Raw genomic sequence first — 72089 nt, 5'->3', positions numbered from 1 at the left:
GTGTCAGCTGCATGTTACAGCTGACACCGTGATGTAACTGCAGGGAACGGAGCTAGCTCCGATCCCTGCCATTAACCCCTCAGATGCCGCGATCGTGGCATCGACACGAGGTTATCATAACGATGCCGATCGCTGTGTGAAGGATGGTTTATTTGCTTATATTCTCTGTATGAAATTACATTATGAATTATCAAGCAGGATGCCGAATTACTAAGATATATATTATGTGAAAGTGATTATAATAATGTTTAAATGATTTAATTTCGTGCAGCAGCCATCTTGTCTGGAGTTCCCATTTTGGTTCTTTTGTAGTGAATAAGAAAGTCATTGTTCCTTTAAGACAAGTATATTGTAATGATGTGGTAGGGAGACAGACAGGTGAGCCCTAATCTACCCGCCACTCAGTCCCTGCCTACTTGCAACGACCCGCCCTAGGCGACGGGGTACAACTGGGCGACGGTCCCTACACTCAATAGGTGCACGACAGACAAACAGACAAGGGTACAAAGAAGCCGGGGAAATGGGGAAGTTGCCCACGGGAACACCGTGAGCAACAAGCGAGGTGAACGAGCCGAGTCAAACCAGGAGATGAGCGAGGTACAAAACGCAGAGCAGAAGAGTGGTCAGTAAAGCCAAGGTCAATAACAAGCAGAGGGTCAGTAGTTCAAGAAGCTGCAGCAGGGCCAGGAAACCAGCAGAGAAGAATCACAAGAAAAGGAGGAACAGGAAAGGCAGGTATAAATAGACAGAGGGCGGGAGCTAGCTCCGTCTGGCCAGGCTGTGATAGGCTCTCCCACTCCTAAGCCTGCCATCCTGAGTGGTGGAAGATGGAGTCAGTCTCACAGACATAGAAGCAGGTGCAGACTGATTACCTATGGGCGTTGACACAGAAGCTGTGTCTGGCAGATCCTTTACATATATTAATGTTGATTTCGTATGTTTCTTAGTTAGTTATCTTTGACCTTGGTTCCCATACGAAGCTTGCAGAGAACGCACAGGGAGTGAGATGGTAGGGCGGCAAATATGCATGTGGGAGTGCCTCTTACAGGAATATTCTTGCCAAGAGAGATAAGGCCACCTGCAAACCTGATGTGTGAAGAATTATAATGATGTATCTGGAATGTATCATGTGTCAGTAATTGGCTGAATAACAAATATTGTCACATTGTCTATGATTGGTTAACCTCAAGCCTACACCCCTTCTGAATATAGTATTGTAATTGAGTTTGGAAATAAACCCCCAGAGGAGTATTTTGAGCATACCAGCAGCGTCTGTGTGTTATTTCTCCTCTCTCTATATAAATCGGTATGAAATATCCTGATTAGGATGCTGGATAAAGTGCCTGGCGTGAATGTCTGTTGGAACACTCGTCTAAATTTCAGTCTAATATATTTTGAGCCATTGACTTCCATGCCAGCTGCTTTGGCAACCGGAGGCCTAATAATGAATGGTCTGCCACGTACGATAGCCTATTAGGCCCTGCCCACAGACGGGAGCTCGTAGGCATCCTATAGTACACATATTTGGTATCGCCGGGTCCATAACGACCCAAACTATAAAACTATAATATTATTTTTCCCGCACGGTGAACACTGCAAAAAAAAACAAAAAAATATATATAATGCCAGAATCACTTATCACCACCCCTCACAAAACATGACCATAAAGTTGCATGTACCCAAAATAGTACCAATAGAAACTACAACCCGTCCCACAATAAACAAGTCCTTACACAGCATTTTTGACTGAAAAATAAAAAAATTCTGGCTCTCAGAATATAGCGACACAGAATATGCATTGTCCAAAAGCAGATAAGATTGGGCACCATTTATCAGTGCGACACTGGCCACATATCTCTGAAATATTATTTATTTACCACAATATTAATCCCTCTTATTATGCCCTGATGTACTCCGCACAGTTTACTTATGGCCCCACATTATAAACTGAAATACCCACAAAACCCCAAACAAAACAACTGCCAAGCAAAATCTGTGCTCCAAAAGTAAAATGGCGCTCCTTCCCTTCTGAGCCCTACAGCGTGCCCAAACAGCAGTTTACGTCCACATATATGGCATCGCCATACCCGGGGGAACCAGCTTAGCAGTTTACGATGTATTCGTCTTTGGTGGCACAAACAGGGCACAACATATTGCGCACTAAAATGGCATATCAGCAGAAAATTGCAATTTTCACTTTGCACCATCCGCTGCGCATAAATTACTAATGGAAAAACACCTGTGGTGGCAAAATGCCCACTATACCCCTTAAAATGCCTTAAGGTGTGTAATTTCCAAAATAGGGGTCACTACTTGGGGGTTTGTTTTGCTATTTGACCTCAGAGCCCTGCGGGCCAATTCTGTGAAAATCATCAAAATGGACCTCAAATGCGCATGTTGCTCTTCAATTCTCAGCTCTGTCACATGTCCAGGCAAATTTTAAATGCCTTGAGGGGTGTAGTTTCCAAAATGGGGTCACTTCTTGGGGGCTTCCACTGTACTCTGGTACCTCAGGGTTTTGCAAATGTGACATGGCACCCAAAAACCAATCCAGCAAAATCGGCATGCCAAATAGCGCTCCTGCCTTTCTGAGCCCTGCCGTGTGTCCAAACAGCAGTTTATGACCACTTATGGGGTATTGCCGTATTCTGGAGAAATTGCTTTACAAATGTTTGGGTGCTTTTTCCTCTTTGTCCCTTGTGAAAATGAAAAAATGCTACTTTTTAGTGGAAAAAATTTTAATATTCATTTTTACGGCCTAATTCGAATAAATTCTGCAAAAGACCAGTGGGGTCTAAATGCTTACTATATCCCTAGATAGATTCCTTAAGGGGTGTAGTTTCCCAAATGGGGTCATTTTTGGGGGGTTCCTACTGTTTTGGTCCCGCAGGCACTTTGCAAATGTGACATGGCACCAAAAAACATTCCAGCTAAATTTGAGCTCCAAATGGTGATCCTTCCCTTTTGACCCATGCCGTGTGTCCAAATAGCAGTTTATGACCACTTATGGGGTATTGCCGTAATCGGGAGAAATTGCTTTACACATGTTTGGGTGCTTTTTCCTCTTTATCCCTTGTGAAAATGAAAAAATGCAATTTTTTAGTGGAAAAAATGTTGATATTCATTTTTACGGCCTAATTCGAATAAATTCTGCAAAGGACAGAGTGGGGTCTACATGCTTACTATACCCCTAGATAGATTCCTTAAGGGGTGTAGTTTCCCAAATGGCGTCACTTTTGGGGGGTTCCTACTGTTTTGGTCCCGCAGGCACTTTGCAAATGTGACATGACACCCAAAAAACATTCCAGCTAAATTTGAGCTCCAAATGGTGATCCTTCAATTTTGACCCATGCCGTTTGTTCAAACATCAGTTTAGGACCAATTATGGGGTATTGCCGTAATCGGGAGAAATTCCTTTTCAAATGTTGGGGTACTTTTTCTCCTTTATGCCTTGTAAAAATGAAAAATTTCAATTTTTTTTAGAAAAAATGTAGATTTAATTTTCACGGCCTAATTCCACTAAAGTTAGCAAAAAACCTGTGGGGTCAAAATGCTCACCATACCCCTCAATAAATTTCTTGAGGGGTGTAGTTTCCCAAATGGGGTCGCTTTTGGGGGGTTTCCACTGATTTGGTCCCTTAGGGGCTTTGCTTATGCGACATTGCACCCGAAAATCATTGCCGCAAAACTTGAGCTCAAAAAGCCAAATGGTTCTCCTTACTTTCTGAGCTCTGCCGTGTGTCCAAACAGCTGTTTATCACGACATATGGGGTATTGCCATAATGGGGAGAAATTGCTTTTCAAATGTTGGGGTGATTTTTCTCCTTTATGCCTTGTAAAAATAGAAAATTTCTTCGTTTTATTGGAAAAAAATTTGATTTTCATTTTCCCGGCTTCATTCCACTAAATTCAGCAAAAAAAGGTGGGGTCAAAATACCCACTATACCCCTTGATAAATTCCTTGAGGGGTGTAGTTTGCCAAATGGTGTATTTTGGTGGATGTTTCCACTGTTTTAGCATCACAAGACCTCTTCTAACCTGACATGGTGCCTAAAATATATTCTAATAAAAAGGAGGTCCCAAAATCCTCTAGGTGCTCCTTTACTTCGATCTGTGTTTCAGTGAATTAGCACACTAGGGCCACATGTGGGATATTTCTAAAAACTACAGAATCCGGGCAATAACTATTGAGTTGCATTTTTCTGGTAAATTCTTCTGTGTTACAGAACAAAAAAAGGATTATTAATGAATTTCTACAAAAAAAATGAAAGTGGTACATTTCATCCCTACATTGCTGTAATTCTTGTGGAACGCCTAAAGGGTTAATAAACTTTCTAAATGCTGTTTTGAATACTTTGAGGGGTTCAGTTTTTAAAATGGGGTGATTTATGGGGGTTTGCATTGTATGGGCCCCTCAAAACCACTTCACAACTGAACTTGTCCCTGTAAAAATAGCCTTTTGACATTTTCTTGAAAATGTGAGAAAGTTCTAAGACTTGTAACGTCCTAGAAAAATAAACAGAAAAATGATGCCAATCTAAAGTAGACATGTGGGAAATGTTAATTAGCATTTATTTCGTGTGGTATTACTATCTGTCTTACAAGCAGATACATTTAAATTTAGAAAAATGCAATTCCGCTAAATTTTGGTGTTTTTCACAATAAAATATCGACAAAATTTTACCACTAACTTAAAGTATAATGTGTCACGAGAAAACAATCTCAGAATCGCTTGGATAGGTAAAAGCATTCCTAATTTATTACCACATAAATTGACACATGTCAGATTTGAAAAATGGGGCTGCGTTCTGAACGTGCCAACTAGTCCATGTTCCTTAAGGGATTAACCTGTTTGGTATACAGTATCTGAGTATAGCTTGAAAATCCATCTGGATTCCTTCTGCAATACTACTCTATCTATGTCACCTCCTCTTATGCACGGTTGTATCAACTTCGGCGGTAAATTTCAGACATTTTGGCCCCCCCCCCATGTTTTAAATGAACATGATGGGACACAGGTTTTTCTCTGCTATTAATAATATCACCCATGTCTTCCAAAATTATTTTCCTCCACTCTTTAGTGGTTTTGCCCACATAGTCCAAAGGACAGGGGCAGGTAATTTTATAAATTACGTTCTTTGAACAACAATTCATGAAGTCCCTAATGGGATAATTTAACCCTGTATGGGCACATTCAAAATCTTTTTTCCATCTGCACTGATGCGCTTTCTTTACAGTGCCCGCACCTATAGCAACCTTAATTCTTCCTATCACTATCCAGCCAGCATCTATCACTTTTAAGACTAGTTAGGTGACTATGCATAACTCGGTCTCCTATGCTTCTACCCTTTCTATAGGTTATCTGTGCCCAGGGGGATAAGACCTCCCTCAAGTCCACATCCATCTGAAGGATATTCCAGTGTTTTTTCAGGATGTCTTTAACTGATCGATCTGCCATGTCAAATGTTTCTATCAACCTGATAGGTTGGCTAGTGATTTCCCTTTTTTTGGGGATTAATAACTGTTCCCTTTCCTGGGTATATGCATGTTTATAAGCCTCCTTTAAGATTTTAGAACGATAGCCTCTCTCTAAAAATCTAGATTCCAATTCTTTTAGTTATTTTCCTGAATTCCTGAGCACTGGAACAATTCCTTCTGAAGCGGAGATACTGTCCCTTTGGTATACCCTTTTTATGGGGACCAGGGTGGCAGCTCTCCCACCTCAGAAGGCTATTAGTGGAGGTTGGTTTTCTATAGATGGTTGTCTTGAGTTTACCACCTTCCTCTATTGATATTAAAATATCCAGGAAAGGGGGGGTACTGGAATTTGATTCTGAGGTGAATTTCAACCTAATTATATTTTGGTTAAGAATATTTACATATTTCTCAAATTGGTTAGATGGGCCCATCCATAGTACAAAAAACTCATCAATATAACGCGCCCACATTGAAACCGGCAGTTTCAGAAATTCTCGTTCATCAGTGAATACCGAAATTTCTTCCCACCAGCCCAGGAAGAAGTTCACTTAGGTGGGTACACATGAGTTGCCCATGGCAGTGACCCTGAGCTTGTTGTATATTCAGCCATTAAAGAGGAAGTAGTTTCGGGATAGTACGAACTCTAGCAGTTCCAATGTGAGCGCTTTATGATCCCTGAAGTGCATCCCACTGTTATCCAAAAAGTGACGTACCGCCCTAAGGGGGGATTCACACGAACGTGATTTGCGTCCGTGCAGCCCACGTGGTTTTCACGCGGGTCGCACGGACCTATGCAAGTCTATGGGGCAGTGCAGACTGTCCGTGAGTTTTGCGCAGCGTGAGTCCGCTGCGTAAAACTCATGACATGTTCTATATTTCAGCGTTTTTCGCGCGTCACGCACCCATTGACGTCAATGGGTGCGTGAAAATCACGCGCACCACACGGAAGCACTTCCGTGGGACGCGCTTGATTCGCGCAACAGCAGTAAAAGAATGAATGCAAACAGAAAAGCACCACGTGCTTTTCTGTTTACAAACATCCAAACGGAGTGTCATAATGATGGCGATTGCGCGAAAATCATGCAGCCGCGAATCATATACTGATGACACACGGAGCTGTTAAGTGCCTTTTGCGAATGCAAAACGTCGCATTTTTTTGCGTGCGCAAAACGCACACGCTCGTGTGAATCCGCCCTTAGGCCCATTTTATGGGGAATGGAAGAATACAGTGCCTCTACATCTATGCTATATAAAATGACATTCTGCTCAATGGGGTGGTCATTAATTTTAGCAAGGAGATCCATCGTATCCTTTGTATATGAGGGTAAGGTTTCTACAAAGTTTCTTAACACCTTGTCTATATAGACTCACACCTGTTGTGCATGTCCCGCAATACCAGACATAATTGGGCGCCCTCTTAGGGGGTTGGTGCCCTTGTGCATCTTGGCGAGAGCATAAAACGTGGGGGTCTGGTGTGTCCCTATTGCCATGAATTTGTATTCACGTGCATCAATTAGGGTTTTTCTCCTTGCATTATTTAGCATCTTCAACGGTTCAGCTTTTAATTTTTTTGTCGGCTCTTCAGTAAGGACTTCGTAACTTGTTGGGTCATTTAAGATGGTGAGACACATCTCAATGTATTTCTGCACTGCCTTTGTTATTAAGAGCTCATCAGCATTGTGACATAATCATCTAAGCAGCAGCTACACTACGGGAGCAGCGACATTGCGTCTGGTTATTCGTCATGCTATCCTCCAGGTGTATAATAGATTACGGTCCCTTTAAAATGACCTTATCACCATTGTAACATCATTAACTAAGCAGCTCCTGCACTACGGTAGCTGCGTAATATCATCTGGTTTCTTGCCAGGTGTCCCCGAATTGAATGATAGGTTGGAAAAAAAAATAGAGTATAATTTTTTAAGTTGACTTTATTACCATTGTGACATCATCGTCTAAGCAGTACCTGCAATACGGGAAAGCCATCTTATCTGGGGCCTTGCCATGCTATCTTCCAGGCGTCTCTAAGTATACTGCCACATTCTAGACCAGGGGTCTGAAGCACATGGCCTGCGGGCCGCATGCGGTCCCTGGGGAAGTCATCTGCGGCCCGCTAGTACAGGCTCTGCTCCGGGACTCTGTGGAATTCCCTGGCATTGCTGTCTACATATGGACAGCGATGTCTGGGGCTTCCCCAGAGCTAGAGTCCCGGGCAGAGCGCTAGTATAGGCTCTGCTCCGGGACTCTGGGGAATCCCCTGACATTGCTGTACTCATATTGACAGCGTTGTCTGGAGCTTCCCCAGTGCCGGAGTCCTGTGCAGAGCGCTAGTATAGGCTCTGCTCCGGGACTCTGTGGAATCCCCTGACATCGCTGTCCTCATATTGACAGCGTTGTCTGGAGCTTCCCCAGAGCCGAAGTCCCATACAGAGCGCTAGCATAGGCTCTGCACCGGGACTCCGTGGAATTCCCTGACATCGTTGTCCATATATGGACAGTGTTGTCAGGGTCTTCCCCAGAGCGGAGTCCCGGGCAGAACGCTAGTATAGGCTCTGCTCCGGGACTCTGGGAAAGCCTTTGACATCGCTGTCCATACATTGACAGTGATGTCAGAGGCTTCCCCAGAGCAGGAGTCCCAGTGATGTCAGGAGTACAGCTGGAGTCCCTTACTAGCGCTCTGCCCGGGACTCCAGCTCTGGGGTTGCCCCTGACATCCATGTCCATATATGGACAGTGATGTCAGGAGCAGAGCTGGAATCCCAGGCAGAGTGCTAGAAGTGGCTCTGCCCCAGGACCCCAGCTCTGGGCAAGCCCCTGACATCACTGTCTATATATGGACACTGATGTCAGTGGATTCCCCAGAGTTCCGGCACAGAGCCTATACTATTGCTCTGCTCCGGGACATTGGCTCTGGGGTTGCCCCTGATATCACTGGAGGATCCCCTTACGTCACTGTGTATGGACAGTGACGTTAGGGGCTTTAACAGCAGAGGAATCCCCAGCCAAAGCGTCGGCAACGCTCTGGCTGGGGATTCCACTCCTAGAGGGAGCTCCAACTAAGCTATCTACTTGGAGTGTGTGGCATTTTCTGCAGAGGGCACTGTGGCAGCATCTGCAGAGGGCACTGTGACAGCATCTGCGGAGGGCAAGGTGGCAGCATCTGCGGAGGGCAAGGTGGCAGCATCTGCAGAGGGCACTGGCATTATCTAGGGGTATGTTGCATTATCTACAGAGGGCACTGTGGTATTATCTACAGAGGGCACTGTGGCATTATCTATAGAGGGCACTGTGGCATTATCTACAGAGGACTCTGTGGCACTATCTAAAAAGGGGCTGCCCAATCTTGACATGTGTGTCTGCCAAACACTGCCAACTGAGCCGCCGGACTGCATTTAGCGACACTTCAGGTATGTTCACACGAGGGCGTCCGTAACGGCTGAAATTACGGGGATGTTTCAGCCTGAAAACATCCCCGTAATTTCAGCCGTAACGGCATGTGATTGTAGTCAATGAATAACGGCTCTAATTACGGCCAAAGAAGTGACAGGTCACTTCTTTGACGCGGGCGTCTATTTACGCGCCGTCTTTTGACAGCGGCGCGTAAATTACGCCTCGTGTGAACAGACAAACGTCTGCCCATTGCTTTCAATGGGCAGATGTTTGTCAGCGCTATTGAGGCGCTATTTTCGGACGTAATTCGGGGCAAAAACGCCCGAATTACGTCCGTAAATAGGCCGTGTGAACATACCCTTAAACTGGAAAACTGGATTGTTGAAATAAGCACGTGGAGAATTCTCTCAAATTGTAAACCTAGCGGTATTATTATAGTAATGTAGTATTATTATTAGAGTAATATAGTGTTATAGTAGTTCAAATAACTAATTGATTAACAATAATTTTGTATTGTAACAAATTTGAAAGTAATGTGGCCTGTCAACTTCCCATTTTTTCTATATGTGGCCCACTTACCCGGCCGAGTTTGAGACCCCTGCTCTAGGCAATAACAAAGTACTGTCTTTTAAAAAAATACCTCATTAGCATTGTGACATCATCAACTAAGTAGAACTTGCACTACGGGCGGGGCGCTATCTCTTCTGGGTCCTTGCCATCCTATCCTCCAGATATCCTCAAATGGTATGACACATTGGATGCGATAACAGAGTAATGTCCCTTTAACTCCTTCGTGCCCCATGCCCTACAGTAATTTATGGGTGGGAAGCAGTTAGTGGGAATTTCCATACAGTTACAGCATTGCTTTAAAGCGTCACTATGGCAAGCGAATAGTAGTCACTACAACGTGCTGACTGACCAATCACGGCATTAGAAATGGGAGGCATTTAATTATAGCCTGCTCCCTAAGGGTATGTTCACACGAGGGCGTCCGTTACGGCTGAAATTACGGGGATGTTTCAGCCTGAAAACATCCCCGTAATTTCAGCCGTACCGGCATGTGCAGGCGCTTGAACGCCGCGTCAATTACGGACGTAATTAGCGCTGCTATTCATTGGAGTCAATGAATAACGGCTCCAATTACGGCCAAAGAAGTGACAGGTCACTTCTTTGACGCGGGCGTCTATTTACGCGCCGTCATTTGACAGCGGCACGTATATTACGCCGCGTGTGAACAGACAAACGTCTGCCCATTGCTTTCAATGGGCAGATGTTTGTCAGCGCTATTGAGGCGCTATTTTCGGACGTAATTCGGGGCAAAAATGCCCGAATTACGTCCGTAAATAGGCCGTGTGAACATACCCTAACTGTCGCAGTTGAGTCAGAGCAATGGTTAGGGAAGGAGCTTGTATCAATAAAAGCACTTTGTGTAAAAAAATATCTACTTTATAAAGGTGTGATCAGTTTTAATATCACCCCCTAACTCATATTACCCCCAATCACTCCCATCATCCCTGTCTGATCTTACGCATCATCTTTGGGATCACTTTCCTACAATTACCTCCACGCCATTACCTCCATCTTCCCCCTGTGATCACCTCCATGATCTTTCACACCATACCCCCCCATCTTTTCCCTGTGATTACCTACATAATATTTATCACAATTTGTGTGCCTGTAATATTTTAGTACAATTTATACACCAGTTATTTTTAAATACAGAATTTGTAAGTCTGTATTTATATGTACAATTTGTATGCCAGTAATTTTGTAGAACAATTTGTTCGGCAGTAATATGATACAAATTTTTTAGTTCAAAATTGTGCGCCAGTTAGTAATATTCTCCAAAGACTAGAGGGGATGACACACCTTTACGCCTGTCATCCTCTTTGTCTGCTAGCGATTCAGGAGAACCCGCGAGAAGGAGTCCCAGGACTGCAATTGAAGCGGCCCCTGATCCCATATGGGTAAGCCCAGATCCCTGAGTTTACTAGAAACTCAGGAATGCAATTCGACACGTCAGGGCTCAGTGAGCTGGAATTTAAAGGTAATGTGTCGCTAGAAAAACATTTTATTTTTTTATAGTTACATAGTTAGTACGGCTGAAAAAAGACACATGTCCATCAAGTTCAAACAAGGGACGGGAAAAGGGAAGGAAAAATTTATACACATAGGAGCTAATATTTTTTTGTTCTAGGAAATTATCTAACCCTTTTTTAAAGCCATCTACTGTCCCTGCTGTGACCAGCTCCTGCGGTAGGCTATTCCATAAATTCACCGTTCTCACAGTAAAGAAGGCTTGTCGCCTCTGCAGCTTGAACCTTTTTTTCTCCAGACGGAGGGAGTGCCCCCTTGTTTTTTGAGGGGGTTTTACAAGGAACAGGATTTCACCATATTTTTTGTATGTGCCATTAATATATTTATATAAGTTAATCATGTCCCCCCTTAGTCGTCTTTTTTCAAGGCTAAATAGGTTTAATTCTTTCAATCTTTCCTCATAACTTAAATTCTCCATGCCCCTAATTAGCTTCGTTGCTCTTCTTTGTATTTTTTCCAACTCCAGGGCATCCTTTCTATGAACTGGAGCCCAGAACTGAACTGCATATTCTAGATGAGGCCTCACTAATGCTTTGTAAAGTGGTAATATTACATCCCTGTCCCGTGAGTCCATGCCTCTTTTAATACACGACAATATCCTGCTGGCCTTTGAAGCAGCTGATTGACACTGCATGCTGTTATTGAGTTTATGATTTACAAGTACACCCAGATCCTTCTCAACAAGTGAATCAAGTTAAAGGGTATGTTCACACGCTGAGCCAAAAACATCTGAAAATACGGAGCTGTTTTCAAGGGAAAACAGCACCTGATTTTCAGACGTTTTTTGAGCAACTCACGTTTTTTGCTGCGTTTTTCGCGCCGTTTTCGCAGCATTTTCGTGCCATTTTTTCGGCCGTTTTTGGAGCTGTTTTCAATAGAGTCTATGAGAAAACGGCTCCAAAAACTTCCCAAGAAGTGTCCTGCACTTCTTTTGACGAGGCTGTAAATTTACGCGTCGTCTTTTGACAGCTGTCAAACGACGACGCGTAAATTACAGGTTGTCTGCACAGTACGTCGGCAAACCCATTCAAATGAATGGGCAGATGTTTGCCGACGTATTGGAGCCGTATTTTCAGACGTAAAACGAGGCATAATACGCCTAGTTTACATCTGAAAATAGGTCGTGTGAACCCAGCCAAACAGTTAGTGTATAGGTGATTAGACATTGTTCTAATTTTTTTATTTTTTTGCGAGTCAGGAAATATTATAAATTAGATTCTAATTTATAATATTTCCCAGCGCTGGTCACTAGATGGAGCAATTCCCAAAATTGCAGCATTGCATGTGGTAAAGCAACCACATTGCTTTATGCTGCAAAATTTGAGAAAACTCACTCGCTCTAGTGAACTCTCAGAACCCCCCCCCTCCTTTATCCTGGCTAGTGCCGGGAGAAACGAGGAGATTGAACGGTTAAACCTCCTACACTGTGTGTCGCCATTTTTTGAGCTAACACACAGTGTAGTAGGTTAACATACAGTAGTAAACACACACTAAACCACGAACATACATAGAAATAACTTACCTGCTCCTGCCGCCGTCGCTCCCTCCGGTCCGTCCGCTCCCGCCGCTCCAAGTGCACAAGTCCGGAAGCCGCGACCAGAAGTAGTAATCTTACTGTCCGGCCGCCACTTCCGGTCCACAGGAAAATGGCGCCGGACATCGCACAGTTCAACTTGGACTGTGTGGGAGCGGCGCATGCGCCTTTCCCACACAGACAGCGTACAGCATAGTGGATGGAACGGGCCCCGTTCGCATTCACTATGGGACTGTAGCTACCGTATTCCATGTCTGTATGTGTCGTTAATCGACACATACAGAAATGGAAAAAAAAATGGCAGCCCCCATAGGGAAGAAAAAGTGAAAAAATAAAAAAAAGTAAAACACAAACACACAAATAAATTAAAAAATGTTTAATAACACACTAAAGTCAAATTGATGTAAAAAATTTTTTTTTCGTGACACTGGTCCTTTTAAAGAGGCTCTGTCACCAGATTTTGCAACCCCTATCTGCTATTGCAGCAGATAGGCGCTGCAATGTAGATTACAGTAACGTTTTTATTTTAAAAAAACGAGCATTTTTGGCCAAGTTATGACCATTTTTGTAGTTATGCAAATGAGGCTTGCAAAAGTCCAAGTGGGTGTGTTTAAAAGTAAAAGTCCAAGTGGGCGTGTATTAGGTGCGTACATCGGGGCGTTTTTAATACTTTTACTAGCTGGGCGCTTTGAAGAGAAGTAACATCCTCTTCTCTTCAGAACGCCCAGCTTCTGACAGTGCAGATCTGTGACGTCACTCACAGGTCCTGCATCGTGACGGCCACATCGGCACCAGAGGCTACAGTTGATTCTGCAGCAGCATCAGCGTTTGCAGGTAAGATCGACTTACCTGCAAACGCTGATGCTGCTGCAGAATCAACTGTAGCCTCTGGTGCCGATGTGGCCGTCACGATGCAGGACCTGTGAGTGACGTCACAGATCTGCACTGTCACAAGCTGGGCGTTCTGAAGAGAAGAGGATGTTACTTCTCATCAGAGCGCCCAGCTAGTAAAAGTATTAAAAACGCCCCGATGTACGCACATAATACACGCCCACTTGGACTTTTACTTTTAAACACACCCACTTGGACTTGTGCAAGCCTCATTTGCATAACTACAAAAATGGTCATAACTTGGCCAAAAATGCTCGTTTTTTAAAAATAAAAACGTTACTGTAATCTACATTGCAGCGCCTATCTGCTGCAATAGCAGATAGGGGTTGCAAAATCTGGTGACAGAGCCTCTTTAAGCTCTTTTTTTAAAGAATTAATGTAATAGTGGCCAAGACTAATTTGAATGTCCTACAATTTATGCCCCATGTTCAATTTATTCTAACCTCCACAGGTGGACCCCCATAGATGCAGCAGAGATGTTTTGGGCATTGCATTAAACATGGGGCAAATGAAGAAGACAAATATGTCCTACAGTATCACAGATTTATTGTACCACATGTCTATGAACTACATGACCGGGTCCAGCGCAGTGCTCACTATGAGATGACCACTGTTTTGACCGCTTGTTTAAAATTAGGCCTCTCATAGACCATTTCAGTGCCAAGTTTGCCCAGGCTTACACCCCCGAGAAGTGCCTTTCTATAGATGAATTCCTGGAACATTTTAAATTCCTCCAGTATTTTGGCAAGGTATGGCGTGAAGAAGAAGTCGTACATGAGGATATACCTACAGAATTAGGATTTACAAAGGGAAGGACACCAGAATTGACCCACCAGAAAGCCCCCCTTTCCTGGAGAGGTGGTGATCAAGGCCTTAATATTTGGTGACCAGGAAGGAGAGGGGGCCTGGAAGAGAGGCCACAAGCAATGTACTAGTGCAACACTTTCTTAGTGAATTCCCATCCACCAGTAAGAAAGGAAGGACCTAAAAAAGGTGCAAAAAGTGTTACAAAAGGGGATAAGAAAGGACACCATATACCATTGTGAAAACTGCCCCACACAACCTGGCCTGTGTATAAAGGATGGCTTTAAAACAAACGTCTCTTAAAATGTTTTTTTATTGGAGGGACCTTTTTATTATTTTTTGATGCTCTCTACACATATTATGCATACATATACACCGATGAAATACCAACAGACAGAATACAATAAAAAATAAAGCTCAAGAGGGACACCAATGAACTGTAAAGCACCGTTGCTAACTGTATTAAATGCACTATATTGAATCCTGAATATTTGACCAAGAAATACTTGGTGCATCGATCAACAATTGACATGAGATTTAACCAAGAAAATATGATCGACTAAGGCACATGAGATTAGAGAAAATATACAAATTTTATTGAATAAAAACATGAAACAATTAAAAAATGGAATAGGGGATGAGTCACACAATAAAAAGACGTCGAATCAATCAGAAGCCAGGTATGATTGTTAGGTCGACATGTAAGCAATGTACATGTTGTTGTAGCAGCAAAAGAGGATATATATAATCACATACAGAACTGTGTCCAGTGGAACCAAAGCAAATTGTAACAGAGTACATCCAATGAAATCCGACAGAGATATGGCAAGTGTAGAGATGTGTTAATTATGGGGGTGGTGATTTCTAAATAAGTATACAGAGTTAGTATAAACCGCAACCAATTCTATAGACAATATAGGGCAGTGCTGAATGCCAATTGCACTTTGGATCAAAGGACGACCGAGAATGACAAGTGAGGCTTAATCACAGCTGCTGAACAAGACAAAAAGTGCGAAACATACCGGTAGACATAATGGAAGCGTGGATGGGACGTCTGTACCCGACGCGCGTTTCGGCAACTGCCTTCGTCCGGGGTTAGGGTCAAACTACTTGTGCCCATCTATATATAGTACATAGACCAGGTGTTGATGAATTTAAAGTAATGGATGAGGTGGCATAGACCGGATGGAGGAAATCGGCGTCTGATGCGGGGTACAGAGATGGCGCTGCCCCACTTCCGGTAGCGCGTCATCAGAGAGGATGTGAGACGGCGAGGACTGACCGCGCCCACCACATCCTACTCCAATTACAGACAGCGGTCGGAAGAGGCCAGAGCCACTCCCCCCCCCCAAATCTATTGATGTAATTAACATCAGCACGCGCCCACACACCGTATATATGCCAATGAAAAGTAAAACAAAACAAAAGAGATCTCGGTGGAGATGATGCAGAAAAGGTGTATATGAGAAAATGTAGCAAAGATGGATCGATGTGTGTGAAATAGTAGAGCGAATTACCTGAATGTTCCGATGCAAAGTGAGTTGAACTGAAGTGAAAGGTGGTGTAAGAAGCAAATAAATGAGGAGAGTGACAGTGAGATGGAATGTAGAATAGTGTAGTGGGTGAGTGACAGCAGTTGATGAAAATAAAAATGAAATAAAAAAATTGTGTAGGAATGTTACTCAATAATAAGCGAATAAGGTGCGGGCACACAGATTGTGTAAGACGGTGCCAGAAAAGTTATGAGACCGATAGTGTGAATAAATGTAGAAGAAAAAATGGACTATGACATGTAATGAAAAAACAATAAATTGCTGCAAAAAATGTGAAAAAGTGTTAAAGAGTGCGAGACTAACGCTGGAAGTAAAGCAATGATACAAAGTGTATAAATTATGACAAAATATGATAATCAAAAGAATAAAAATTATAAAAATTTGCATAAATGCAAATATGTGATAACCTGAAGATGTGAGATACATATTAAATTTAAAGGAAATGCAGTCGCAGATCACATGATAAAAGAATTAAATACTAAAAACGATGCATATAGTGTATATGCATTGTGAAACATATACAAGGTGAGTAAATGTAATAACAGAACAAACTGTACAATATTGTATTTGTATACATTATCTAAAATGAAATAATAATGCGAACAATGAGACATATATGTATATTGTGTAGATATAAAATTGCATGAAAGAATAAAACGCATATGAAAACACACAGAAGAGGCGTGCAGAACACCAATTCTTGTTCTTGTTTCTTCTTAGGGTATGTTCACACGGCGGGGGTCCGTAACGGCTGAAATTACGGGGATGTTTCAGCCTGAAAACATCCCCGTAATTTCAGCCGTACCGGCATGTGCAGGCGCTTGAACGCCGCGTCAATTACGGCCGTAATTAGCGCTGCTATTCATTGGAGTCAATGAATAGCGGCTCCAATTACGGCCAAAGAAGTGACAGGTCACTTCTTCTACGCGGGCGTCTATTTACGCGCCGTCATTTGACAGCGGCGCGTAAATATACGCCTCGTGTGAACAGACAAACGTCTGCCCATTGCTTTCAATGGGCAGATGTTTGTCAGCGCTATTGAGGCGCTATTTTCGGGCGTAATTCGGGGCAAAAACGCCCGATTTACGTCCGTAAATAGGCCGTGTGAACATACCCTTAAAGAAGTTTGAATGTAGTCCAATCGATAGCCTCCTCAAATAGATTCAATAGATGATGACATGATTCTATGTACATAAATGGACAAAGAGAGGGTAGTTAGTGCTAAAAAGTGACACCAAGAATGGGGAGAGAATAAAAACCAGGACCCACAACAGGAGTCAATGGTTACAAAAACGAAACGTAGCTCAGGGATTCATTTAATCCATATGGAAACATTGTCCCAAGGGTCCATATCCAGCGAGTCTCGCATTGTGCGAGCTTTTGTTTGATGGCCCCACCTCTCATACCGCATATAATGTGGTCAATCCCCCTCACCTTTAACTTAGAGGGGTCACAGGAATGATGTGTTTTAAAGTGCCGGGCCACAGGTTTCAAATTCTCCAAGTTCTCTGCCCCTGATGCTCGCTTTATGTCGGCCATGTGCTCTCGTACACGAACCTTCAGCTCTCTGGAGGTGAGACCAACATAAATTTTTGGGCAAGGGCAAACCGCGTAGTACACAACATGTGATGGAATGGGTGATATTAAAGGTCTTGCTACCAGAAGCATCAGTAAAGGTATTTGTAATGGCAGGAAGGAGGTGAAGGGAACAAGTGAGCCCTAATCTACCCACCGCCCTGTCCCTGCCTACTTGCAACGACCCGCCCTAGGCGACGGGGTACAACTTGGAAGCGGTCCCTACGCTGTCTAAGTGCAAGGGAGTACAAACAGGGAACACGCAAGGGAATACAGTAGCCCACGGAACGCCGCGAGGAAACGGAGCGGTGAATGAGCCAGTCAGGATCAGGAAGTAGTGGAGTATAGAAACGGGAGCACGGAGCAGAAGCAAGCCAGGGGCAGAGCAACGCAGGATAAACGGAACTGAAGCAAGGCAGAAGCACGGCAGAAGCAGGCTGGAGCAAGGCAGCAGTGGGGCCAGGAATCCAAGAAGAATAACAAGCAAGGAGGAAGAGAAAACGGCAGGTATAAATGGACAGGGGGCGGAGCTAACTCTGACTGACCAGGCCGCGATAGGCTCTCCCACTCCTGAGCCTGCCACCCTGATTGGTGGGAGCAGGTGTCAGTCTCAGAGGTCTGGCCTCAGGTGTCGACTGATTAATCCTGGGAGTATACCCAGACGTAGTGCCTGGCAGATCCTTTACAGTACTCCCCCTTTTATGAGGGGCCACCGGACCCTTACTAAGAGGACCCGGTTTAGTGGGGAAGAGAAGGTGGAACCTCCTTATCAATACCCCAGCGTGAACATCTCGAGCAGGTACCCAAGTCCTCTCCTCCGGCCCGTATCCTCTCCAATGGACCAGGTACTGGAGGGAGCCCTGGATCATCCTACTGTCCACAATCTTGGCCACCTCGAATTCCACCCCCTCAGGGGTGAGAACGGGAACAGGAGGTTTCCTCGAGGGGGACCAGGACGGGGAGCAGCGTTTCAGGAGGGAGGCATGGAAGACGTCGTGTATGCGAAAGGATGGGGGCAGCTCCAGACGGAAGGATACAGGATTGATGACTTCAATGACCTTATAAGGTCCAATAAATCGGGGAGCAAACTTCCTGGACGGGACCTTAAGGCGCAAGTTCCTCGACGACAACCACACCAGATCCCCGACGACAAACCGGGGGTTAGCAGAACGTCTACAATCAGCCTGAATCTTTTGTACGCTCTGGGACGCCTCTAGGTTCTTCTGAACCTGGGCCCAGACTGTGCACAGTTCCCGATGAACGTCCTCTACCTCGGGATTATTGGAACAACCAGGGGAAACGGAGGAGAACCTAGGATTAAACCCGAAATTACAGAAAAACGGGGAGACCCCTGACGAGTTACTGACCCGGTTATTCAGGGAAAATTCGGCGAGGGGAAGGAATGAGACCCAATCAAATTGACAGTCAGAAATGAAACACCTTAAATATTGTTCCAGGGATTGGTTAGTCCTTTCCGTTTGGCCATTAGTTTCGGGATGGAAGGCGGAGGAGAAGGATAGATCAATCTCCAACTTTTTATAAAAAGCTCTCCAAAATAAGGAAACAAATTGTACCCCTCTGTCCGAAACTATATTGACTGGGGTCCCATGGAGACGCAGAATGTGTTTCACAAACAAAGAAGCTAACGTCTTGGCGTTAGGTAGTTTCTTAAGGGGCACAAAGTGGCACATCTTGCTGAAGCGGTCTACTACCACCCACACCACCGACTTGCCCTGAGATGGAGGCAAATCGGTGATAAAATCCATGGAGATATGGGTCCAAGGTCTCTGGGGAATGGGCAAGGAACGTAGTAAGCCCGCAGGTCGGGACCTAGGGGTCTTGGACCTAGCACAGGCCTCACAAGCGGCGACGTAAGCCCTAACGTCTTTAGGCAACCCAGGCCACCAATAGTTTCTGGTAATGAGGAGTTTGGTACCCAAGATGCCAGGATGACCAGATAGAGCGGAGTCATGGTTTTCCCTGAGTACCCTTAGCCGGTATTGCAGGGGGACAAACAGTTTGTCCCCAGGGAGGTTCCCGGGAGCTGAACCTTGATCAGCCACGATGTAAGAGGCTAAGTCAGAATCAGTGGCAGAAACAATTATACCAGGGGGTAAAATACAAGCAGGATCCTTCTCAGAAGGAGGATTAGCCATGAAACTACGTGACAGTGCATCAGCCTTGATATTTTTGGACCCAGCCCTATAGGTAACCAAGAAATTAAATCTGGTAAAGAACAGTGCCCAACGAGCTTGTCTAGGATTAAGCCTCCGGGCAGATTCTAGGAAAACCAGATTCTTGTGGTCAGTAAGGACCGTTACCTGGTGTCTGGCCCCCTCCAAGAAGTGACGCCACTCTTCAAAAGCCCATTTAATGGCTAAAAGTTCGCGGTTGCCAATATCATAGTTACACTCCGTGGGCGAAAACTTCCTAGAGAAGTAAGCACAGGGGCGGAGATGGGTGAGGGAGCTGGTACCCTGGGACAAGACGGCCCCCACTCCCACCTCGGACGCGTCAACCTCCACAATAAATGGCTCCCTTTGGTTGGGCTGAACCAGCACGGGGGCCGAGATAAAGCACTTCTTGAGGGTCTCAAAAGCCTGGACGGCCTCAGGGGGCCAATGGAGGACATCAGCACCCTTGCGAGTGAGGTCTGTAAGAGGCTTAGCGACGACCGAGAAGTTGGCAATAAATCTCCTGTAATAGTTAGCAAACCCCAAAAAACACTGTAGCGCCTTCAGGGAGGCAGGTTGGACCCATTCCGCCACAGCCTGAACCTTGGCAGACTCCATGCGGAATTCATGAGGAGTGAGGATTTGACCTAAAAATGGTATCTCCTGTACCCCAAACACACATTTTTCGGTCTTCGCAAACAGATTATTTTCCCGAAGGACCTGGAGGACCTTCCTGACATGCTCCACGTGCGAGAACCAGTCCTTGGAAAACACCAGTATGTCATCAAGGTACACTACAACAAAATTACCCAGGTAATCTCTCAGAATTTCATTAATAAAATTCTGGAAGACGGCAGGGGCATTACACAACCCAAAGGGCATGACTAGGTATTCGAAATGACCTTCGGGCGTGTTGAACGCAGTTTTCCACTCATCCCCCTCTTTGATGCGGATAAGGTTATATGCCCCCCGTAGATCGAACTTAGAGAACCATTGGGCCCCCTGAACCTGATTAAAAAGATCCGGAATCAAAGGAAGGGGATACTGGTTCCTTACTGTGACCTTATTCAAGTTCCGATAATCAATGCACGGCCTAAGACCACCATCCTTCTTCCCCACGAAGAAGAAGCCAGCACCTACAGGAGAAGTCGAGGGGCGAATGAAACCCTTGGCCAGGCATTCTTGGATATACTCCCTCATAGCTTTATGTTCAGGACATTAAAGATTAAATATCCTCCCCTTAGGAAGCTTGGCACCAGGCACCAAATCGATGGCGCAATCGTAATCTCTATGAGGGAGCAACACCATCGGAGGCCTCCTTAGAAAACACATCAGTGAAGTCCTGAACAAACTCAGGAAGCGTGTTTACCTCCTCCCGGGGAGAAATAGAGTTAACCGAAAGACATGACATCAGGCAATCACTACCCCATTTGGTGAGATCCCCAGTATTCCAATCAAACGTGGGATTATGCAGCTGCAACCAGGGAAGACCTAATACCAGATCGGACGATAATCCCTGCATCAACAGTACAGAGCACTGCTCCAAATGCATGGAGCCAACACGGAGTTCAAAAACAGGAGTATGCTGAGTAAAATAACCATTAGCATGAGGAGTGGAGTCGATACCCACTACCGGGATAGGATAAGGCAAATCAATAAAAGGCATTTTTAGAGACATAGCAAATTCCATAGACATGATATTAGCAGATGAGCCCGAATCCACGAAGGCACTGCCAGTGGCAGACCGGCCAGCAAACGAGACCTGAAAGGGAAGCAAAATCTTATTGCGTTTAGTATTAACGGGAAATACCTGTGCGCCCAAGTGACCTCCCCGATGATCACTTAGGCGCGGAAGTTTTCCGGCTGCTTATTCTTGCGCCTGGGACAGGTGTTCAGTAGATGCTTGTCATCCCCACAATAGAAGCAGAGACCATTATTCCTGCGAAACTCTCTACGTTGTCGAGGGGACATGGAGGCCCCGAGTTGCATAGGTACCTCCGAGTCCTCCGTGGAAGAGCGAGGAGACGGGACCTCAGGGGGAATCGCAGGGCAGTCAGAGGGGAAAACATTGAAACGTTCAAGCTGACGTTCCCTGAGACGTCGGTCAAGTCGTACTGCTAGGGCCATAACCTGGTCTAGGGAGTCAGAAGAGGGGTAGCTAACCAGCAGATCCTTCAGGGCGTCAGATAATCCTAACCTAAACTGGCACTTTAGGGCCGGGTCGTTCCACCGAGAAGCTACGCACCACTTTCTAAAATCAGAACAGTATTCCTCAACAGGTCTCCCACCCTGACGTAAGGTCACCAGCTGACTCTCGGCTAAGGCAGTCCTGTCAGTCTCGTCGTAAATGAGACCGAGGGCAGAGAAAAACCGATCAACGGAGGAAAGTTCAGGGGCGTCAGGAGCCAAGGAGAAGGCCCACTCTTGGGGCCCTTCCTGGAGTCGGGATATAATGATACCCACCCGCTGGTTCTCGGAACCTGAGGAGTGAGGTCTTAGGCGGAAATAAAGTCTGCAACTCTCCCGGAAGGAGAGAAAAGTCTTACGGTCCCCTGAGAACCGGTCAGGTAACTTGAGGTTGGGTTCTAAAGGTGAGGTGAGGGGTACTACAAAGGCAGCGTCAGACTGATTGACCCTCTGAGCCAGGGCCTGGACCTGTAGGGAGAGGCCCTGCATCTGCTGGGTCAGGGTCTCAAGGGGGTCCATGATAGCGTCAGCGTAGAAGAAATGGTAGACTAGGTAAGGGCTTGTTATCATGTAATGGCAGGAAGGAGGTGAAGGGAACAAGTGAGCCCTAATCTACCCACCGCCCTGTCCCTGCCTACTTGCAACGACCCGCCCTAGGCGACGGGGTACAACTTGGCAGCGGTCCCTACGCTGTCTAAGTGCAAGGGAGTACAAACAGGGAACACGCAAGGGAATACAGTAGCCCACGGAACGCCGCGAGGAAACGGAGCGGTGAATGAGCCAGTCAGGATCAGGAAGTAGTGGAGTATACAAATGGGAGCACGGAGCAGAAGCAAGCCAGGGGCAGAGCAACGCAGGATAAACGGAACTGAAGCAGGGCAGAAGCACGGCAGAAGCAGGCTGGAGCAAGGCAGCAGTGGGGCCAGGAATCCAAGAAGAATAACAAGCAAGGAGGAAGAGAAAACGGCAGGTATAACTGGACAGGGGGCGGAGCTAACTCTGACTGACCAGGCCGCGATAGGCTCTCCCACTCCTGAGCCTGCCACCCTGATTGGTGGGAGCAGGTGTCAGTCTCAGAGGTCTGGCCTCAGGTGTCGACTGATTAATCCTGGGAGTATACCCAGACGTAGTGCCTGGCAGATCCTTTACAGTATTAGCTTTTTCTACATTAGGGCATGCTACACATTGTCCACAGGGCTTGCATCCCCATTTTGGACCCTTGGTCCCAAATGGGTATTTTGTTTTTGTTGGATCATAGTGACTTTTGACGAGATGGTCTTTCAAATTTTTAGATCGTCTTGCTGTGACGCAAGGATATTTCGTGATGAACCTATCCAAAGTAGGGTCCGTCAGTAAGATCGGCCAATATCTCTTAAGAATTTCTCTCATTTGTGGCCATCGGGAATGGTACCCAGTAATAAATCTTACCTGACTATGTTTCTCTGTCCTTTTCTTAGGAAATAGCAGGTCATCCCTAGGTGTCCGTTTTGCCCTTTGATAGGCTTTTTTAATGGATCGCATGCTATATCCCCGTTCCAGGAAGCGGTCTTTAAGATCATCTGCCTGTTTCTCGAATAGTAAATCGGAAGAGCATATCCTCTTTATCCGTAGGAATTGTCCGATGGGGACTGCTTGAATGGTCTGCGGAGGGTGAGACGAGGAAGAATGTAGTAATGCATTCACAGAGGTTTCTTTGCGAAAAACATCACTATGAAGGAAGCCCTTTTCATCTGTGAAAATTTTAACTTCCAGGAATTCTAAGCAACTGGGATGTGCTTTATAGGTAAATTTTACATTTACATCATTTGTATTCAACCCAATCATAAATAAGTCAAGATCAGCATGTGTGCCCTTCCAAATGACCAGAATGTCATCAATGTATTCGCATTAAATCTAAGAATTTTCCCGCCCTCAGTCTATGTCCCGCGGTAGATCTTTTTATCAAATCAGTGACCCAGGAATTTTGGAATATTCCAAGGCATGATAATCTAACCTCTTCAGAGAGAAATAGCCTCAAACAACTACAAAAAATCAATGATGTGGTATTTAAGGCGGCGGATAAAGGGGGGAATGTGGTGGTTTGGCCATGTATCATGTATGAGGCAGAGGCGAATAGACAGTTGAGGGATAAACAATGCTATAAGAAATTAACTTTCAATCCTCTGTCGGCTTTTAGATTGGAGTTACAGGTCAAACTCTTGCAGGCAGTAGAAGAAAATATCATTTCAAAAGAATTAAATATGGCACTTTCAACTGATGAACCCACCATACCAACCCTTTATTTATTGCCCAAGACCCACAAAAATGAAAAGATTCCACCAGGAAGGCCCATTATCTCAAGCAGGGGCAGTCTCACCGAGGGGTTATGTAAATTCATCGATTTTCATCTTAAAAACTTGGTAATCAACCTACCTTCATATGTTCGTGACACGGCTGATCTGCTACAGAAGATCAGCGGTGTCAGCATTGACAGTGACATGCTTCTTGTTACCATCGATGTGGAATCTCTTTACACGTGCATTAAGCATGAAGATGGGATAAGGGCAGTCAAATACTTTTTATCGATGTCAGAACTAGATAAATCGCTTTGCTCATTCATCGTCCAGATGCTTGAGTACATTCTAACACATAATTTTTTTGTGTTCAATGGTTGCTTCTACCTACAGCTCCAGGGAACAGCTATGGGGGCAGCGTGTGCACCATCGTACGCTAACCTCTTCCTGGGGCTGTGGGAGAGGACCCTCTTTTCAGATGACCGGAGTGACTCAATGGCACGGGTCCTCCTCTGGGCCCGTTAAATTGATGACATTCTGGTCATTTGGAAGGGCACACATGCTGATCTTGACTTATTTATGATTGGGTTGAATACAAATGATGTAAATTTTAAATTTACCTATAAAGCACATCCCAGTTGCTTAGAGTTCCTGGATGTTAAAATTTTCACAGATGAAAAGGGCTTCCTTCATAGTGATGTTTTTCGCAAAGAAACCTCTGTGAATGCATTACTACATTCTTCCTCGTCTCACCCTCCGCAGACCATTCAAGCAGTCCCCATCGGACAATTCCTACGGATAAAGAGGATATGCTCTTCCGATTTACTATTCGAGAAACAGGCAGATGATCTTAAAGACCGCTTCCTGGAACGGGGATATAGCATGTGATCCATTAAAAAAGCCTATCAAAGGGCAAAACGGACACCTAGGGATGACCTGCTATTTCCTAAGAAAAGGACAGAGAAACATAGTCAGGTAAGATTTATTAATGGGTACCATTCCCGATGGCCACAAATGAGAGAAATTCTTAAGAGATATTGACCGATCTTACTGACGGACCCTACTTTGGATAGGTTCATCACGAAATATCCTTGCGTCACAGCAAGACGATCTAAAAATTTGAAAGACCATCTCGTCAAAAGTCACTATGATCCAACAAAAACAAAATACCCATTTGGGACCAAGGGTCCAAAATGGGGATGCAAGCCCTGTGGACAATGTGTAGCATGCCCTAATGTAGAAAAAGCTAATACCTTTACTGATGCTTCTGGTAGCAAGACCTTTAATATCACCCATTCCATCACATGTACCACCAAAGCTGTTGTGTACTACGCGGTTTGCCCTTGCCCAAAAATTTATGTTGGTCTCACCTCCAGAGAGCTGAAGGTTCGTGTACGAGAGCACATGGCCGGCATAAAGCGAGCATCAGGGGCAGAGAACTTGGAGAATTTGAAACCTGTGGCCCGGCACTTTAAAACACATCATTCCTGTGACCCCTCTAAGTTAAAGGTGAGGGGGATTGACCACATTATATGCGGTATGAGAGGTGGGGCCATCAAACAAAAGCTTGCACAATGCGAGACTCGCTGGATATGGACCCTTGGGACAATGTTTCCATATGGATTAAATGAATCCCTGAGCTACGTTTCGTTTTTGTAACCATTGACTCCTGTTGTGGGTCCTGGTTTTTATTCTCTCCCCATTCTTGGTGTCACTTTTTAGCACTAACTACCCTCTCTTTGTCCATTTATGTACATAGAATCATGTCATCATCTATTGAATCTATTTGAGGAGGCTATCGATTGGACTACATTCAAACTTCTTTAAGAAGAAACAAGAATTGGTGTTCTGCACGCCTCTTCTGTGTGTTTTCATATGCGTTTTATTCTTTCATGCAATTTTATATCTACACAATATACATATATGTCTCATTGTTCGCATTATTATTTCATTTTAGATAATGTATACAAATACAATATTGTACAGTTTGTTCTGTTATTACATTTACTCACCTTGTATATGTTTCACAATGCATATACACTATATGCATCGTTTTTAGTATTTAATTCTTTTATCATGTGATCTGCGACTGCATTTCCTTTAAATTTAATATGTATCTCACATCTTCAGGTTATCACATATTTGCATTTATGCAAATTTTTATAATTTTTATTCTTTTGATTATCATATTTTGTCATAATTAATACACTTTATATCATTGCTTTACTTCCAGCGTTAGTCTCGCACTCTTTAACACTTTTTCACATTTTTTGCAGCAATTTATTGTTTTTTCATTACATGTCATAGTCCATTTTTTCTTCTACATTTATTCACACTATCGGTCTCATAACTTTTCTGGCACCGTCTTACACAATCTGTGTGCCCGCACCTTATTCGCTTATTATTGAGTAACATTCCTACACAATTTTTTTATTTCATTTTTATTTTCATCAACTGCTGTCACTCACCCACTACACTATTCTACATTCCATCTCACTGTCACTCTCCTCATTTATTTGCTTCTTACACCACCTTTCACTTCAGTTCAACTCACTTTGCATCGGAACATTCAGGTAATTCGCTCTACTATTTCACACACATCGATCCATCTTTGCTACATTTTCTCATATACACCTTTTCTGCATCATCTCCACCGAGATCTCTTTTGTTTTGTTTTACTTTTCATTGGCATATATACGGTGTGTGGGCGCACGCTGATGTTAATTACATCAATAGATTTCGGGGGGGGGGGGAGTGGCTCTGGCCTCTTCCGACCGCTGTCTGTAATTGGAGTAGGATGTGGGGGGCGCGCTCAGTCCTCGCCGTCTCACATCCTCTCTGATGACGCGCTACCGGAAGTGGGGCAGCGCCATCTCTGTACCCCGCATCAGACGCCGATTTCCTCCATCCGGTCTATGCCACCTCCTCCATTACTTTAAATTCATCAACACCTGGTCTATGTACTATATATAGATGGGCACAAGTAGTTTGACCCTAACCCCGGACGAAGGCAGTTGCCGAAACGCGCGTCGGGTACAGACGTCCCATCCACGCTTCCATTATGTCTACTGGTATGTTTCGCACTTTTTGTCTTGTTCAGCAGCTGTGATTAAGCCTCACTTGTCATTCTCAGTCGTCCTTTGATCCAAAGTGCAATTGGCATTCAGCACTGCCCTATATTGTCTATAGAATTGGTTGCGGTTTATACTAACTCTGTATACTTATTTAGAAATCGCCACCCCCATAATTAACACATCTCTACACTTGCCATATCTCTGTCGGATTTCATTGGATGTACTCTGTTACAATTTGCTGTGGTTCCACTGGACACAGTTCTGTATGTGATTATATATATCCTCTTTTGCTGCTACAACAACATGTACATTGCTTACATGTCGACCTAACAATCATACCTGGCTTCTGATTGATTCGACGTCTTTTTATTGTGTGACTCATCCCCTATTCCATTTTTTAATTGTTTCATGTTTTTATTCAATAAAATTTGTATATTTTCTCTAATCTCATGTGCCTCAGTCGATCATATTTTCTTGGTTAAATCACATATTATGCATACAGTATGTCCCCAGAGCCATATGGCGCTCCTTCCCATCTGAGCCCTGCCATGTGCCCAGGCAGCATATTACAGCCATATGTGTGGTGTTACTGTATCCAGGAGAACACACATTACGATTTATGGGATAGGTGTTGCCGGTGGCAAAAGCTGGGCACAACATATTAAGCACAGAAATGGCATAAATATTGAAAAATTGCAATTTTTACACTACACGTTAAATTCTGAAAGAACATCTGTTGGGTCAAAATGCTCACTAAACCACTATATGAATGCCTTAAATGGACACTAACTTTTTAAACAATGTATGCTAATATGATAGTATACCCAATATATTTCATCTTTGTAATTTAGTTACTGTTAAAATGTAGTTGTTTTATCCATGCAAATTCTGTGTGAAGTTACTGCCACTAGGTGTCTCCCTTACTGTAATCTGCTGTCCACCCCCTGTTGTCAAACAAAATCCGTCTCTTTATAAAACAGAGACGACGGACTGCAGGAGGCAGGTACGCATCCCCTCCATCATAGCAGGGCTATGAGCAACAGTCACGGCAAACAAATATCTGACTGATCACCAGATCAAAGTAGAGAACGCCCGTAAACTCCTTCCACCCCACAAGAGGAGATGAATATGAGGTATGGCACACGGTAAGGCTGCGTTCACACAAGCACATTAACGTCCGTAATGGACGGACGTATTTCGGCCGGAAGTCCCGGACCGAACTCCGTGCAGGGAGCCGGGCTCCTAGCATCATAGTTATGTACGATGCTAGGAGTCCCTGCCTCTTCGTGGAACTACTGTCCCGTACTGAAAACATGATTACAGTACGGGACAGTTGTCCTGCAGAGAGGCAGGGACTCCTAGCATCGTACATAACTATGATGCTAGGAGCCCGGCTCCCTGCACTGAGTTCGGTCCGGGACTTCCGGCCGAAATACGTCCGTCCATTACGGACGTTAATGTGCTCGTGTGAACCCAGCCTTAGCAAGCACCTGTCAAAGTGATGTAAGCTGACTAACGGATTGGACTTGGGTATTGCAAGGAAAAAAACTAAAACATTTGAGGAACAGGCCCACTAGGCGTCTTTCTATCAAGATAGTAAGACAAAAATGAACCAAATGAGAAAGAATCTTGGAGAAAATGGATTTTAGCATTTTTAATAAGTAGCAAAGAGCCTATGGTAGAGACCAGAACAGAATATATACTTTAACCCCTTCAGGACGCAGCCCTTTTTCAAATTTTCACTTTTGTTTTTTTCTCCCCACCTTTCAAAAGCTATAATTTTTTTATTTTTCCGTCTATATCGCCATACGAGGGCTTGTTTTTTCCAGGACAAGTTGTTGTTTTTCATGGCACCATTTATTGTACTGCATAATGTACTGGGAAGCTGAAAAAAAATGACTTGTGGGGTGAAATGGGCAAAAAACAGTGATTACGTCATATTTTGGGGGGTTTTGTTTTTACGGTGTCCATCAGGCGGTAAAAACGACATATTCACCTTATTCTACAGGTTGATACCATTATGGTGATACCAAATTTATATGTTTTGTTTTATGTTCTACCTCTTTTAAAAAAATAAAACCATTTGCGAAATTAAATAAAAACTTTTGTGTCCCCGTATTCTGAGAGCCATAACTTTTTTATTTTTCCATAAATGTAACGATGTGAGGTCTTACGTTTTGCGGGGCAAGCTGTAGTTTTCACTGATACCATTTTGGGGTATATGCGACTTTTTGATCATTTTCTATTTCATTTTTTTGGAGCGCTAAGGTGACCAAAAAACAGCAATTTGCGTATTTTATATATATATATATATATATATTTTTTTTTTACAGCATTCACCAAGAGGGTTAAACAACACTATATTGTGATAGTTCTGACTTTTACGGATACGGCGATACCAGTTATGTTAACTTTTATGTTTTTTAACATTGATTTAGGGAAAAAATGTGAAAAGGGGGGTTTTTTGAACTTTTAATACTTTATTGTTTTTGGAACATAACAAAAATCTTTATTTTACTGTTTTTTAAATTTTTTATTAGTCCCCCTAGGAGACTTGAAGCAGCGATCATTGGATCGCTTGCATGATATACTGCAATACTAATGTATTGCAGTGTATCGTGATTCTGACAGTCTCCTTTGAAGCCCTGCCGGAGGCAGAGCTTCAAAGGAGTACAAAGGTGGCAGACCTGGGGGCTTTTGTTCGGCCCCCAGGCTGCCATAGCAACCATTGTAACCGGCCGATCATGCTGCGGGGGGCACGATCGCGTGTTTTGGGGGGCGCCCCCCTGATTCTAACACTTTAAATGCAGCGGTCGCGATTGATGTCGGCATTTAAGGTGTTAAACGAGCCGTGTATGGAGCGAGCTCAGCTCCATACTTCCCCTTAACCCTCATCACATACAGTTACGTGATTTTGCGTGAAGGGGTTAATATTCTCTGCTATTTTGTGTATTCACTAACTTCTTCTAACTGTTTATCATCTTCCAGTGACAAATGTATGTAGCCCTAATTCACTTAAAGAGGCTCTGTCACCAGATTATAAGTGCCCTATCTGCTACATAATGCGATCGGCGCTGTAATGTAGATAACAGCAGTGTTTTTTATTTTGAAAAACTATCATTTTTGAGCAAGTTATGAGCAATTTTAGATTTATGCTAATTGGTTTCTTAATAGACAACTGGGAGTTTTTTAACTTTTGACCAAGTGGGCGTTGTGAAGAGAAGTGTATGACGCTGACCAATCAGTGACCAGTCAGTGTCATACACTACTCTTCTATTCATGTCCCTTTGTACTCAGCACAGCATGAACTAGCGAGATCATGATGTGCTGTCACATACACCCACATTAACTTTACTGAAGTGTCTTGACAGTGAATATCCAAATAGAGAAAATGGGTAGCACATTAGAACAACAACCTCTAGGGTAGCAGGGTGCAAGCCTCCAGGAATCCGACTTGAAAATCCCCAGGTAACAGACAAAAAATAGAAATAGAGGCAGAACTCCAAAGATCATATTAAAAAAATGATTTTTTTTATTACCCATCAGTGCAGGAGGATCCAAAGTGTCAGCTGTTCAATGCAGCCTTTGTCAAGAAGACCAGCCAGGACGCGATGTCTATTCACAAAATCCGACACTTCGGTAAAGTTTGTGTGGGACTTAATGACAGCACAGCATATATTGAGAAAAAAGAGTCCTAAAGCTACATGTAAAGTAGAAAAGATAAATTTTATTACATATAATATACACATCTAACAAATTGATAAAAACATGGCGAGGTTTTCTAAAAAAGAAGAAAGAATGCGTGTGGATCACTCAGAGGTAGTACATAACCATAGGGATAATATGAAAATTAGGGCATGGGCATGATTGGATACAAATGGTAGAAAGGTATATTCATTTGACACTAGATCTAGATCTTTTTGATGTTTTTTTTCCCCTGAGCATTATGAGATGCTGTCTGGATATGTAGGATATACATTTGATAAAGGGGCTACCTTTCTGGACTTTTTTGGATCGATATAGACACATTAGAGTGAGATTTATATCTTATTGATAGTGTTTTTTTGTAACTATTTACTATTATACTGTATGTTTTTATACCTTTCTACCATTTGTATCCAATCATGCCCATGCCCTAATTTTCATATTATCCCTATGGTTATGTACTACCTCTGAGTGATCCACACGCATTCTTTCTTCTTTTTTAGAAATCCTCGCCATGTTTTTATCAATTTGTTAGATGTGTATATTATATGTAATAAAATTTATCTTTTCTACTTTACATGTAGCTTTAGGACTCTTTTTTCTCAATATATGCTATGCTATAAGTGAGTCTGCTATTCTGTGACATTGTGGGGGTGCATTGCACTAATGTTGGTCGCACCTAACCAGTTACCCTTACCTGTGAGACAATTGTCTATAATATTAATGACAGCACAGCGTGATCTCGCGAGAGTTAATAAATAAAGTTTAAAAGAAATAGACATAGAATTTTTTTTAAATTGAAATAAAAAAAAAAACACACATCCCTCATTAACAATTTTGTTGATAATAAAAAAAGCCGTCATCGAAGTAGTCCTCAACCCGATGTAGTCCAACGACCGAACCTGTAAAACAAACACAAAAAACCTGATTAGTAACACATATGGTAGGCTTAGATACAGGGCCCATGTGTGATACAGTCTGTTGGACCCTGTATCTAAGCCTACCACAAGGTAGGCTTAGATACAGGGTCCAGACGACAGTAATACTTATACATTATAAGATTATTGTCTGCTGGAGCCTTGTATCTAAGCCTACCATGTGGTAGGTTTAGATACAGGGTCCAACAGACAGTATCACATATGGGCCCTGTATCTAAGCTTACCATGTGGTTATGTAAGATGCTTAGATACAGGGTCCCAGAAGCCAGTAATCTTATATAGTATAAGATTACTGTCTGCTGGGGTCCTGTATATAAGCCTACCGTGTGGTAGGTTTATATACAGGGCCCATCAGACAGGATCACACATGGGCCCTGTATCTAACCCTACCATGTGATTGGCTTAGATACAGGGCCCAGTAGACAGCATCACACAATCTGTGATCCTGTCTCATGGGCCCTCTAAGCCTGCTACATCGTAGGCTTAAAGGGATTGTCCAGTCCCTAAACATTGATGGCCTATCCTCAGGATAAGCCATCAATAGCTGATGGGTCGGGGTCCAACTCCTGTGACCCCGCCATTCAGCTGTTTTGAAGGGATTCACAGTGTGAGCAAGTGACGGGAATGAAGGGGAAGCAGCTCTCGTACGCTGCGCACATCACTGTGACGTCAGGACCTCCACTGCTCTCCGGAACCAGGCTGGTAAGTACTGTCAGTTACTATAATAACAGGGGGCTGGGCCTCCAGTTACTATAGTAACTTTTTATTGATGTGGTGCGGGGGGCCGCAGGCCCCTCTGCCTTCGGGGCCCGGTCGCAATTGCGACCATTACGACCCCTATAGCTACGCCCTGCATGTGAGTAAATGATGATTCATCAGGAAAATGTCTAAGCGACTATACATGTTATGCAGCGGAGAAAAAAAAAAGCATAATCCCGGACTCCAGGATGAAGAACTCTCCAAGCATCTACGAGCTGCATCGCATGAACAGTAGCCGACAAATCTGTTAAGTGACCAAAAACGTCTGAAAATACGGAGCGGTTTTCAGGCGAAAACAGCTCCTGATTTTCAGACGTTTTTGTAGCAACTCGCGTTTTTCGCTGCGTATTTTACGGCCGTTATTAGAGCTGTTTTTCAATGGAGTCAATGAAAAATGCCTCCAAAAACGTCCCAAGAAGTGACATGCACTTCTTTTTTGGCGGGCGTCTTTTTACGCGCCGTATTTTGACAGCGATGCGTAAAATTAAGGCTCGTGGGAACAGAACACCGTAAAACCCATTGAAAGCAATGGGCAGATGTTTGTAGGCGTATTAGGGGCGTTTTTTCAGGCGTAACTCAAGGCGTAAAACGCCCGAATTACGTCTGAAAACAGTACGTGTGAACATACCCTTAGGGATAAAGCTCCTACCCGAGGAAGTGTCAAGTCGGCAATCAAACGTAAGATTAAAGTCTCCGCCCACCAGCACCAGACACTCCACAAACTGCTCCAAATCCCTGAGAAAGGACATGCATACCCGTGCCTGGTCCTGGTTAGGAAGATAAACTTTTTACTTTTGCCAATTTTTATCACGTACAGATATCTTTAGAAACAAATATCTCCCCTCTGTGTCAGACCGTGTCTCCAGAACTTTATGCGAAAGTGACTTGTGGATACCAATACTAACTCCCTTGGATTTCATCAAAGGGTTTGTGCTATGATGCTAGGAAGGATAGTAACGATTGGTCAGTAGTGGGATGTGGCCTGTTTTAAAATGTGTGTCTTGTAAGAATAAGAGGTGTACTTTATGTATGCCATACAGAATTTTAGATCATTTCTCCGGGACGTTAAAGCCCCTAACATTCAGGGTGCCTAGTTTAAACTGTGCCATCAGTATAACAAGGGGGAAAACAAAAGGACAAGAAAACATATAGACAGGGAAAGGGAGGAGATAGGGAGCGCACAGGTAAATCAAGAATATAAAAGTAAAAGACACAGAATGTAAATCAACACAGCGCTATTTAAGCACTCTCTCCCTGAACTCTAAATCAAGGAGGAAACACAAAACTTATATCAACACTGGAATATATCCAGCAGAGCCCTAAGCGAGGAAGTGTCAGGAAAGGCTCGAGCAAGTGGTCTACACGAACTCCAGCACTCTAAGTGAAACAGTTGAAACTTATCAGCATATGTAACAGTGAGGTCAGATAACCCTCCAAACTTTTAAAGGCGAAAGGCGAGATACCGCCAATACCAAGAACTCATAAAAAAAGAATACACCCCTATCTACTTCAATATAAAAAAAAGTTAATATAAAGGAACGACAGCAAGCCAATAGTGTTATAAGTAGAACATTACTCATCGGCGGATGTAAGCAATTTGTAAAAAAGGATACCATTCTCAGAGTATGCATAAATTATAGTCAATCACATGTGAGAGACATTGAAGTATAAAAAAATTATTATTATAGCAATATAACCGTTAATAATGTGATCTCAGTACAATGAGAGACGACGCTTGTGAGAATCAGAAGAGCAGATCAAGTCAGGTAATTACTCCGGTTCAGCAAAACATGGAGTTTTGCTGAACAGTGGTGGAGGTTCTGGTAGTTCAAAACCTCTCCAAATGTACAGTGGGGCCTAAAACATTTTCAAGCAAAATATGAGACCTGAATGCCTCCGGTTGCTCCCTTCCTTTCAGGCCCTGCCGTGTGTCCAGGCAACGCATTAGGGTCACAATCTGGGCATTTTTGAAAACAGGAGAAACAGGGAGATAGATTTTGGGGTGTGTTTCTTCATTCTCATGGTCGCTTTACAAAGAAATCGGTCTTCAAAGTGATACTTTTATGAAAAAAGTAAAATTATATTTTTTTACACCTGCTTTGCATGAATTCTTACAAAAAAGAGTAAAGAGATGGAAATATATATCAAAACTTTCGCAGAGTTATTCTCTGATAAAGTCAGACATACCAGATTTAACAAATCTGGCTTGGTCATTAAGGTCTTTTCAGGCCCGGTCATTAAGGGGTTAAATAAGGGCCCAAATTTACACCTGTTATAGCACAGAATAAATGACTTCACCAATTGATCTCCTCACTGCTATTATTTTGAAGAAGCCCCTTTCAATTAATGCGTCAATTCCTCAGAATTCAATTATTTGCTATGTAGAAATATCACTCCTACCAAGAACATTGATTTATCAGGTTAATGATCTTGGACTTCTATTTTTTTAACACTACTGTATGTAGTGATAAATTCCCATATACATATCCTAACTTAGGGTCCTGGGAATGCTGTGTGGCAACACTGTGGAGCTGCAATTGTGACTACAGACTATGTTGTCCTGATAGTACAGTTAGGTCCAGAATTATTTGGACAGTGACACAAGTTTTGTCAGTTTAGCAAAACATATAGAATATACAGATATATAATCAATATGGGCTTAAAGTGCAGACTCTCAGCTTTACTTTGAGGGTATTCACATCCTAATATGTGGAAGGGTTTAGGAATTACAGCTCTTTCATATGTAGTTGTCTCTTTTTCAAGGGACCAAAGGTAATTGGACAATTATCTCAAAAGCGATTTAATGGGCTGCATTGGCTACTCCCTTTTTAATCCATCATCAATTAAGCCGGAAAAAGGTCTGGAGTTGATTCCAGGTGTGGCATTTGCATTTGGAAACTGTCGCTGTGAACACACAACATGAGGTCAAAGGAGCTCTCAATGCAAGTGAAACAGACCATTGTTAGGCTGAAACATATATGGACAGTGACATCAGAAGCTCCTCCAGGGGCAAACTACCCGGCCAGAGTGTTGCCAATGCTCTTGCCGGAGATTCCGGCATCTCAAAGAGCTTAACGTCACTGTCCATATATAAACAGTGATATGAGGGACTCCACCAGGGACCAGTGTTGTCAACGCTCGGCCTGGGCATTCCAGGATCTTAAAGCTTCTACATATATGGACAGTGGCGTCATTAGGAACGGAGTACACAGCCATGATCTGGCCAGAGACTCCAGGGTTGCAGCTCCTGACATCACTGTCCATGTATGGCAACATACCCCACCATATGCCTATACAGTGGGGAAACTGCTTGTTTCTATAGCTTGCTCAAAGTCTGGCAGCCATATCTATAGGATACTTTTTCATGGGTTTTTTTTTCTCAGAGGTTTAGTGTCTTTTTAAGCCACTTAGACAGTGCTCATTGTGTCCTTGCTTAGCAAGCTGTTGTATGTGGCCTTAATAAGATGTAGATCTGCTCCTGTAATATACAGTCCTGCTAGGGGTAATGCACACAGCGTTTTTGCCGTTGATTCCGACGCAGAAACCGGAATAAGTGCTAAGAAACTCTCCAAAAATCAGCCCCTCCCCCTTTATTTCAATGGGAGGCAGTATTTTTTGTTTTTTTCCTGAGCAGTTTTTGCCCGCCTGTGGAAAAAAAAAAGCGTTTCTTTGAGCGGTTTCGCCTTTGACTTCCGATTGAAATTAATGGGAGAAAGTAAAAACCTGTAGTGCTCGTTTGGAGAGTTTTTTTTTTTCGCCATTACTGCATTAGATTCAACAGTCGCAGGGAAAAAAAACGTGAAACAAAAAGCATGAGAAATCTTCCTAAACGTTCCTGAAGATTGCCTGTCAAAAAATGCTGTGTGAACTCCCCCTTAAGTAGATCGGTATATTAAACAAGTAGCAACATTCAGGAAGAATTAGGCCATATTCACCCAAAGCTGTGGTAGGGTTTGGTAGCCATTCAACTGGCATGATTTAAAAAAAACAAACAAAAAAAAAATTTTGGCTAACCACCGGCCGTGAATTTATCACATTCTTTCACCCAAGAGACCAGTCGCCAACCTACATTCTGCTGAAAATTTGATCTGCCATTTGGCCAATAATATATGACAATAACACCTGACTGCAGGACAAATGGATGTTATAATAAAATCTGTGACGATTGTTCTACCTACAGGAGGGCTACAGCCCCATTGTTTTTTTTTGCCTGAAACAAGTGTGCAGTCTGCAGAACTTTGGTTTCCGTGAAAAAAAAAACCCTGAAACCTAGTGAACGGAGACAAACGGAAAACAACTGAAACAAAAGAATTACCATTGAAATCAATGGTAATTCTAACGGAACCGTTGCTTTCCGTTTAATGCTTCGATCCTCTCTTTCCCTGACAAAAGAGAGGTAAATGTATATTAACGGTAATGTGAACATTGCTCCAGTGTAAGGTCCACTACCTATCAGTAAGTGATGGCGTTTACTAGCAATATTCCATCTCTTTAGGCCCTATTACACTGGCCAATTTTAGCCAATGCGACGAGCGCCGATCGAGATATCGTTGATCGGCGCTCGTTTGATCCAGTCACAAGGAGCTATGGGGAGGAGAGCTCATTACTCTGATCGCTCGTCCTCAGACGTTATCATGTCGGCAGCGCTCCTCCCTGTTTACACAGGGAGATGTGCTGCGGACGATAATAATTATTATTTTTTTTAAAACTATATGATCAGATGAACGAGCGTTTGCTCGTTCATCTGCTGATCGCTGCCCTGTTTACACAAGGCAATTATCGTCAACGATGGTTCTATGAACGCTTGTCTGCCCGATGATCGACCAGTGTAAAAGGGCCTTTACTGGCAGTGGTTTATCCCTGGTAGAAACAAAGGTTTGAGCATATTGGAATCCAACATGACCGATCATTCTTCTCCCTGACCTCTGCCACCAGGGGAGAGTTGGGACACACCCATACACATTAAATTATCGTCTGGTTCCACCGAGGTTCATCTAATGTGTATGGGCAACTTAAGACACCATTATTGTAAGTTTATTTCCTCTTAAAGGCCTCAATGAGGTACACTGACTGCAATACAAGGCTTAGGCTGCATTCAAGCAGCCATATTTTGGCCACATCTTAGCATCCGTATTATGACCACAAGACTGAGACCCCAGTGGTTTAAGTGAACTTCATTTAGATCAGCACATGGTTCTATGTAGATCTAAGTTTGGTAAATTTAAACTGTAGAAAGTAAGGAATGCGTCTCAAATTGGTATGAGACGTCGCGTCCCTGCCAAGTCCAGAGCGCTGGCGCATGGGATGTCAGTGATGACGTCAGATGACGCGACGCAAAGCCGTCTTGTGTCTGGCCCATCACACGACAGTGGAGGCCACCCTGGGCAGCCGACGAGTACGCATGCGTTTGATTTTTCTTTTTCCCATTATTTTTCATTCTTCAATGATGTATGTTTTGTATTCTGCATTTTTTTCAGTTAAATTGGTGGGCATCCCGGATGCCAGCGCTATGGACCTGGTGGAGACACGATGCGTCTCATACCAGTTTGCGCCAATTTACTTCAGCTGCCATTGGGGAGTGGAATCATTCCTATTGGTCAATTGACATTTAAATACTTCCCTGTGACTCTCTGGCACCACCCCCAGACGAAGCATTTCAGCTGAAAAGCACGTCAGGCTGTGACACCAGGCAGCCATCTACACTCTTATTAGCTATTATGCACTTATGTATGACATATGTATTTTTGTATTGCTTTATTGGACAACAGCACTTTGGTAGAATTGTGGTATTGTACCATTACGATCACTAGATGTGGGCGGTTGCAAGATTTGGATTGTACTATTCCCCACTCTCTTCCCATGTTAAACATGGTTACATGTTGTGACATTAGTCCAGCATTTTTGCCCCTATAAGCCCGCTGCTGTCTGGCGTCCATCTGTCACACTGTGGTAATCTCACCATGTTTTATGCTTTTGTATTTAATAAAATGTAGACTTTGTATACTGCAATGGCATTTCATAGACTCCATTTCTTCTTAGGCTATCATTTGTGCGTAGGGAGTTGTCACTGTTGATACAATGTATAAACTGGGCATATACACTACCGTTCAAAAGTTTAGGGTCACTTAGAAATTTCCTTATTTTTGAAAGAAAAAAGTTTTATTTTCAATGAAGATAACATTAAATTAATCAGAAATACACTCGATACATTGTTAGGCTGGGTTCACACGACCTATTTTCAGACGTAAACGAGGCGTATTATGCCTCGTTTTACGTCTGTTAATAAGGCTACAATACGTCGGCAAACATCTGCTCATTCATTTGAATGGGTTTACCGACGTACTGTGCAGACGACCTGTCATTTACGCGTCGTCGTTTGACAGCTGTCAAACGACGACGCGTAAAATTACTGCCTAGGCAAAGAAGTGCAGGACACTTCTTTGCAACGTAATTTGAGCCGTTCTTCATTGAAGTCAATGAAGAGCAGCTCAAGATTTACGAGCGTCAAACAGCTGTTTTCTCCTGAAAACAGTCTGTCTTTTCAGACGTAAAAGCCACTTATCGTGTGCACATACCCTTAATGTGCTAAATTACTATTCTAGCTGCAAACGTCTGGTTTTTAATGCAATATCTACATAGGTGTATAGAGGCCCATTTCCAGCAACCATCACTCCAGTGTTCTAATGGTACATTGTGTTTGCTAACGGTGTTAGAAGGCTAATGGATGATTAGAAAACACTTGAAAACCCTTATGCAATTATGTTAGCTCCGCTGTAAACAGTTTTGCTGTTTAGAGGAGCTATAAAACTGACCTTCCTTTGAGCTAGTTGAGAATCTGGAGCATTACATTTGTGGGTTCGATTAAACTCTCAAAATGGCTAGAAAAAGAAAGCTTTCATGTGAAACTCGACAGTCTATTCTTGTTCTTAAAAATGAAGGCTATTCCATGCGAGAAATTGCCAAGAAACTGAAGATTTCCTACAACGGTGTGTACTACTCCCTTCAGAGGACAGCACACACAGGCTCTAACCAGAGTAGAAAGAGAAGTGGGAGGCCCCGCTGCACAACTGAGCAACAAGACAAGTACATTAGAGTCTCTAGTTTGAGAAATAGACGCCTCACAGGTCCTCAAGTGGCAGCTTCATTAAATAGTACCCGCAAAACACCAGTGTCGACATCTACAGTGAAGAGGCGACTCCGGGATGCTGGCCTTCAGGGCAGAGTGGCAAAGAAAAAGCCATATCTGAGACTGGCTAATAAAAGGAAAAGATTAATATGGGCAAAAGCACAGACATTGGACAGAGGAAGATTGGAAAAAAGTGTTATGGACAGACGAATCGAAGTTTGAGGTGTTTGGATCACACAGAAGAACATTTGAGAGACGCAGAACAACTGAAAAGATGCTGGAAAAGTGCCTGACGCCATCTGTCAAGCATGGTGGAGGTAATGTGATGGTCTGGGGTTGCTTTGGTGCTGGTAAAGTGGGAGATTTGTACAAGGTAAAAGGGATTTTGAATAAGGAAGGCTATCACTCCATTTTGCAACGCCATGCCATACCCTGTGGACAGCACTTGATTGGAGCCAATTTCATCCTACAACAGGACAATGACCCAAAGCACACCTCCAAATTATGCAAGAACTGTTTAGGGAAGAAGCAGGCAGCTGGAATTCTATCTGTAATGGAGTGGCCAGCGCAGTCACCAGATCTCAACCCCATAGAGCTGTTGTGGGAGCAGCTTGACCGTATGGTACGCAAGAAGTGCCCATCAAGCCAACCCAACTTGTGGGAGGAGCTTCTGGAAGCATGGGGTGAAATTTCTCCCGATTACCTCAGCAAATTAACAGCTAGAATGCCAAAGGTCTGCAATGCTGTAATTGCTGCAAATGGAGCATTCTTTGACGAAAGCAAAGTTTGGAGGAGAAAATTATTATTTCAAATAAAAATCATTATTTCTAACCTTGTCAATGTCTTGACTATATTTTCAAGTCATTTTGCAACTCATTTGATAAATATAAGTGTGAGTTTTCATGGAAAACACAATTTTCTGGGTGACCCCAAACTTTTGAACGGTAGTGTATATGCCCTCCCCCATATATGATATATTTATGAGACAATTTCTGATGATGTGGAGGGGGATATTGGTCGTTCTCCGTATTGGTATAGTACATTTGAATTCTTGTACTGAGCTAAAAAGGTAGAACCACAGATCTGGCTCAAACAAATGATAAATTGAACTTCAAGTACTTGGATGTTCAACCTAAATATGTAACAAGTAACAATACCAGAACTTACCGGATGCAGAAACATAATATTGTACAGGAGTCTACTAGCTCACAAACAGGTCACCTTGAGGATACATGAATATGTTGCAAAATTTGATGTGTAATATCCGAATCAAAACTACAGATAAACGCAGATAAAATCAGCTCCTGATATTGCGTTATTTTATGCTTTTTTTTTTAGAAGCGGCTTTTACATTTTGATATTTAATAAACTTGTCAGAAATTCTGCAACATGTAGATGAAATAACTTGAAAGCTCATTTACTTTGCTGGTACTGTATTATGCTGCGGATTTGCCACAGGAAAATTTGTGTGGCAAATCCGCATGTAATACGCAGCGTGCACACGTGGCCTCAGAGTCCTAAAAAAAACGCCAAAAGATCATTCAGAGCATAAAAGTTTTAATTTAACAAAATATTATACAAGACCATTTTAACCCCTCAAGCCCAAAGATCAACCTATACTGTAATTCTTTTATACGCACACATAGCCGTTCCTTCATTGTATTGCAGTTTGGAGTTAGACAACGCTTTTACTTAGAAGGGGTGGCTTCATCATAAAAAGCAGATCATCTAAAGAGGTTCACAGCCTATATGTATTTGTTTTCACAAAATAGGGTTAGTGCAGCAGAGATAGAGAAGGGTGTAGGTAAAGTCCTGCCAAGGCTGTGTGCCCCTTCTGTGCCCTCAGTTGAATAGCAATTTAAAAGACAACCTGAATAAAGAGACCGAAAGGATGTTAGAAACCACTGCCTGACAACCCCACTGAAAAAAAACCTGTAGTTGCCAAGCAGTGAATCCCTAGCAACCAGTCAGGACAAAGCTAAACTGACACTGTGCTGACCGCAAAGGAGGAGAAGCAGTTTAGCAGCATGCAGGTGGTTTCAAGTTGATGGCGAGGGCTGTGCAAACTTTTTCTTGCAGATAGGAAAGAGTAGAAAATGACTGATCAGCAGATACATGTATGTGGTTTCAACGGAAGAGAGAAGGATTTCCCCATAGCAACCAGATTCCTTCTTTAATTTTCAAACGTGCCTCTCAAAAATGAGATCTGCCATCTAATTGCTGCTATGGACAACTGCTCCACTTTATATTTGCACCAGTTTTGATAAATCTCACTCATTGCGTCCCGCTGCAATGTTTCAGGCATGGAATATACAGCTTAAATGTAAATCTACTTCTAATATATGTATTTTTTAACTGTTACAGTAGCACATAACATTATCCAGAGTCAGAAAATTTAACAGGTAACAGCAGCAAGTGGACAGGTCAACTATGTCTCAATATTAAAATTTCTTCTTAACTTTCTCATCCAACACAATCACTACAGTATGAGGATGAACCTCTGGGCTGAGAGTTATCACACTTGTACAATCAGAAAATAGAAAATATTCAGAAATAAAACAGATCCTGTTAAATTTTGATTGTCCTATAAACTGTTCCTGCAGAAATTTGCTATACAGTGGGATTGATATCTGAATGGCTATCCCAGGCGAAAAATTTAAAGAGTAGCCACAAACGTTATCCCTAATATTAAATACTGTTAGAAAGAAGCTTGGGGACGGCTTTCTTACTTGATTTGCCTGAGTAACGGAAGCAAAAGAAGATGATCTAAATAACACAAATTTAAAATAGTGACTGTCAAAATGATAGTTTAGAGATGACAAATCATGGCACACAAAGATGCCAAGCAAACACGTCATATTACGCGTAGAATAGGGCTTTTAAGTTAAGGGTTCTCAAGAAATCCTCAAGTTGCTGGAAGGACATTATAGATACTACAATACAATTCTATAGTTTATGATTTTCTGATAAAAGATCTTAAAAGGGTTTGTCTGAGATTAGAGAAAATAACCTTTTTTCCCCCACTGTTGTCTATGGGCTGTTTTAAAATGTAAGCAAAATAGGGTAGAGCTGCAATACCAGACACCTCCAATGATTAAGAGTGGCGATGTCAGTCTGACCGCTAGGAACCCACCACTCTCAAGAACAGAAGAATCCCTGTTTTCAGTAGACAGCTGGGCATGCATGCGGTTTCTCTCTATTCAAATGAATGGAAGTCACGAGAAACTTTGAGGAGTACTCGAACTTATGGGCTATGGAATACCCCATCTCAAGATCAGAGATCAGGGATCATCTGACTTATATTACCTCTAACGCCTTGTCTGAAAACCCCCTCAAGTGCTTTAGTCCCATTAAATCTATATGGTCATATTACTGTGACTACGAATGCAGTACACAAAACAATGCAATGTTTACATAGTAACAAGCAGAACAGAAAGACTATCGGCAAAGAAACTGAAAACAAATAGAGAAAATCGCAGCATGTCTGCCCCTGCATTAACTTCCGTGTAAAGAAAAAGAGAAAAAAATAAAAAAGTTTTGACTACTTTTCTTACATGGAGTTTGATGTCATTCACAACAATTTTTATAACATGACAAAAGGGTAACCAAAGCAAAACCATTGTAGCGTCCCCGTTTCTCTGTATGAAGTTCCAGTGCGGATGTACGATCTTACATTCTATTGGAGTCTATCCCCTCCCCCCCCAGAGACTGCATGCACGGCAAGGTCCTCCTCTCTCCAGAAAGAAGTCTACACCGGATATCTTTGGTATGATGAGTAGATGTTTCTTTTTATAAAAAAAACAAAAAACAAATAGTGATCTGTTAAAAGGTACTTGCCAGGGAAAGCTTCACTTATCCCCACTGCAATCGAAAAATTAAAAAAGATTTTTCTAGAATAAAAATGAAAGATGACATTTTCATTTGAATGGTATTTAAAGCCCTTGACAGCTCGGTTCCCGTCAGTGAACAGCAGTCTGACTTGAAACCACTAGAAACTAAATAGTTTAGAGAAAGTTGTGCATCGGATGTCTTTGCCCGCACATTTAGAGTTTGGATGGATGGAGGTTGCTCATCTTTGTACGGGCCGCCTCATTTTCTTCTTTCGCTTTGTCTTTGTTTCACTCTTGGATGTGGTGTTGGGTTTAGATGGAGCAGGGGGAGACTGAGCTCCGTGTGTTGGTGGCTGCTGGGGAGGAGTGAAGATGTTCCCATTCGGCATCTGACCAGGAGAACCTTGAAATATCCTGTTCAAGAGATTCTGCAAATCGGCAACAGAAGTTGGGTTGCTTTCTGATGGAGCTCTAGAGTGAAAGAGAAAAGGCTCATAAATGGGCAACGGTGTTCAAAATATGGAGACCCGCACTCATCAGCAAATTACCATCTACGCTTGTCTATGTGGTGAATGAAACGTCCCCGTATACACAATCCACAGAATTTTATAGGCGCTACAATTAAATTATCTTAATTTAGGTAGTAAAGCAAAGTTCGGATAATCCAGTTCTCTTAGTACCACATGGGTCCTCATTATCTGGGAGTACAAAAAGATCAGAAGCGTTGAGGTTAATACAAGATATTAAGAATGGTGTACATACTGACAAAGACTCACATTTATGAGGGCACATGCAGGTATCATCCGCAACATCAACCCTTTGAAGCCCAGAAAGAGTTCCCTTAAAACCCACTGCAAATAACGTTTTATGTTCAGTTAATATTATTTCTGGGGATAGCTGAGTCTGGCCATTTATCCTCCGCGAACGACCGACCATGTAATGCATGGACGGGCAAGGTCCCTAGAAACCACTGTTAAAGGAGGGACTGCCTGTATGGCATCCAGAACCCCCATAAGGGCATGTGGACAGGGGTTGTTTTTATGAGACCATGTTGTATCCATATTTACAAAGATGTGTTTGTTATTTATATATTTGTGTTGGCTGCGTCTGTTCGACCTAAATATGTTGGCGCTGTACAAATAAAGGCCGGCAGCATGTCTATGCGCTTTATGACAGATCATTAATGTCAGATGGATGCGGGTCCCACCTATCTCTAGGACTGGGCCCCTTAAACCCCGTTCTAGCTATTGTGTTCACGCTGCCTCCCGGCCACTTCCGGATTACATGGTCGGGAGTTACGGAAACAGCATGAGCTACGCTTTTTTTTTTTTGCAACGGCGTGTTTGAGGGTCTGATTCTAACTTCTAATAATTTAAATGCTGCGGTCACGATTGACCACGGCATTTAAGGTGTTAAATGGGCGGAATCAAAGTGGACTTCGATTCCGCCCGCTGAAGTGAGGTGTCGGCTGTGTATTTCAGTAATAGTACGTCGTATGTCGCCAAGGGGTTAAAAGGCTTAGGAAACATTTGCAGGTGTTTTGTGTTGATTAGCTGATTAGAGTGTCACACCAGGAGTCTACAATCTTCAACTTTTACCCAATATTCAAATTTTCTGAGAGACAACATTTTGGGTTTTCATTAACTGTTCGCCATAATCTTCAACATTAAAAGAAAAAACTGCTGGAAATAGATCACTCTGTGTAATGAATCTATATAATATATCGTTTCTCTTTTTGAATTGAATTACTGAAATAAATAAACTTTTTGATGATATTCTAATTCATTGAGAAGGACATGTATGTATGTATGTATGTATATATATATATATATATATATATATATATATATATATATATTACAAAAACCATAGAGCAAAGTAACGGCACCAGGACTTCAGAGTAGATGAGGCAGGGTGGATTTATTCACCTCAAGTGTGTGTATGTATGTATGTGTATATGTATGTGTGTATGTATGTATGTATGTGTGTATGTATATGTATGTGTGTATGTATATGTATGTGTGTATGTATATGTATGTGTGTATGTATATGTATGTGTGTATGTATATGTATGTGTGTATGTATATGTATGTGTGTATGTATATGTATGTGTGTATGTATATGTGTGTATGTATATGTGTGTATGTATATGTGTGTATGTATATATGTGTGTATATACACACTTAAAAACTTGTTTCATCTAATTAAAAATATAATAATTCAGTACCACTAGGGAACTTAAACATGAGATTGTTGGATCGCTTGTACAATACACTGCAATACTTATGTAGGGCTTAATAGGAGGAGCAAGATGGCAGACCTGGGGGCCTTTCATTAAGCCCCCAACTGCTATGGCAACCCATCAGCCCACTACGATCGCGTTGCAGGGGGGGTGATGAGATGACAGAAGGGCGGTGTTGTTTACGTGGCATCTAAGTGGTTAACCCCTTCCCGACATCCGCCATATATATATATATATATATATACGGCACACGCCGGGTGGGGAAATATGGGGCGGGCTCACGGGCTGAGCCCGCTTCATAGAGCGAGTGTGTTGGCTGTGTGTTACAGCCGACGCTTCCAGGTAACTAGCGGGATCCCTTTCGAGCGCGATCCCGCTGGTTTAACCCATTAAATGCCGCGGCCAATAGTGATCGCAGTATTTAAATGACTGAAAACATAGGAGCGACCCCGTGTAACGTCTCAACAGCCCCTGCGCGGTGAGATCGGGGGTGCCGTTGGTTGGCATGACAGCCTGGGCGCCTGATGAAGTCCCCCAGGTCCGCCATCTTTGTACTCCAGTAATACATTATTATTGCAGTATATCGTGCAAGCGATCTAATGATCGCTGGTTAAAGTCCCCTAAAGGGACAAGTAAAAAAAAAGTAAAAAAAACAGTAAAATAAAGTTTTTTTAACAAATAAAAAAAATAAAAAGTAAAAAAAAAAACCCTTTTCCCATTTTCCTTCAAGCACAATGTAAAAAAATAAAAAGCTAACATAACTGGTATCGACGCATCCATAAAAGTCTGAACTATTACAATAAATCATTATTTAGTCTGCACGGTGAATGCCGTAAAAAATTAAAGACATCAGAATTGCTGTTTTTTGGTCACTTCATCTCCCACAAAAAATGAAATAATAAGTGAACAAAACGTCTCACGTACTCCAAAATGGTACCAATATAAACTACAGCTCGCCCCCGCAAAAAATAAGCCCTCCTACCGCTAAATCGACGGAAAAATTAAAAAGTTATGGCTCTCAGAATGTGGTGACAAAATTAACATTTTATTTTTAACAATCAGTTTTTTCCTTCTAAAAGTAGTAAAACATAAAAGAAAACTATATAAATTTGGTGTCGCTGTAATTGTATTGACCCGCAGAATAACGTTAACATGCCGTTTTTACCGTACGGTGAACGCCGTAAAAACAAAACCACCCAAAAGATTGAGGAATCGCTGTTTTTTTCCTATTCCACCCCACATATATTTTTTTCTCGTTTCCCACTACATTATATGGTACAAAAAATGGTGCTGTGAAAATCTACAACTCGTCCCGCAAAAACAAGCCCTCATACGGCAATATTGATGGAAAAATAAAAAAAGTTATGGCTTTTGGAAGGTGGGGAGGAAAAATCAAAAGTGAAAATCTGAAAAATGGCTGCGGAGGGAAGGGGTTAAACGGCCATGATCCGAGTTTTCGCTTATCCCAGCCTGCCAAAGGATGGTGTCAGCTGTAATATACAGTTGACACTTGCTGTGTATAGAGCGGGCTCAGCTCCTGAGATAGCTCCATACACGAATGCAGACAGATTTCATACATGTATGGCGGATGTCGCCAAGGGGTTAAAAAAAATTATATAATAGATTTTTAAAAATACGTTATTAGGACTTCAATAAATTAATGTTTTAACTATTTAACTAGGGAAAAACAGCAATTAATGATTTCACTGTTTTTATTCACTGCTCCTCATAAACACTCAAAAATAAGCCAAACCTTTGTCGTCCTGTGCTTGTAGGATTCCTTGAGCCAAACGAAATGTGATATGGAACCCGGTGAGTGTCTGGTGAGATTCCCACACGTTGGCATCCCGCCCACTCTAAACAAGGAGAAAGAGAGTGATGTTAATAGCTGTCCTGTAATCAGCCTAAGAGAACTATTGATAGAGATATATATATATAGTTTCATTACCTGTTATATCAAATACTTTGCCCTGCATCATTGCAAAATAGGTGATCTTGAGTCCAAGCATACTTGATTCTGCCCAGAAGTCTCCCTCTTCAGCGGGGTGCATTTTTCCACATTCAGCACAATAGCGAGCATTGGCAGGATCCCGATCCATTTCAAATCTCCTGCATAAAAAAAGGGGAACCATGAAGTGGTATTTTATAGATTTCTAAATATTGGACTTATTAAGAGAAGTATAAAAGTAGGAAGTTCTATTCCAGGACAAGCCAGACGCTTACAGACAAGGAGCTTTTATCTATGCCCTGTCTTTGTGAGACAAATTCATATATAGTTTTCATATATAAAAAATGGCTTGGGACCCCCGTTATTGCAATTGGTGGGGCCCCCAGCGATCAGAAAAGGATTACCCACATCGTGGGTATGTGATAATTGTTAATTCTGGGAACATACCTTTAAAGGGCCAGAGCTTTTAATTTTCCTAATTCTATGTATTTGAGAAAGGTTTTATATTCTGGTCTCCTAATACTCAAAGAGGTTTCCCAAGCAATGGTAGGTACTCTTTAACCCCTTCACGACAGCCATACGGCTATATATGTTCCAACTGCCGATGCCCTGTGCAGTTGTCACGTATATAAACGTTGGCAGCCAGTAACGGGTTTTAATGTGTGCAGTGCTTCTTCAGTGTAAGCAGCTCTACACTTTCATGCCTGCCGGTACTTTGAGACGCCCGGAATACAACCCCCCCCTGTAGATAGCGCAAACCCGCCTGTAGATAGGGCATCTAAGCTCCCTCTAGGAGTGGAAACCCTGGCCAGAGTGTTACCGACCTTCTGACTGGGGATTCCGCTCCTAGAGGGAGGTTAAGTGGTGCCATCTACAGAGGATGGGGGGGGGGGGGTGGCACGATCTACATGGGCACTTTGGCACTATATGGGCACTACCTACAAGGGACACTGTGGTGCTACCTTCATGGGCACTATCTTTATAGGCACTGTGTGTGACACTATGTGGGCACTATCTACAGTGTGAACTGGGGCACTATCTACAGTGTGAACTGGGGCACTATCTACAATGGGCACTGTGGCACTATCTACAATGGGAACTGTGGCACTATCTACAATGGCCACTGTGGCACTATCTACAATGGCCACTGTGGCACTATCTACAATGGGAACTGTGGCAGTATTCACATGGGCTGTGTTTACACTGTGGTGTTTTTAGGGGGTTGGGACAAAAAAACCCTAACAAATAAAATTCATCCATTTTTTAAAGGCCATGAAAAACTGATGGCAAATGGCAGTTAAAATCTGTCAGACGGTCAGGAAACGGATTCAAATTTTGAGACCCATTAATGCAAAACAGCCGTGATAATCGGACAATTGATCCATTTTAAACTGCCTCTTATTTTGTTCACGGCGTGTGAATATAGCCTTTACTCTCTCCTCAGTGATCCCGGGTGACGGAGAGAAAAGACTAATTGTTAGAAGTATATATATATATATATATAGGTGTGTGTGTATACACACACACACACACACACAAACATACACACAATATAGATAAATATATACAAATCTATTACAAAAAAGTGTTATTTTTTTCTGATTTGTCTGTACATAATAAAAATGTAAAATATGGAATTAGTTGTGATATTCAAAGCAGTGGCAAAGATATCATTTAAAGAAGTGCATTTCAGAAAGGGAAAATTTGACCTGGACACAAGAGCATCAATGACAATTGTCATGAAAGGGTTAAGGAGCCTCTAACAAATTTACCTTTCTTACGATTTTACAGAATTTTTAGACACAAATACAGAGCAATGTGCATGGAGTGCTGAATGCAATAAAAAAATCATTATTAGAGCTGGGATTTGCTACACGCTCCAGGTTTACGTTTTGAACTTATTTCCAGCTAGTGCGAATGAAATTCAGCGTTTCTGTGAGAGTCCGCTCTGAGGGTATGTGCACACGCTTACTAAAAAACGTCTGAAAATACGGAGCTGTTTTCAAGGGAAAACAGCTCCTGATTTTCAAACGTTTAAGCAAACTCGCGTTTTTCTCTGCAATTTTTGAGCTGTTTTTCTATAGTCAATGAAAAACAGCTCCAAAAACGTACTTTTTTGCGGGCGTTTTAAAAAAAAACAAACGGCCACATAAATAAATGGCCCGTCGGAACAAAACGCCAGATTTCCCATTGAAATCAATGGCCAGATGTTTGGAGGCGTTCTGCTTCCGATTTTTCAGACTTTATGGACGAAAATAAGCCGCGTGCACATACCCCAACCGTAAATTGGATACTCGTCTTTTGACTGAATCGTACCTGTGCTTTCCCTGACACTTGCTGCACATCATGCTGTTCATCGCCTCTTTTAGATCGTCTTGCAGCTTGGCGAGAAATTCATTCATGGACTTGGCCAGCTCAGTTTCAGACATCCGCTTCCTTGAAAGAAACATAAGAAATAGATGTAGAGACCGAGAGAAACACTTTCATAGCCAGGTATCAGATTTAGTATCAGTGGAAATCTTTCCATTACCCTCATTATGTTTAGACCTGGCAAAACAGGCTCTTTACTCGCCCTACAGGAATACTAAGGCAATTGCATTAATTGACTAATAAGAAAGGTAAAAGGAGCATAAAGAGGGAACGCAACTTAATCCTTCTAAATGCCGTTATATTCACCTTGAAACGTATCTCATGTATTCACTGGCTGCCTCTTGATGAATTATAATTTTAATACCAACTAGTGCAATTGCTTCATATTAAAGGGGTATTCAAGCCACATGACCTATGTCTCCAAACTAGCAAAATCCTCCTTTTCCTCTATATACTCGTCATATGGATATTTAATTCCAGTGATGACACTCCCCAATGATACGCGCTGCCTCTTGTGAGGACGTGTCGTCATCCATACTGACCACACGTCACTTAGCAGCAGCAGCCCACAATGTTCTTCTGCAGTGACAGATCATCAATACGTGCAGGAAGTAATAGGTGGTGGCGTGAATCCGTAGCGCTGGAATGAAGAATCCATACAGTCTAAATACAACACAGTGTATTGAAAAGTTTTATGTTCTTTAATAGAGGTGGTCCCTGGTTCAGGACCCTTATCGATTAGCCAGAGTATAGAGCAGATACAGAGTATCCCACTCTATGGAGGACCCAGGACAAGCATGTATTACACAGACAGCCCATATGGGCATCACGTAATACTACCACTTTCTCGTGGTGGCGCTGCAGGGGATTTGAACACTTGCTGTTGGCTTCCCGCCATAGATTACCGCTGACTACTGGGAGTTTCAGCATCTGAACAACCTGTGATCAGCTCATCTTCAGGGGAACGATCTAACACAATGGGATTACAAAAAAACAGACAACTCATTTAATGTTCTGTAAATGATCTAAAGAAAGTACAGTCAAATCTGAAACTTTATATTTCAATCAGATGCTTTTTCACATTTCTGCAGTAATTGGATATACCTAAAGTAAATGGCCACTCTTGAAACACCTTTTTTAAAGGTGTATCTCCATCTTTGTATGTTCTGGTCTAGAGCTGGGCAATTATAGCCTAAATCAAAATCACAATTGATTGAACATGTAACCTCGATTACGATTATTTAGACCACACCCCTTTTTGCATGCCTTGCAGGTGAATTAATATTTATCCCATGAGCCCGCTGTATACTACTGTAGACCCACTGAGCCTGCTGTATACTACTGTAGACCCCCCTGAGCCTGCTGTATACTACTGTAGACCCCCTAAGCCTGCTGTATACTACTGTAGACCCACTGAGTCTGCTGTATACTATTAGTATACAGAAGGTTTAGAGCCGGGGGGGTATACATACAGCATATATATTCATATACAGCAGGCAGGCTCAGGGAGCATCTCAAAGTCAGGTTCTTCCAGACTAGTGTGTTCTTATTCTTCGAGGACCTTCTAACCAGCTTCTTTTCAGCATCACGTAAAGTATAGAAACATTAAAGAGTAGCAGAATTTATAAGAGAGGAATCACAGGCCTGTTTCACATACAGCGACTGTCGCCGGAGGAGGTCAGGCTGTGCTAGGTGCGCAATGTCAGCTGCCTCTCTGCTGCTGTCGCTGCTCATCACCCCTGGACGGTCCCCATGCTTTCTGCTTTCTTTTGTAAACAAAGCAGAAAGCATGGGGACCGTCCAGTGGTGGGGATGAGTAGCGACAGCAGCAGAGAGAAAGCTGACGGGACAAGGCAGAAAGGATGGGGACTTTCCTGGGGGGGGGGGACGGGGACTGAGCGGCGACGGCTGACCAAAACAAAGCGTTAGTGGACTAGCTTTAAATAGTGCGCTGCTCGTGTGGGGGTGGGGGACCACTCTTGGCTCAGGCAGGGCCCATCGGGTGATTTGGCGGGTCTGCTTGTGCCTGTATATCTGCCTGCAGCTGCTGTAACTGACTACTCTGGAGTAGTGTCGATGCCGTCACATAAAGCCTGATTTGCCATTGGCTATCCCAAACGTCAGTAACTGTATGCTATCCAATCCGAATCTCTGACATGTTAATCACATATCAGCGATTCTTTTTTTAAATCAAGTAACTTTTTATTAACACAAACAATTTTTACATATCAGCGATTGTAATTGGATAGCATACAGTTACTGACGGCAGTGGCTGGGCTGCATGTAATAACCGAACAAAACGAAATGCGCAAGATGACGTCGGTTATCTGCGCTGAATTTCGGTTATTTTTCGATTAATTGCCCAGCCCTATTCTAGACTATTGCTATGATATGCCACTATATTTTCATCAATGGGTGTCTGACCTCATGGAATCCCACGATCCCAAAAACGAATGGAGAGATGTCCCTTTTGTAGTTCTCCTGCACAGCACGCTCCCACCCACCTGCTGTGCAGGGGACTGCAATACAGCTCCATTCAAGTGATTGGAGCTTTGTTTTATTGTTCCCTGCACAGCAGGTGTCCGTGAGCGTCGCTGTACAGGGAAAAATAAGTGGAGGAGCCACAGCGATTAATACATACATACATCACTTTTATTCTGAAGACTGTTGTTGTCCCAGCCGTCAGATCCCCACCAATTAGGAAGTGATAACATATCCTAGTGATATGCCAGATCTTCCTATAGTGGCAGAACCCCTTTAAATTGTATGGGTCAGCACAGATACATTTCACAATATCTTTATAGAGTTCAGAGTATCCTAATTGAGAGTTCCAAATCCCCCCTGCTTCCCTTTAAAGAGACTCTGTCACCACATTATAAGTGCCCTATCTCCTACATAAGGATATCGGCGCTGTAATGTAGGTGACAGTAATGCTTTTTATTTAAAAAACGATCTGTTTTCACCACTTTATTAGCGATTTTAGATTTATGCTAATGAGTTGCTTAATGCCAAAGTGGGCGTGTTTTTACTTTAGACCAAGTGGGCGTTGTACAGAGGAGCGTATGACGCTGACCAATCCGCCTCATGCACTCCTCTCCATTCATTTAGACAGCGCATAGGGATCCTTTTAGATCGCTATGTGCTGTCTTATACTAACACATTAACGATACTGAAGTGTTTAGACAGTGAATAGACATTACACGGGATGTCTATTCACAATCCCTGCACTTCGTTACTGTTTCTGTGGTAGTTACAGCAGAGCAAGGGTAATCTCGTTGTAACCTGTCATCTACAGCGTAATCTCGCGAGATTACGCTTGCTCTGCTGTAACTACCACAGAAACAGTAACGGTATTGTTAATGTGTTAGTATAAGACAGCACATAGTGATCTAAAAGGATCCCTATGCGCTGAGTAAATGAATGGAGAGGAGTGCATGATGCTGATTGGTCAGCGTCATACACCCCTCTGTACAACGCCCACTTGGTCTAAAGTAAAAACACGCCCACTTGGGCATTAAGCAGCTCATTAGCATAAATCTAAAATCGCTAATAAAGTGGTGAAAACAGATTGTTTTAGGAAATAAAAAGCACTGCTGTCACCTACATTATAGCGCCCATCTCCTTATGTACGAGATAGGGCACTTATAATGTGGTGACAGAGTCTCTTTAAATAGTTGTAGAGTTAAATGATAACATTGTGGCGGTCTGCAGCCACCACTAGTGGGCACAGAATTGTGCTCAATAATAAATCTGTATGCAGTAAACTCCAAAGGTCGTCCCAGTAGCAGGAAAACAAACTTTACAAACATATATAATTAAATGAATCAGCAGAAAAAACTGGACCTAAAAACAGAATAGGAGAAATATATGAAAAGCTTTACATCAGTTTCCTGGCGTAAAAAATATGTAATTTTGGATCACGCCGTAGTGCCGCTAAAATTTGCGACTTTTTACTTTTTCAGCCACTTTCCGAAAGTCTTGAGAAAAGTGGCGGGACTTATTTATCATTTAAGCTGGAAAACTGGCATAAATTATAGAAGAAACTTGTGCCAGCTCCTAACTGGCATAGATTGAGGTCTGGAGGGCGTAGCAAGTTAGAGGCCCATGCCGGACCTCTACCTTGCCCCGTCCCCCCAGATTTGACTACCCCCTCCTACAACATTTTGATAGACATCTAATGCAACCCCATGCCCTGCGGGTCTAAGATTTTTCTGTAGGTTACATGACCCAATTATTCCTTATAGAGGTTAGCCAGGTGTAGGGTAGATGTCACCAGAAAAAACATTTACATCAAAGTCATTATGTGCTAATGAGTCTTGGCCTCCCAGTGGAAGCATGGGTAGCCATAATCTTTTCACATCCTTGTTTTATCGCTGTTCACTTACAGTTCATACTCTTTTCTCTTATCCGGGTTACTGACCGTATCCCACGCAGCACGTAAAACCTTAAAAGCTTCTTCCGCACGAGGGTGATTGTTCTTGTCTGGGTGAACCTATCACAAAAGAAAAAACGCAACATCCGATGATACACCAAAGACCACAGTAAAGGATATTTCAAGCTAGTAGATCACCTACACTACAAGAATTCCAAAACCAGAATCCATGAGATGACTAAAATGAACACATTTTTTTAGAGTGCTGTCAACGAAGGGTAGGGCTCCCTCAACCAGTTACTGCAGCCTGATCGCTAGAATTGATCCTGAAGCATCAACAGGGGGCCAAAATAAGTTAACAACTAGAGATGCCCCACCACACAATGCAATGTTACGTTACAATGCAGGCTCTAATACTTCGATTAAAGGGAGACTCTGATCTAGATAAACCAATAAGTCACATGACCAGATCAGGTTTCGCAGGTGGTTACTCTTGGCTCACCGCAATTAAATGGAGTGGGAAGCCGGTGAGTGACTACACCGGCTGTGCTCACGCTCCATTGACCTAAGATTGTGCTGTTAGAGAGATTTATAGATTTTTGTTTCTTCACAAGCATCAGCATAATCTCAGACTACCGCTCCCCCAGATTGCCGCTAGAGGAAAACTATAATCTGAAAGGCAAAGTGACAATCCGACTGGAAGGTTGGTGTAAAGGGAAGGGAGCATGTCACTAGGTTTGGAGCCACCTGTCGTTGAAACCTGCTGTTTAGACAATAGTTAGTCAAATAACTTACTGAGTAACAAGTTACTGAGAAGAGACTGGTGGCCGACTCAAGCACAAATAAAGCTGAGGACACCATCGGTTTAGACCTTTGGACGGTTTAGACCTGGACAGGTTTGGAATACTGAACCACAGCTGATAACCACATGCTGGTAGCTTATAGTGGCTCCAAACCTAACGCCAGGCTCCCTTTAATATAAAACATCCACTAGAAAAACTGCACAACAGGGCTGGACAAACATCAGGAGCCAATGCATCAAAAAAATTTCTGCTGACCCCTAGCGTGATCTACATGGCTCCTAAAGTCTACAGTAATTTGTTTATTCCTGCTGTACGAGATCAACTGAGCATCATGTGTAACTGTACTGATAGAAAACACCGGGGCACTACCTTTCCCAGATTATGTATGGTTAGCTCCCTTGGAGTTAAAGGCAAACTGGTTACAGAGACCTCGATGTGAAAGTCCTCAGGTGGTGCTCTGCAATTTATAAAGCACGGACCATTCGTATATAGCAAATAACAAAACTGCAGCCCTCACCAATGTAGCAAAACTCTTCTTTTATTAAGGTCGTGACATGTGGAGTGTTCGCCTACAGCCGTTTCACACGTGGTCACGCTTCGCCAAGGCGGTAAGTGCCGCGGTTATCTTATTCGTTATAGGTCAACTGAGCATCAAATGTCCTCTTTATGCCCGCTAATCCTTTCCGACTTTCTATTGCTAATTCTGCACATCACGGGCACATACATTTACCAACACACTAACTGCTGAAATATTTTTGCAAAGATGCCCAAAGCCAGAGAGCCGGCTGATAGCAGTTACTACTGATCCATCTGCGATGGGGACACTCCTGTATCGAAGTTTATCTCCGTATTCATCTTGCTCACTCTACATCCGCCCGACACTTTTTACATCTAGTAGAGCGGGCTAAGACAGAACACAGCGTCATATTAAATATAAGGTTATTTGAAATGAAGAAGCCTTTATGTACAGTGCCATGACAGGTAATCTTTCATTTCAGCTCCGTACAATCAATGTTCACAGTCTGATCAAATTATTGAAGCATGAAAACAAACAAAATGTCTAGGTTCACACTGGTCTTTTTTTTGGTCAAAATACGTGACAGTAAAAGTAAATGGACCGATCCTTTGTCGGATGCCATTAATTTCTATGGCAAACAAACCAAACTGATGCAAAAATGTAGTTTGCATTAGTTCAGACAAGATCCAAAAGACAAAACAAATGACATCTTCTAGATCCTCGAAATAGAACTGGATCAAAACAAATTGAAAAAAAACCAAAACAATGCAAAATTGTAATGCTATAGAGGCCGTACAGCAAAAAAAAAACAAACTGCTAGTTTGAACCCAGATTAAAAAGGGTATTCCCATTATAAGAAGTTATGGCATAACACTAGGATAAGCCATCTCGTCACAATTGGTGGTCATTTCTTGGACCCCCGACGATCATTATTTCCATACAACACAGGTAAATACTCACCAAAACAGCTAACTGCCGGTACGCTTTTTTAAGCTCTACATCACTAGCGTCCATCTCTACTCCCAACACTTGAAATGGATTTAAATCCTCCTCTGGAATATCAGCCATATTCAGCAATCTTTCCAGTTCATGTCTGGGCTGGAAGCGGCCTCCTGTACTAGGTGTTCCCGCGGAGGCCCACGTAGGTTCTTTTTGTGTAGTTAACTTGGACGGCCATAATTTCCTTGTCCATCTGCTGAGCAGACTGACTAAACGTTTACAGGTCCTGTTTTGTGTTACTAAGGCCCAGATTGTATGTAATCTAGTAGAAACCCTGGATCTCCAATTGCTATCTTCTCCAATTCTGTCCACTGTTTTCTTAATATACTGCCAACAGTAAAAAAGTCGAGCGCAGCGCACTGAAAGCATAAGCAGCAGGAAGAGCAGAGCAAACAACATCTTAAGAACACGTAAAATCCATGATCCACAATAGCAAACTAGGACCCAAAAATCCTTAGCGCGGTGTCTTACCCATATTCCAAAGGCCAATAACTGAATTTTTAAACTGCCTAAGTCGTGAGCAGGTATCCAAACCCGGATATACAAGAGCATGCCAAGCGACTCCACACGTTCACCAATCAACAGCACCAAATAGATAAGCACCTGAATACAATAATTGGAAAACTGAAGCAATGGCTGAGGAACTAGGGATCTCAGCTGGTGTCTCCCATCACCATGACTTTTCTTGCGGCCTAGTTTGTGCTTGCCGCTGGGAGCTTGTCGTCCATCCTTTTTGGACTCGTCCCTCAAATTATTCCGGGTTTTTCCTCTACGACCTCTTCTACTACCTATTGATTTGCTAGAATCATCCTCTGCTGGTCTCCCAGAAAATTCATCTTCACCTACTTCCTCATCCAATGACTGCTGCTGGTAGCAAGAAAAATGGTGGTAGTCCTGGCTACAGTTACGATTGCCAATATCAGAGTATGTACCACCAACTGATCCAGTACTATCGCGAATACACCCAGAACTAGAGTTGACGACTCGTGGAGATTCTTCAAAACCGGCAGTTTCTTTTTGCGGCTTTGAGCCTTCAGGAAATTCAGGTTTAATATTGTATCCAGATGCTTCGTCAGAGAGAAATTCTTTAGTCCACACCTCTCCAGTCACTTCAGACTGTTGTGGAGCTTTGTCAGACTCATGGAAGCAACTGTGCTTAGGCTTAACAAACTGATGGTTCGTGAACACACCCGATACCGTATCCGGTGACCCTTTACCATTGTGTTCAACTTCATTTCTTACATTTCCACAAGCAGAAATGCCACAATTGTTTCCTGGTCTGGAAAGATGTGCGCCATTCCTTTCATGAGAGTTATTGCAATAAGGATGCACTGGGGTGGCAAGTCCACCGCCCTCTGTACTTATTTGTCTCTCCATCTTCTTCTGTCCCACCAATGGGGCACAATAGATGCTAGGTTACTGCGTTCATTGTTCTCCCTTTATCCTGCATGACAAACTAGAATCAAACAAACAGAGACATCATCAGAAAGTTATTTCAATAAGTAAAACAATCCTTTAAACCAGTTTTAGTAGCCAGATTAATAAGGCATCACTAAACAACCGGAAAAGTTAGGCGCGAGCAAAAAAATTTTAGGCTTATTAGTCACCTGAAATTTGCCCAAACCTGGCCTAGTCGATGCAAACAATTTAAATCAGGAGTTAGTCACCAAAGACACTCAGACTTCAAGGATCTTTCAATGAGGCAAATGATCGGGCGAACAAGCGCACTTTCAAACGATCGCTCCTGATCATTGACCCTTGTAAAGATGCTCATCGATCAGCTGACAAATGAGCAAACACTGGTTTGTCAGCTGACTGTATCTTTTATGTGGGAATGAAAATATTAGATTATAATAAAACTGCATGTGACTGAACGATCATTTGGTCACATAGAGTACCAATGACTGCCCCATGTAAATTGTGCGAAACGACATGCAATACTTCACTGTGCTAACCCGCACTCCTCCAGTCCTGATGCTTTTTTTGGGTTTTATGGACAGCCTTGCAGACCTCTGGATGTATTTCAGGAATAGAGGGAAGGCCGTGTACACGTCTACAGATCACATCGGAAACCCGTTGCTGTTGGTTATGTGACGGATTGTATGACGGAGCAGAATAATGGAAATAACCAACGCAGATGTGAACATAGGATAAATTTAATTTTTAGGCTAAGACATATGTGAAAATTTAACATTAAATCGCAATAAATTCGTGCTTTATTTACTCTTCACTAACTGCGTAACTTTGTTCACATGGAATATGTTTGAGGTAGAAAAACATGAGGCTGATTTTAAGAGAAAACAGCCTCTAAGTCCAGGCGTTCTGGAGCAGATTTACAAAGCAGTTTTGAGTTTTGCAAGTGTTTTTGAAGCGCAATTTGAGGTGTATTTTCGAAGCGTTTTTGTAGTGTCGATGGAAAAATCAGAGTGCAAAACGCATTAAAAGGGTTTTCCACCTTCTGACAACTGATGACCTATCCACCGGATAGGTCATCAGTACATGATCTGTGGGGGTCTGACAGCCGGGGCCCGCACAGATCAGCACTTAGCTCTGGCCACGGAATAGCAACTGAGCTGCAGTACTGCAGCCCTGCTCCTATTCAAGTGAATAGGAGCAGTTCTGCAGCACGGACACAGCTATGTACGGAGCCAATTGCTTCCAGGCTCAGTACAAAGAATTATGTGCAATAACATCCGAGGCCTGCAGGCCACCGAAGCAGCTTATCGGTGCAGGGTCCGGGTGTCGGACCCGCACCGATGACATATTCATGACCTCTCGGTGGATAGGTCATCAGTTGCCAGAAGGTGGACAACCCCTTTAAAAGACACGTCACTTCTTTTTCTGTGAGGCACTTTTTTAATTCAGCAACGTAAAAATACACCCCATATGAACTATACAATGTGTTTCATACTGAAACCACTGGGAAGCCGTATCCAGGAGTATTTCAAATGTAATTTAGAGCGTAATACAAGCATTTTACGCTCCAAAATGTTACTGAAAATGTACCACGTGAACATATCCTTATAGATTAGGATATGCTGAGACACCAAGTCTCTGTCGCCAAACGTATTATCCTAAGGCCGGATTTACACGAGCGTGTGCGTTTTGCGCTCGCAAAAAATGTGGCGTTTTGCGCGCGCAAAAGGTACAGAACAGCTCCGTGTGTCAGCAGCGTATGATGCGCAGCTGCGTCAATGAGGCGTGTAATGGCAAGAGGGCATGTAACATCGCTGTGACACTGTCCAATCAGCTACAGACAGTGCCACAGAAAGAGCTGGAGAGGAGAGCGTGTGCACGCCCAGCTTGGAGCGGTTCCTGCATGCGCCCTCACTCTTCAGCTCTTGGCAGACAAGTACAAGACTGTGTGATCTCTCGCAAAAGAGATCATACAGTCTTGTCCTTGTCTGCCGACAGCTGAAGAGTGAGAGCGTGCGTGCTCGTGCATGGCTCCGAGCTGCGCGTGCACACACCCTCCTCTCTCCAGCTTACTGTGGCACTGTCTGTAGCTGATTGGACAGTGTCACAGCGATGTTACACGGCCCCTTGCCATTACACACTCCATTGAGAGTTCAGGGGGTTATATAAATATTGGGCGCCCCATCTAACGGCACCGATATCTAAATAACGAAGGAGGGTAGGGAAAAATTTTTTAAAGTGCCCCAGGGTTTGTGCAGCCCTCCCCATTACATGCTGCACACGGATGGGCAGGTGAAAGGTTCTCTTTAAAACCTTATCCAAAAACTGCATGTGCTTTTTCCGCAAGAAGGTGAATTTTTTATGCGTTTGCTTTTTTTACCGCATCGAAAAACGCACCATATCACATAGTGAAAGTGCAAGAGTTTTCTGGAAGCATTTTTAGTGCCGTTTTAACCGCATCTCAACGTCTGAATATACGGTTATACTTTATTTCTGATCAAAACCTTTACACGATGAGCAACACGGTTAAAAGTCAAATCCTCTATACGTTTTTTTCTATTACCGAACAGTATTCTCCCATATACATATTACATTGTAGCCTTTATTGACTTACAGGGAGAATTATGGTTCCCTAAGGCCCCATGCACACGAACATGCTTTTGCGGCCGCAATTCCCCCGAAAATCCACGGGAGAATTGCGGCCCCATTCATTTCTATGGGGCCATGCACACGACCGTAGTTTTTACAGTCTGTGAATGGCCCGGGAGCCCGCACCGCAGAAAGAACGGACATGTCTTATTACGGCCGTCTTCTGCGGTCCAGGCTCATTGAAAATAATGGCCGCGTCCATGTGCCCGCGATTTGCAGGCGGCTTGCGGCTGACATTCTGCTGCCGGCCGACCCGAAAATCACAGCCGTGCACATGGCTACGGTAGTGTGCATGAGGCCTAACAGATTTGATGATGAGAAAAACGTTCACTTTCAATTATACAGAGGCGTAGCTAGGTTCTCCAGCACCCGGGCAAAGATTCAGTTTGGCGCCCCCCCCCCCCCAACCTCTTTCCCGACATCTCCTTCCACCTCGCAATAGATGGATGCAAATCAGCAGCACAGGATAACTTCTTTTTGTCCTTCCACCTCGCCGTGTTTGTTTTCTCTACCAATCGACGTGTCATTTCTTTTCCACATTTATTTTTATGTAACGCGAGCATAAAAACATTTGTACATTTTACAAGCAATATGGTTCTATACACAACACCAGAACCAAGCTCATTACATATATACAGCCCCAGAACCAAGCTCATTACACATATACAGCACCAGCACAAATACAGCTCAATTTAGTGCAACCCCTTCCATATAGGTATGTACAGCGTAAAACTACAGCTCCCAGCATGGCCCGAACAATGATAAGGATATGCTGGGAGTTGCCGTTTCACGAAAAATAAATCCTATCATAATCAAACCACCCATCATCTCGCTGCAGATCATACAGTGACTACAGTGCTGATTAGAGGCAGAATAAACATTTACATTAAGTGACTCACCGGTGACGTCTCAGATTCTAGTTCTTTTTCTCCATCCGGTCCAGACCTCTATGATGACTTCTCCCGGTCACAGACCATTTCTGCAGTTTGCCGCTCAGATGTCTTCAGCTTCTCACTTTTCCAACATTTCTGCACCTATAAATAAAGATAAAGTTATCATTATAACACACACTACACCCCTAAATATAATAGCGCCATACACTGCACCTCTAATTATAATAGCACCATACACTGTGTCCCACACACACACACTGTGCCCCCTGTAGATAGTGCCTCTATATAGCCCACCCCTATATATAGTGTCCCACAAATAACTCCCCCTATAGTGCTCTACAGATAGCCCACTCCTGTAGATAGCCCCCTGTAGATATAGCCCACCCCTGTATATAGTGCTCCACAGATAGCCCACCCCTGTATATAGCCCCCATGTAGATATAGCCCATCCCTATAGATATAGCCTACCCCTGTATATAGTGCTCCACAGATAGCCCAACGCTGTAGATATAGCCCACCCCTGTATATAGTGCTCCACATATAGTCCACTCCTGTATATAGTGTTACACAGATAGCCCACCCCTGTACATAGTCCACTCCTGTATATAGTGTTCCACTAGATAGTCCACCCCTGTATATAGTGCTTCAGATAGCCCACCCCTGTATATACTATATACAGGGGTGGGCTATCTGTGGAGCACTATATACAGGGGTGGACTATATGTACAGGGGGGCTATATACAGGGGTGGGCTTTCTGTGGAGAACTATAGGGGGAGCTATTTGTGGGATACTATATACAGGGGTGGGCTATATCTACAGGGGGACTATATACAGGGGTGGGCTATATCTACAGGGGTGGGATATACACTATATAGCCCCCCCTGTAGCTATAGCCCACCCCTGTATATGGTGCTCCATAGATAGCCCATCCCAGTATATAGCCCCCTGTAGATAGACACCTCCCGTAGATAAAGCCCCCCCCCCGTGTAGACAAAGTCCCCCCTCCGTAGATAAAGCCCCCCCCCCCCCCGTGTAGACAAAGTCGTCCCCCCGTAGATAATGACACACTTTTATTCCAATTAAAAAAAAATATTCAAACTCACCTTAATCCTGCTCCCACGCCGTCCGGCAGCCATGGAGACCTGCTCTCTTCTGCGCAGGTCTCCTGGGGGTTGAACGCAGCGTCTATGAAAGGCGCTGATTGGGCAGGATGACTTTCCCTGTCAATCAGCGCCTTTCATTGATGGAAGCTGGTACAAAAAGGTACCAGTAGCTTCACTCGTGGAAAGGCGCTGAATGGCCGGGCACGGTACAATTATAGTGCCGAAGGAGGTGGCGCTGGCGCCCCCCTCTAAGTTGTGCCCGGGGCACGTGCCACGCCTGCCCCCCCTAGCTACGCCCCTGACTTATATCTACTCATAACCTTATAGTCGGGACTTTCTATCTATGTAGCTTTCCTAATATAAACAATAAATAGTAACAAACTGGGATGTCTGTTCATACACAGTCAGGTCCAGAAGTATATTGGCAGTGACAATTTTCAGCATTTAGCCTCTGTACACACTGCAATGGATATGAAAGCAAGAAATGAAGATGTGAGTGAAGTGGAGGCTTTCAGCTTTAATTCAAGGTGTTCAATAAAAATATTGTATTAACAATTTAGGAATTGCAGCCATTTTTTACATCATCTCTCCATTTTCACAGGCTCAAAAGTAATTGGATAATCAAACAAAGTTTATAGATATAAGGATTATTGCTAATACTTGGGTGTAGTCAATGACTGCCTGAAGTCTAGAACCCATGGACATCAACAAATGCTGAGTTTCCTCCCTTGAGTTGTTTTTCCAGGACTTTACTGCCACCACCTTCAGTTACTGCTTGTTTGTGGGTCTTTCTGCCTTCAGTTTGTGAAGAGTATGCCCAAACTGGTTGAGGTCAGGTGGGTGATTTGACCATTGAAGAATACTCCATTGCCTTAAGAAGCTCTTGGGTTTCTTTTGCTGTATGTTTTGGGTCATTATCCCTCTGTACTATGAAGCGCTGCCCTGTCAGTTTTACAGCAGTTGACTGAATCGGAGCAGAAAGTCTCTATACACTTCAGAAATCATCCTGCCACTTCTATCTGCAGTCACATCATCAATAAACACCAGTGACCCAGTTTTATTGGCAGCCATACATGCCCATGCTATAACATCCATCATGTTTGACAGATGATGTGATATGCTTCAGATCATGAACCCTTCCTTTCCTTCTCCGTACTGTTCTCTTCCCATCATTCTGGTTTCATCTGTTCACAGAATCTTGTTCTAGATCTGGGCAACTTTTTTAGATGTTTTCTAGCAAAGTCTAATCTGCCCTCTGTGTTCTTGTGTTACCAGTGGTTTGCATCTTGAGATAAACCATCTGTATTTACATCCATGAAGGCGTCTATTCAGTGCAGAGTGTGACACTGATACGTCCACCTCCTCGAGAGTTTCTTCTCTTGGCTAGATGTTGTGAAGGTTTTTTTTTATCTTCACCAAGGAGAGAATTCTACGATCATCTACTTTAGTTGACTTCCATGGTCCTCCAGGACTTTTGGTGTTGTGGAGCTCGCCAGCGCATTCCTTCTTTTTAAGAACGTACCAAAATGTTGAATTGGCCACTCCTAAAGTTTCTGCTCTCTCTCTCTTATAGGTTTAGTTTTTAGTCTAATGATGGCCTCCTCTACTCGCATTAACACCTCTCCTAATTTAGGCCACATATTTAGAGTTCCAATGAACAGATGCCACTTGGCATCATCTCCGGACCTTTTATCTCCTTCCTCATGAAATAAGAGGCCACAACCGGCCATGAAACGGCTTTTCAGTCAATTATACAATTACTTTTGGGCCTGAAGGAACTATGTAAAAAATGGATGTAATTCCTAAACAGTTAATACAGTTTTGTTGTTAAATCCCGTGAATTAAAGCTGAAAGTCTCCTATTCACTCACACCTTCATTGCTTTATGTTATATCCATCGTAGTGTGTACAGAGGCAACATTGTGTCACTGTCCAAATACTTCTGGATCCAACTGTATATGCAGCAAACTGCTCAACACATCTTAGGCTGGATTCACACGAGCATGTTACGTCTGTAATGGACGGAACGTATTTCGGCCACTAATCCCGGACCGAACACACTGCAGGGAGCCGGGCTCCTAGCATCAGTTATGTACGACGCTAGGAGTCCCTGCCTCTCCGTAGAACTACTGTCCCGTACTGAAAACATGATTACAGTACGGGACAGTTGTCCTGCAGTGAGGCTGGGACTCTCCATTACGGACGTAATGTGCTCCTGTGAATCCAGCCTAAATCCGGAGTTTCATTGTAAAGCCCGACCCCACTCAATACCGGACAGCTCACATTTGACTGTCATTAACCACAACATTGCATTCCCGGTGTCATATTTATAGCAGGAAGCTGAGATCTAGGGAGTTGTTTGCCGGGCAATATTGTCTTTGAGGTAAAAATGTTTTCACCAGTTGACTTCTTCAGGGCACAAACACAATAGTAGCTTTGCAGAGCTAAGAAGTCAATATGGATCTTTTGCAGAGCTGACATTTTTTAAGTCAGGAAAATAAAAGTCACCAGAGACTCCCATTCCCACATCACCGGCGGGCACATCGGCAGCTCTGAGAACTTCACAGAACACCTCATATGACATTCCTGGACCTCTGTAAATGAGACTTGGGAAGAGTGGGATATCGGGGTTATTGCAGACCCAGAATTTAAGAAACATCAGGGCAGATTTAGGCCTTATTCACACCGTGCTCAAAAAACGACGTGTAAACGTGTTAAAAACACTAGCGGTTTTGCAAAGTCCGTTTTGAAGTCAATGAAAAGCTTAAAGCAAGCATAAAACGCAGCAAAAACACATCAAATACACGCCATGTGAACAAAGCCTTACTAATACGGTCTTAAATTCAAACAGATTAGAGGCAAATTTATCACAGTGGCTCTTGCTGGATGACCACGTAAACCGGTCCCACCAAACACATAGACCAGCGTTTGCAATGGTATGACTATACATGTGTGAATTTAGCCTTACACGCCATCCATATCATCGCACAGTGATGACGATAGGAAGTGACGGGGCTCCTAGCGACCACTAGCCCGGGAACAGTACTGGAGTTTAAGGATATATTATAATAGTTATGTTGTGTTTTCTGAATTGTGAGAAATACGTCAAACTACAGATACCATGGGATCTGGCACTTTTTTTTGCTCTTATGACGGGGTCAGAAAAACAGAAATCTTGACAGTAGTGTGAACGTAGCATCACCTGCACTAAGGGCTCACTCAGACGAGCGGGTATCCCATCCACGTGACGGCCGTCCACCTCGGATGTGAAAAACTGCAGTTTTTCACATCCAAGGTTAGCTACGTTCGTCTGAATGTAGCCCAAGACAAACTAAACAGCCTCTGGTTGCTACGGGCAACAAGGACTCTTTTTGGCTGAAGCAGTTTGACATATTTTGGGAGATTTATCGATTTATTAGGAAAAGCAAAAAACTGACTGATTGCTATGGATGTCGCCTCCTATAGGCTAAGCTGTGGCCCCTATGAAGTGATCTGGGGCACTATAGTACTTTACAAGTGTGGAGATGAGATACAGCCATAGGGATTGATGTACATATTCCACCCCTATGGATCAGCATCACATCCCCTGCAGTCACTATCCCACATCAGGGGCTCAACTCCATGTGTAGAGCTGGACTCATTTACTAAAAATACATATATAGCCCCCTCCCCCTCTTGTAGTACAGGAGAGTATACTTGTATATACAGTCATGACTGATATGTACACAAATAAATCAGTAATGTGTCCTCGGACTCATACACCCCACAGCCCCAGCAATTTTATCACCAGCCATGCTTTCTTGCTGACTACGTAAGCTCCTATGGGTTACGGTAACGCTATATGTCACGTAGACGCGGGAGTCAGGCCGGTGTATATTCTATACGGTGCCTGGATGGGCGGGTCACCCGGATAATAAGCACAGAACACCCTTACCCAGCCAGGCGACTCCGGAGTTAGGGCGGGTGTAATTTCCCCTACTGGCTGCACTCGTCACCGACAACAGCTAGCCCGTTCCACCGGGTCGCTCCGAGCTGCTGCTGAGAGCAAACACACTCTGCCTAACATCACTTCCGGGACTGACGTGAGTAAAACGTCAGCGTAAGAATAACGTCATCACGTCTCACGGACTTCTGCTCCGTGGGGATGCAGACCGGCTGCCTCTGACGACTGATATATGTGAGGTGCCTTTCCTATGCTGAAAGATGAAGCGCAAATCCCGAAGTAGCAGTTAGTCCCATGTTACACTAGGCCTTGTGCATAAACACTAGTGAAGATTAAAAGTGCTGGTGTTGTCCATGGCAACCAATCAGATTCTAGCTTTCAATTACACAGGGCAGGTTTGTACATGAAAGAAATGATCTGATTGGTTGCTATGGGAAACACTGATGCTTTGTCTACACTAGTATTTCTTTATCCTGAGGCTACATGCACACGTTGCGGAATTCGGTGCAGAAAATCATCAAAACCGCAGGTAAAATCCGCACCTGATTTCTTGAAATCTCATTTACTTTGCTGGTACTGTAGTACGTTGCGAATTTGCCGCATGAAAATCCGCACTGCAAATCCGCACGTAATACGCATCGTGTGCATTTGGCCTAAAGGGGTTGAAAGTGAATTCATTGTGTAATGAAAAGTTAGGCAACTTTCCATTATATTTTGTGAATCAATATTTCATAGTTCTAAAGATCTCTGCTTGCTGTCAGTAAAATGGAAACTTTAGAGCAGGGGTCAGCAACTTATGGCACATGTGTCACCGCTGGCACACAAGGCATATTTGCCTGGCACGCTGAGTTGTAAGCCCCGCAAATGCTCTCCAGCCTAAACCTAGCCCAACGCTGTTCCCTTGGCTTGATCGATGGCACTAGCTTGCGCCGACGTCAGTGGTTTCTTCAGGGCCAGGAAACTCACAGCGCTTCCATGAGATTTTACAAAAGAAACCAGTGATGTTGGTGCATCCAAGAGCTGCCGATCAAGCCAAGGGAGCGGCGTTTGACCGGGAATTAGACGCCGGTCTGCATGTGGCTTTGCTGTGTACATGAGGCCTTAGTCCAGTGTTAATAACTAATATAAAACACTACACGGTGACAGGTTATAGTTTAAGGGGTTTTCTCATCACAGAAAACCCCTTTCATATGGGAGCCACAGGTCCGGCTCCCGACACCCCCAGAAAGCAGCTGATTTTGCAGGGAGAAGCCTCAGCCAGCCAGTCATTTCCCCTGCAGCAGCTATACAATACATGGACAGATCATGTCCTCCAAACCAGGAGCAGATCTTACACAAAGGCTCTCCGTTCTGGCTCATAAAGGGGGTTCCTGAATGAAAGACCTCAGTCTATTACTTCCTTATGCCCCAATAGGATATGTGGGCAGGGGTTGTCTTCATGAGAAAACCCAATTAGGACTCATGCACATATCCGGGACATTTTACACGGCTGCAAAACACGGATGGCTTTCGTGTACGGTACGTATTTTTAATTGACGTATGAATAGAATGTCCAAGACTGATCCGCAGAAACGGACAGGAATAGGACCTGTTCTATCATTTGCAGAACGGACACACGGATCCGCAAAAAAAACAAAAACGGATGTGGGTATGACCCCATAGAAATTAATGAGTTAGTGTGCTATCCGTTAAAAAAACAGATCGCACACTGAAGTATTTCACTGAAGTGTGCATAAGCCCTTAGTCCGAGATCACACACGTCGTTTTTATGCCGTTTTTGGCTCCGTTTTTTAAACCAAGGCCAGAAGTGGATCTAAAAGAGAGAAATGCTATAAAGAAAAGACTAATTAATTTCCTTTCTTTTGTATCCACTCCTGTGCTTGGCTAAAAAAACGTAGCCATAAATTGCATCAAAAACTACGTGTGCGATCCCGGCCTTAGGAAGTTGGAATATTGGTGGTGTCGCATATACTATGCTTGCATCAAGGACAATTTTGGTATTGAAAGTTGCAGAAAATGTAGTTCCCTAATATATTTCTCTGAGAGGTTTTTATTATTCAAATTGTGGAATTGTGTGAGAGTTCAGGTGGGAAGGAAGGGTTGTTAGTAATTGGGAGCAACAGTCCTATGGGGTCTATAAGGGAAAGTAAGCACTGCTAATGTCACAATTGTCAGAGGTAGGGTGTTATGCACTGAGAGAGTCCATGTCCAGGGGAGTATGGTTACTGGTGGCACAGGCCCTGTCCACACCCAGAGCTTGGTTTGTGTGTTATGGAACAGATCAAGGAGGTGGGAATGGGCTGCGGCCAGGTAATATAAGCGACAGTCAAACAGACCAACCCCACCAGTGGCGTAACTATAGGGGTCGCAGCGGTCAATTGTGACCGGGACCCGAAACCAGGCGCGCCCGCGGCCCCCCGCACCACATCAATGAAAAGTTGTTATAGTTACTGGGGCCTATGTAATAAACTATACGGGCCCCTGTTACTATAGTAACTGACAGCACTTACATTCATCCATCCGGAGCGCAACGGCGCTCCTGACGTCACATCGATGTGCGCAGCGCATGACGTCACTACGCTATGCGCTGCGCACAACATCCCGACCCTGGATGGAGTCAGGACTTCTGCTGCGGCCGAAGAGTAGGGTAAGTTTAATACCGCTGTCTGCTGGAGCTGAGCTGTTTTGAAGGGGGTGCAGCGCTTGTACGAGCGCTACTTCCCCTACATTCCGGTCACTTTCTCACACTAAATCGCCGACTCGGCCGTGAGCAAGTAAGGGAAATGAAGGGGAAGCAGCGATTGTCCGAGCTCTGCACCCCCTTCAAAACAGCTGATTGACAGGGTCCCGGGAGTCGGACCTCGATCCATCAGCTATTGATGGCCTATCCTGAGGATAGGCCATCAATGTTTAGGGACTGGACAACCCCTTTTAAGCCTACCTTGTGGTAGGCTTAGATACAGGACCCCAGCTTATACTGTATAAGGTTACTGTCTGCTGGACCCTGTATCTAAGCCTACCTTAGGCTTAGATACAGGGTCCAACAAACAGTATCACACATGCACTTGGGCCCTGTATCTAAGCCTACCATATGTTTTAGGCTGTGTTCACATCAGCGTTGCCCTTCTGTTGAGGGGTTCCGTCAGAGATTTCTGTCGGATAACCCCTCAACGGAACAGCAAATTGAAACCTCAGCTTCCGTTTCCCTCACCATTGATCTCCATGGTGACGGAAACGTTGCTAGAGGTTTCCGTTTTTGTTCTTGACAAAACCAATTGTGCAGTCGACTGCACTATTGATTCCGTCATATCAACGGAAACCTGTCACAACAGTGACAGGACTACTTCGATGACAGCTTTTTTTTTATCATCAATAAAATGGTTAATGAGGGTTGTGTGGGGGGGTTTTATTTCCATAAACCTGTTTTTTCTATGTCTTTGTATTTTTTTTAAACTTTACTACTGCCTTATTAATAGCTGCTGGCTGATTGACAGCGTCCAATACTAAGGTGGGGCTTAGTGTACACTAAACCCCATTATTACCTAGTACTCAATGCCACCAGGGGTACCGGGAGGAGCCGGGTACGATCCAGTACCCGAACATCTGAAGTGACGTCCGGGCACCGGGGCGGCCACAGGCTGGTATTATTAGGCTGGGAAGGCCCAAAAACAGTGGCCCTTCCCACCCTGGTAATGCTAGGCTGCTGCTGTGTTGTATCTGGCTGGTTATAAAAATGGGGGGGACCCCACATAATTTAAAAAACATAAAATAATAATTGGAAAGCACGATGTGGGGTTCCTCCATTTTTGATAACCAGCCAGATACAACATAGCACCAGCAGGCTAGCATTACCAGGTGGGAAGGGCCACTGTTTTTGGGCTTTCCCAGCCTAATAATACCAGCCTGCGGCCACACATCACTACAGATGGTCGGGTACTGGATCGTACCCGGTTCTTCCCGATACTCTGGTGGTGGTGGTGGGTACCGGAGTAATAATGGGGGTTAGTGTTAGCCTCTTCATGTCTGACATTAAGCCCGGCCTTAGTAATGGATGTTGTCAATCAGCCAGTGGCCATTACTAAAGTGGTAGTAATAAAGTTTAGAAAAATACAAAGACATAGGAAAAATATTTTATTTAAATAAAAATCCCACACAACCCTCGTTAACCATTTTATTGAGAATAAAAAAAAACGCTGTCATCGAAGTAGCCCTCGAATCCGAAGTACTCCAACAACCGAACTTGTAAAAAAACAGAAACACACAAAAATAATTAGTAAGGCCCCATGCACACGACCGTAGAAAATCTCCGTAATTGCAGACCATAATACCGTTCGCAATTACGGACCCGCCTGGTTCTATTGGCCGCGGACACCTTTCCATATCGCTACGGATAGCTGTCCGTGCCGTAGAACCGTGCCGGGAATTATTGAGCATGTCCTACTTTTAGTTTTTTACGAGCCGTGCTTCAATACTTTATATGGGAGCACAGCCTGAAAATGCAGCCCGCGGCGGCCGGCCGTGCTCGCAATCGTGGGCCGTGATCACGGGCATGGCCGTGTGCATGAGGCATAACACATAAAAGACACCACCCCCGGACGAAGGCGTTCCTCGCCGAAACGCGCGTCGGGTGTGATGCCAGACAACAGTGTGTTATAATATGGGTAAGCTGCTCTCACTCAACTGCATGTGCACTTTATACTAATGATTTATGCATTATCAAATGTTAGGCTACATTAATAACCATATACCATCATTTGGGACCTTACACAAGCCTTTTTTTGATAAGTATACCCAGGTGTTAGTAATTAAATTATTTATTTATTAATCTATTTATGTACCTTGGTCTCTTATATATACATCCTTTTTATGCATATGCTATTACAGTAGCCCCATTATATACATGTGTCTGGCTTCTTTTTCCACACTGTGGTAGTCATCCTTGTCTTTTTAAACTTGTGAGTAAATATATTTATTTCTTGTGTTGTGCAATAATAAAAATTATAATTCTTTATTAAAATTTGGTCTTTGACTCAATTCTTTTAGGTTGTTGTTCTTATACATTATATGAGTCATTGCTAATGTTACCAGCAGTCATGGGTATTCTCTGTGTTATATGCCCTTCCCCCCATATATTATATATTATTTGAAGTAATTTACTTTGTATGACCTTCAAGGGGTATTTTGGTTGTCCTCCACATTGGTTGTGTATAACACATAAAAGAGCAAAACAATTATTATTTTTACCTTTCTTGGGTCCAGCGCTGAAGCCGCAATGTCAGCGAGCTGGGCCCTACATCTAATCCTATCATGTGTGATACTGTCTGCTCAAGACTGTATCTATTCCAATTATGTGTGATACTGTCTGCTGAGCTACTGTAGCTAATCCAAATCATGTGTGATACTGTCTGCTGAGCCACTGTATCTAATCCTATCATGTGTGATACTG

The 72089-nt window shown here is 43.3% G+C and overlaps 1 protein-coding gene across 2 annotated transcripts; it reads right to left on the bottom strand.

Moving 5' to 3' along the window:
* Positions 1 to 41095: 41095 nt before the first annotated feature.
* DNAJC14 (DnaJ heat shock protein family (Hsp40) member C14) lies at positions 41096 to 66955 on the bottom strand. 2 transcript variants are annotated; one of them, XM_075852104.1, is made up of 8 exons: positions 66635 to 66955; positions 61604 to 61738; positions 56601 to 58095; positions 54334 to 54440; positions 49895 to 50014; positions 47579 to 47739; positions 47384 to 47486; positions 41096 to 43859 (listed from the first exon to the last, which is right to left on the bottom strand). In XM_075852104.1, the coding sequence occupies exons 3-8, from the start codon at positions 58014 to 58016 to the stop codon at positions 43628 to 43630; spliced, it is 2139 nt and encodes a 712-aa protein (XP_075708219.1). In that variant the 5' UTR covers positions 58017 to 58095; positions 61604 to 61738; positions 66635 to 66955; the 3' UTR covers positions 41096 to 43627. The 2 variants fall into 2 exon arrangements, with proteins under 2 accessions (XP_075708219.1, XP_075708218.1); XM_075852103.1 differs by lacking the exon at positions 61604 to 61738.
* Positions 66956 to 72089: the final 5134 nt, after the last annotated feature.

The sequence above is a fragment of the Rhinoderma darwinii genome, chromosome 2 (assembly GCF_050947455.1).
Source record: "Rhinoderma darwinii isolate aRhiDar2 chromosome 2, aRhiDar2.hap1, whole genome shotgun sequence".
In the NCBI taxonomy this organism is placed as follows: domain Eukaryota; kingdom Metazoa; phylum Chordata; class Amphibia; order Anura; family Rhinodermatidae; genus Rhinoderma; species Rhinoderma darwinii.
Note: the sequence above shows the minus strand (reverse complement) of the source record. Positions and strands in the feature narration are given on the sequence as shown.

Excerpts from the sequence above, each read along its gene's own strand:
- DNAJC14 (XM_075852104.1), bottom strand. The coding sequence starts at position 58,016 with ATGGAGAGACAAATAAGTACAGAGGGCGGTGGACTTGCCACCCCAGTG. Across the intron at positions 47,487-47,578 it reads CAAAGTATTTGATATAACAG|AGTGGGCGGGATGCCAACGT; the intron begins GTAATGAAACTA and ends CTCCTTGTTTAG. Across the intron at positions 43,860-47,383 it reads ACAAGCACAGGACGACAAAG|AGCTCCATCAGAAAGCAACC; the intron begins GTTTGGCTTATT and ends CTTTCACTCTAG.